The sequence below is a fragment of the Symsagittifera roscoffensis genome, chromosome 7 (genome assembly GCF_963678635.1).
Source record: "Symsagittifera roscoffensis chromosome 7, txSymRosc1.1, whole genome shotgun sequence".
Classification (NCBI taxonomy): Eukaryota; Metazoa; Xenacoelomorpha; order Acoela; family Convolutidae; genus Symsagittifera; species Symsagittifera roscoffensis.
The window spans coordinates 51,072,541-51,144,629 of NC_087068.1; the positions used below are offsets into that span (position 1 = coordinate 51,072,541).

The 72,089-nt window shown below is 34.5% G+C and overlaps 1 protein-coding gene across 1 annotated transcript; it reads right to left on the reverse strand.

The window, feature by feature from the left end:
* Positions 1 to 12,248: 12,248 nt before the first annotated feature.
* On the reverse strand, positions 12,249 to 35,293 carry LOC134851101 (uncharacterized). The gene is made up of 4 exons (XM_063867031.1): positions 33,865 to 35,293; positions 14,336 to 14,488; positions 13,631 to 13,851; positions 12,249 to 13,357 (listed from the first exon to the last, which is right to left on the reverse strand). Exons 1-4 carry the CDS (start codon positions 34,064 to 34,066, stop codon positions 12,647 to 12,649), a joined length of 1,287 nt encoding a protein of 428 aa, XP_063723101.1. The 5' UTR covers positions 34,067 to 35,293; the 3' UTR covers positions 12,249 to 12,646.
* Positions 35,294 to 72,089: the final 36,796 nt, after the last annotated feature.

Genomic DNA, 72,089 nt, shown 5'->3' on the forward strand with positions numbered 1-72,089 from the left:
AACCTGAATCGATTTAAGTCGCTTAGTTTTTAAATTATGTTTACAGTGCTCAAAAAAGGTTACAAATTGAATCTGCAAAGTTGAAGCTCTATCGATATCAAAATCTTTTAAGTCACTTTCTTCGCAAAACTACAAATTCAAATCCAGAGATTTGGTGCGAGTGAGGTTATCAAATTAAAAAAGTTTTCGATTTGTTTTCTTTCCTAGGTTTTACGCATAACAGAGACAAGATATTCAATTACTATGTAAGAAGCACAGAGTGATCAGACCATAGATTTGAAAAGTTACACACTTTTTTTTTGAATTTAGTGTAATTTTTCTGCGTGGTGTGATGAAAGAATTCTTTCAGAAAGAATAGATTTTAGGCATATTCGACAGTCATCAAAAATTGCTCAAAACTAGTGTTTTTTTGAAAAATGACTAAAAAAAAACAAAAAAAGGTAAAAAAAACTATAAGCAAAAAAAAACTTTTTTATTTTTTTTTTGCAAAAATTTTATGAAATTTTGAGAACTTTGATTAGCAAAATGGCGCTTAAGATTCTTCAAACTAATTTGAATCGAGTAAAAGTAAGCTTTTGTGGCTTAAAGAAGCATGCATAAACTATTGTTATTATGGAAAAATTTACTCACCCTATTTACTCGAAAATAGAACAAAAAGCAAGATTCTCCAACCGGATTTTCTCAACATTGATAAAACATTTTTGAAAAATCATTCAATTATTGACTGAATGGTTTTTCATATCATATTTTTCTGAAGCCAGCCTGATGATCAATTGTGGTACCTGATTTTGTGTGGAAAACAAAAAAGTAAAATATAAACTAAAACAACCGAATACAAAGCTTTCCCCCATTTTTTAAATGATCGGAAAAAAAACCACAAGCTTTCCTTCGCTTTTACCTGGGGGCACTTCAACCACAAGAAAAGATACTGGCGAGCGCAGTCGTATGTTATGCTATTTGGTCTCGTTGGCTTCGCGAATATGTTCCCTCGCTGAATAAGCGTGTCAAGTGGCACACTCAATCTGACTCCACTCTTAAGACAGGCAATCTCGTGTGGGTGATTGAGCCGGATAGTCCGCGTGGGTACTACCCCTTCGCCCGAAGTGACAAGTTATACTACGGAAAGGACGATTGCGCCCGATCCGCCCTTGTTAAGACGGCAACCCGTGAAGTCACTCGGCCGACTGTTAAGCTCGCTCCGGTTCTTTCTTCTACAGAGGGGGGGGGGGGAGGATGTTGTAACGCAAATATAAAACAGAGTATAAATGCATATAAAACAAGAACAGATGGCCAAGCGGACTAAGACAAAAGCTAGACATAGTAGCAGTAGCCTCACATGACGTAGGTTCGACTCCCCCTCCTGCCCATATATTAATATATTAAAAAAGGGTTTCTATCCTTTTTTAACTGTTTTTTTGGTTCTAATTCGGTTCAGCCTTGATTAAGGCTGACCGTCAAACAGAGCAATTTGTCTCAAGGACATTATTACCGGTTTTTGTGGCTAGCTTGCTTCGATTTGTACCATTTTCGGGGCAGATGATAAAAAGTTATATGATGTTATGATCAATAGAAAAATGTGAAATATCTCTCATTTATTTACGGATTTGAATTCAATTATTTCCGTTTGGAGATTAGAGCTGGCACACCTCTAAAATGACATTTTCAATCTGATAACAACTGTTTGGTTAGACTTTAAATCGATTGAACTACAAAAATTTGAAGAAACGAACCTGAATCGATTTAAGTCACTTAAATTTTAAATTCTGCTTACAGTGCTCAAAAAAGGTTACACATTGAATCTGCAAAGTTGAAGCTCTATCGATATCAAAATTTTTAAAGTCAGTTTCTTCGCAAAACTACAAATTCAAATCCAGAGATTTGGTGCGAGTGAGGTTATCAAATTAAAAAAATTTTCGATAAAGTTTTTCTTTCTTACGTTTTACGCATAACAGAGACAAGATAGTCAATTACTATGTAAGAAGCACAGAGTGATCAGACCATAGATTTGAAAAGTTACACTCTTATTTTTTGAATTTAGTGTAATTTTTTCTGCGTGGTGTGATAAAAGAATTCTTTTAGAAAGAATAGATTTTAGGCATATTCGACAGTCATCAAAAATTACTCGAAACTAATGTTTTGTTTGAAAAATGACTAAAAAAAAAAAAGGTAAAAAAAATTATAAGCAAAAAAAAAACTTTTTTAAATTTTTTTTGCAAAAGTTTTATAAAACTTTGAGAACTTTGATTAGCAAAATGGCGCTTAAGAATCTTCAAACTAATTTCAATCGAGTATAAGTAAGCTTTTGTGGCTTAAAGAAGCATGAATAAACTATTGTAATTATGAAAAATTTACTCGCCCTATTTACTCGAAAATAGAAGAAAAAGCAAGAATCTCCAACCGGATTTTCTCAACACTGATAAAAAATATTATTGAAAATTTTTTAAAGTCATTTAATTATTGACTGAATGGTTTTTTATATCATATTTTTTGAAACCAGCCTGATGATCAATTGTGGTACCTGATTTTGCGTGGAAAACAAAAAAATAAAATATAAACTAAAACAACCGAATACAAAGTTTTCCCCATTTTTCAAATGATCGGAACAAAACAAGCTCAATAGCTTATAATCGAGCCAAGTGGGGTTAAATTTTTTCTTTGGAGCTCTAACAAGACTGCTTGTATTAAAGCAAAGTCATGAACGTTCCGACTATCTTTTAGTGTCTTTGAACTAACTTTGGACCCCCATTGCTAAACCTAACACTAACCTTTTCCATATTTCCTTATTTCTATTGAAACCAAGTACAAAAAAGACTTTCTTGTAACAAGGCGAAGCATTGAATGTTTCAACTTTATTTTCAGGTCTATTATTTAGTGTTCATTTCTCGGAAAATCAATTTTTTAAAGTTTTTTTTAAAAACCCCGCGCATGCTGTTTAGAGTACAAAGCGATATGTTTTGCACATATCAAAGTATTAAATGATCAAATCGCATGCCTGATTTTAGTCTGGAAAAAAATTATAAGACGGATTAAATCGCCGTTGAACATAATTAGCGCAAAATAAATTGCGCGTTTATTATCCGAAATTGGCAACGTTTTCACCCCATAAAATCAAAAAAGGATCACAGGTAAAATTCGTTTTCAATTTGAGAAATTTTAAAAAAACATCCGATCAATTTTTACACCTCCATGCTTTTAACAAAACATGTGGTTCATGAAACTTGCTTGATTTCTAGTGGGAACAAGCCAATATGAATCACCGCTTAAACTACGTATGACAGAAAATTGGAGCCCCCGCGAAAACCTGAAAAAAGTTATTTTGTTTCAAATAATTTTGTTTGAGCGAAAAAAGAGATAGTAGACCACCCTAATAGTAGTGTTTTCAAATAGTGCATTTCTCTTATTAACAGCTATTAGTGATTTAATTCGTCTTAGAAACCGTTACAAATTGGATTGAGGCATGATTTCTGGCCACTTTAATATTTTGCTATACGCAAAATAAATCAAGTTGTACTTTACATAGCGCGTGGGATTGTTTTTTACTTTAAAAAACTCAATTTTTTTGAGAAAATTTTAAAAAATTTGTTTAGTTTTTATTACTGCATAGAAATTAAAAGGCGCTCGTCACTTTTAGGTCTTCGCCCAGATACGAGCAGTCTTATTTTTTTGTTGGCAAAATGAACTGACCAATCATTTTGTCGCAAATAAAACTCAAGTTTTTTTCTGAGCAGAATTAACTTGCCGTTAATGAAATAGAGATTATCAAAAACTGGTATGCAGTTCTCAAGCTATAAATTCTTGAATAAATCTGTTCAAAAAACTTGAAATTTTTATTTGGAACAAAATGCTTCGATTTAAATTACATTATATGAGACATTTAATTTGTTTTTGCAATATCAATTTGCATTTTAATATGCAGAGAAATCATATCAAATTTGAATTCATGCTATCAGCTTAAATTGAAAAAACCTGGAAGAATTACAAAATTTTTTTATGAAATAAGTAAAACAAAGTCGTACAAAAAGTTTTGGAAGTTTTTGACACTGTGCCGTTTCCCCGGATTGTCACAGTCGAACCCTCCGACGAGAACGAAACCAGGCATTAGCGACGTTAGCTACGAATTCGTTACGAAAAGGAGGGAAAATATTTCAGAGTTTTAAATTTTCTTTTTTTTTGGACTCGAGTATTTCTGAGAAACGTAAAAATTTTGACCAAAAAGGACAATAAGAACAGTACGAAAACACGCGCCGAATTAACAAGACGAAAAACAGTTGGAAAAAAACACGAGAAAAAGGAAGCTTTTTATCATGAAAACGAGAAAAGATAAGACACTCAGCTGAAGAAGGAGAAAAGAAGGTTCGGCGGGACAGCCGGAGCGGGTCCGTATCCTCCCGTACCACGAGATTGAGGAGATAACGACGTTATCTCTGAGGGAGAACGGAATTGGAGGCCCGGTGCCCAGAGACTATTATAAGCAGTGTGAGATTCTAAAACGGACTTTTTAGCTGCTGTGATGTCCTGAGTAGAGACCCAGATATGTGGTTATCTTCGCATGCAACGAAAGCTGATCAAAAGTTGTTTGACTGTTGGCCTAAAAATGGTAATTTTTTACATAGCCCTAAACAGACCAGAAAACTAACTGGCGAGGTCTAGACGGTGAAAAACGGGTAGAATTAAGGTAACTGACTCCTGTCAGTCGTCAATAGCTGCTTTTTCTAAGCTCCGTCACTGTGAATTCTGCCCCCTCCTCACGAGAAAATCCTAGATCCACCCTTGGGTAGAATTAATTCCAGAACGAGGCATAGTTTTCTGGTCTGTTTAGGGCTATGTAAAAAATTACCATTTTTAGGCCAACAGTCAAACAACTTTTGATCAGCTTTCGTTACATGCGAAGATAACCACATATCTGGGTCTCTACTCAGGACATCACAAAGCAGCAATCACGCTGATGAATGAAGCATTCATTTCAAAATTTTTGTTCGACTCGACATACAGTCATGGAAAGCGGATATGTTGGCTTTTAGTTGTGCCCTTAAATTCTGAAAAATTTTCATCAGTTTTTCTGTATTGCAACAAATTGTGATAATGCTGGCAACATTTACAATGGGAAAGGTTTAACATCGATAAAAAAAAACTTAATGCCATTGGATTCAGAAAATTTGTCCAACTTACCATATTTTAGTTCCATTTCTGTGTTTTAATCCTGTATAAAAAATGATTTTTCTGTTTTTCTTTTTTCTATCTATTTTCACTATTTTACATATTTACCTAACTCTTGAACTGAACAATTTTTTAGATTTTTTGTTTCCCGTATTTCAGTATTTCCGTGATTTGGTGCAAAAAAATCTGATTCAAGCTCCCCTGACATCATTTTTTCCACAGTTTCAGAAACTGAGACTTTTCAAACATTATATCATAATATTTATATTGTTCTTCACGCAAACATAATTTATTTGATTTTTTAGTTCAAATAAGAAGTCATTCAAACAAGAAAATCTGGTGACGTTGTTTAATCATTTTAATTGACTATCTCAAATTTCTGAAAAAATGACTATTTGAGAATCGAAAAGAAATTATCGGAAATTTCGAAAAAAAATTGGGCAAAAAAAAATTCGGAAAATTTCTGTAGCTGGCTTCTAGTTAAAATTTAAGGTTCGTCAATGAAAAAGAAATTCCAATATTTAAAAAAACTACTTGAACCCCACTTTTTCTTGTTATCATTGACTGTCAAGTTTTGTATTAGTACCTGCCTGTTGATACAAACCCCAAGAAGTTTTTTCGGTTAAGCGCAATTAATTAGCAAAATAGCGTAAATTGTAGGCTGCGATTCAATAAAGTCAAAAATAAAACATAGTTGGAGAATTGCTTTAACTGTTTACGAATGTATGACACACAATTGACTTTTTTACTCTTAAGCCGAAAACGTCCAGAGTATCGGACTACAAATTGTACATGTAGACGACCTTCTGTTTGGAGGTACAATAGAATTTGAGAATCAGGTGCAACGAGCAATTGAAGGGTTGAAGCTGGGCACCATTAAAATGCAGGACTCTTACTTCTTGGGACTCAGAGTGGCGACGTATAGTGATCACATAGAGGTTAAACCAGTGTTGCGCGATCTGATGTCAATCCAGGAAATTGCCAATGTGCCAGCTGCAGACAATGAAATAGCCATACGAGATGGAAGGGTTGCAATAGCGAGTTTTTTAATCGGGAAACTGCAAAGGATGACTAAGTTAATCGGGCCAGATTTATCCAAGAAGCCTAATGACGCTCTTAGCCTGCAGAATACGAGAGCGACGTTAATAAAGGGGAAGATAAGAGCATTGAATATCGTAATAGACTTTACAACAGCGGCCGATTCAGTCAATGAAATTTAAAACACTAACCGGTATTTTGCAGATGGAGTCTTACGGAGATGCAAGTCAAAAACATCGATCAACAATAGGCCCAGAGTGGATTATTTGAGAAAAAGTTTCGGAAAAGGTGGCAACAATTCACTGGCGGTCAAAGACGATAGGGAGACTTGATAACAATATCTTTGAAACATAAGCATACGCGGCCAGACTGGTTGGCGAGGAATGTTTTTACTAGATGTCGATAGTTGTCGAAGTATGTCTGCGGTATAGATTTGAGAGATTCACTGTGCTCACGGATAGATGATTGGTCAAAGTTACTGTACATATACCAAAGTTCAAAGAAGACGTCAATTTGCCGCGAAGAGATATTGCAATGGTACGTTAATTATTTCAATTTGAAGTGATCAAATTTCAATTCGTACCAATACAGATGATGACAGCCGACTGTCTAACTAAAACCATGAGTGGAAGAAAGTTACTTGGAGAGCTGAAGGATCGAATGCCAAGGCAGATAGACCTAACGTCTGACTACTCAATCAAGGCAGTGAGTTTGTATGGACCGGTGGCATATTTAGACAAAGAGTTAGACGAGAAATACGATTATGGCGACTTATCAAAGATCGGACAAGATCAATGGTCATCGGACCAATCAGATACAGACGACATGTGACACGACCGGGGGAGGAAAGAGAGAAAGCAGAAAGGAACATTGCAATCTGAAAAGAAAAACAAACTGCGATTAAGAAAACAAAGGACATTAAAACTTTCTTTGTTTTGGTTGATGTCAGCAAAACATTGCTAGTTACCCTAAATTAATGGTATATAAATTGATTAACAAAATGTTAGTTAAAGTTTTATAAGATGTTGTAAATGAGCGGATTTGAAATTGGTTGCCCCCATTTGTACACCGGGGGAATGTATGATATGAGTTGTATGATTTCGATCTTCAGTATGCAAACTCATGTTGTAAGACGTCTGTGACGTGATATAGCTAATCTGAAATAGGACAAAAGATTAGGGACCATGGCACAAAGTTATCAACTCGAATCCAGTTGTTTTACTAAAAGCAGTTCCTTTTAAACATTTTACTTTTAATTAAGGAAGATACCCACAGTTCTCAGCTGAGAATAGGTCAAAATTCCATTTGGGGCCGGAAAATATATCTTGTAGCAAGAGATTCTGAGCTAGAACTTTAAAAAAAACAAAATTAAAAAAGATTAGAAAAACAAATAAAAAAATCAAAAAATTTCAAATTTTTTGTGCAAAATATTTAGCTTTTTGTTGTTTTTTGATTCGCAAAATGGCAACAAAAATCTTTAAAAATTAAATTCAAGCAGGTAGAATCCAAATTAGGCATGAAAAAGTCGCTCTAATATTGATGAAAATTCAAAGGTTTTGAACCGGTTATTCTCAACACTTGGAAAACTTTTTCGAAATTTTTTTTAATGTCGTTCGGATCACCACCAAAAAGCTCTAAAACCATACACAATTCTACCCAGTCCAATGATTAATAGTGGTACCTGATTTTTTATGTGAAAAATAAAAATTAAACAAATACTAAAACACACCCGAAGACAAATTTCCTCCCCATTTTCTATGGTCGGAACAAAAACTTTCTGTTCGCTGAATTGGTGAAATTTTGTGCAGAAATTGATAGCAAATTTAGCAGAAAGAGACTACTTACAATCTCTAAGTTTCCTGGTGATCATATCTAAATGAGTTGTTCAATTTTCGGATTTTGACTATTATGAGCATATTTTAAGTTCTACTCGCTCCGCTCGCTTTGCACTTATCGGTTTTTCATTGATCTTGGGTTGAGTTTCTGGATTTTTTAATCCCATTTGAATCACGACTGAAAAGTCTCCAATATGGTATATCACTCCATCATTTGTGGTACCTGCGTCAAACATCCAAGCAAAATATCCACTCCATTTTCAATGATGGAAACAAGAGCTTGTATTTAGTTGTAAAAAAATATTTTTCTCCGTTTTTAGGTTGAGGTTAAATTTAATATTGCAAACTTTTTAATCAAGTGTTTCACCTGCAAACTTGAACAAAAAGTCATAGTTTTTGAGCGTTCTCTGTTAGTATTTTACATATGATAGACGGAAGAATCCTGATGGATGAAGCGAATCGTAGAAAACGAGTATCATCGAAGAAGAAATAAGTGTTCAAAAATGTAAAATCAAAATAGTTCTAGGCACTATAGGCGATTGGGAGGTTGTATAAATTCACATTTGGCTAATTTTTTCTCAATTTTCTTTTTAAGGTATTAAGCAAACAGAAACATAAAACAAATCTTAATGATTGAGATTGGTTGAAAATTTTCAACCACTCGGCTTTGCTTTTTTTAAATGAAAATATCACCCAAAACAGAAGAAATGATTTATGATGGAGGGGGCGAGTGATGGAAAAAATATCAAACAACCGAAACAAATTATTCAAAAATCTGAAAACAATGCGTATATATCAAAGAAAGGGAGAAACTTAGGGCAATAAAATCAATAGTGCAATGATATCAAAGTGATTAGGAAAAAAGTTGATTTGATAAGTGCTATGAGTTTGTAAGAAATGAAACACAAACTAATCATGAAAACGCCTTGTGGTTATCAGCGCAAAACAAAGTCACTAACAGACCTCAGGAAGATTTTTAATTTTTCTCATTCTGTTAGTTTTGTTTCGGTTTCTGCAAAAATTAGTTGACGATTGAGAAGTTGTTAGGACTACCGAAGGTTTTGATTGATTGAAAAATTGCAAAATTTGGGCAAGCCATGAGCCTAAACGTCTAATCAAGGAAATTCTTATGATGGAAGGATTGAAAGATGGAAACTGATACAATCCAGTCAAAACTGAGTACTAAAAAATCTGAAAAAGAGCAAATAGATCCAAAAAAATTTAGGGCAAGGAGAAAAATATTGGCCGATTTTAAAGTCAACCAATATGGTCAATATTTCTACATCAGTCGTGAAGCGTGTGAAAAATTTACCAGAATTGAGACAAAAACCGACTGGTAGTAATTGGCGAGGTGCACCAACGAGCGAAGCAGCCCATCATCAGGCCACTGGAAAGTTGGAATGATCCAAGTTTCGATTAGCTTTTCCGTAAAAATAATCAGCTAACAGAAAAGGGGAGCAGTGGTGAAGTGGTTACGTCTCCGCCTCTCAATCGAATGGTCGGATGTTCGAGGCCCACCATGATCCGTGCTCGTTACTTGAGGGTGAGGCAACATTACCCAGCCCAGCAAAATAACCAAAAAAATTGCAGGTAGTTCTTAAGCAGGGTACAACAGCGGTTCGCCGTGATGAGCTGTACAGTTCGTATGTTGGTCCTATCCTTCGTGGATAAATGATCTTAATTAAAGTGATATTTTTCTCGATACAACTTGTTTCGATTTTCGATATATTTTTCTTACAACTCATTAGCATCATTTGTTCTCTGTATCATTGGTTTAACGCCCTCATCTTGTTAGCATCCAGGATGAGATGTTTGCTTGAGGTTTCTAACTGACCTCACTGTGAAAGTCTATGCTTCGTTCTAATCAACTGAAAACGTTTGTCTTTCGATCACAAAAAAAACCAAACAGTTATACCTCTGCTTTTTGAACTAATAACTCTTTGTGTGCCGAATATTAAAAATGAGGAGTAATGTTGATCTTTAGGGGAATTTTAATTTTTTTAAACATTTTGTTTCCACGCAAAATCAGCTAGCAAAAAAATCAAGTGAGTGAGCCGAGTGCTATATTTTATTAGAAATTCTCAGTCGTGATTCGAATGACATAAATAAACTTCAAAAGATTTTTTCAAACCCTAAAAAATTTGGTTCAAAACTCTGAGTGTTAGTCTAATTTCGAGTAAAGCGAGCAAATAGGTCATACGGTGTTATAATACGTATAATAGTCTAAACTTTTTACTTTCAATTTAGGCTTCAAAAAAATGAAAATCAAGAAAATTTCTGCAAAAAATAAGAAATTTTTTTTGTAAAGAATATTTCATATTAACATCAAATTTAATCAAACTCAAGGCTTTCTTTGAGATCTTTTTTATCACTAAACGAACAAAAATGGACAGAAATTGAAAAAAAAAAATTTCCTTCTTTGTGATAGGATTTTTCTGTGCTATTTCATTTTTCATCCAATTCTGCTACATTCAGAAAATACGATGCTGTGACTTCCTCGACGAACAAAACTTGCTGATTTTTTTTATTGCCGTGTAATTTCTCCTGACTGCTCCAAAAAAATTGACTGCTCCAAAAAATTGACTGCTCCAAAAAAACTGGACGTTAACTGCTCCAAAAAAACTGAAATGAATCGTTTCGATTAAATTACGCATGAATTGAACCGAAGAAAATTTGATGATTTTTTTCAGCGCAAAAGACTTAAAAATGTTTGCTATCGTGTTTGTCTCGTGCAAAAGTTTGGTCAAAGTTTGATTGGAACACATTAAATTGAGCTACATCCTCAAAAAAAAAATTTCGAAAATACCTTAGATTGATTACAAAACTGAATTAACATTGATACGTTTGTAGTTTTTGGTCATTTTCTTTCAAAAATGTGCCTGACTATTTGTGCTTTGCGATGTTTTTTCGGGTCTTATGCGTTAAACGGCCCAAAAATCAAAATTGAAGCAAAATGAAAACTTAAACTGAAACTGATCCTGATTGGTAATATTAGCCAATCAAATTCGGGCAACTAGGTCGGCCATTTCGATTGATACTGAGATTAATCTGATTGCCTCTTATAATATGTAATAACTGAAGTAATTGTATGTTGGTTACGTGTTTTCAATTTGAAATAAAATTTCCGACTATTTTCCTAATTTTGGGCCGTTTAATGCATAAGACCCGTTTTGTTTTTTCTTCCAAAAAGTTTTGTGTTGCCATCTTTAACCAAACCAACTCAATAAAATGACTTTTAGATTTTGGAAACGAATAGACTTATCTGACTTATTGAGAGGCTCCGTAAACGCGGCTCCGTAAAACAGTTACTCGTTCGCTCACTCATTATCTCTTTCGGCTAGATATTGTGAAAACACCAAATAACAGCTAAAATGGCGCAGTGGATTAGGGACTTAACCGGTTTCATACACAAAAAAAGCTAATCATACAATTCCAATAGAAAAAACCTTTTGTACAATTTCATACACAGAGTGTATGGAAAAAATGTGTATCATACAATTTTCCAAAATTGTTTGATAAATAGTTCTTACGTTGCAGCAAAAAAATCCTTGCCGCAAACTATAAGATAAACTTCAAAATGCCAAAAAAATCAGGCTACGATTTTCGACCAGTAAAATTTTTGAGTAAATTTTTTCTTGTCATCCACAAAATTTTGAGGACTCTGTTCATACTTCTGAGTTATCTATAAAATAAATTCTCATAGTTATTGCTCAAATGCCGAATATCTTTGAGCTTTTTGCCTCCAACAAGATTTCTTGAGTTAGAAAATCCCTGGTTTTTGTGTTTTTGGAGAAAACACATCATTATTAAACAAAACTTGAAAATTGACAATTTATTGATTTATGGAAAATGCTAAAATGCTTGTCATATAGTTTTCGTTCATGAAACAATGCTTATCTGAGAGTTTTCTTACAATTTTTTTGTACCTATTTGCACTTTTGGTCAACCCGGGTACAGCTGATTCAAATTGTGGGTATCAATTTTGATGCGCTTGAAATAGATCCAATAATCTTTTGATGTTCTTAAAAATAATTCAACAAGATTTCAAAAAATTACCAAAATTTTCTTCGAACAAATCTCTTGCCCCCAATACTTGACTTTTGGGGTCAAATTTTTAATTTTTTTTGAACAGAACTTTTGTTAGCAATTTTAAATCGTGTTGAATCATTTTTAATAGCAACAAAAGGAGCATGTTGGATTTTTTTTCTGGGAATTCCGAACATAGATCGCGCAAAAGCTTCAACCGCTTCGAATTTACACGAATGCTTCAAAAGTTTTGAATTTAAAGTATCATTCCAAATTTACAATTTATATATTCGAAAACAATTCAAATTGTACAATAAAAAACTACCCATAAAAGGCAGGTTGCCTTATCGGCCCATAAAATACAATAGTTTCGGTTCAAATAAATACACAAATATAAATCATATTTCATTGCATATGCATAAGTCTCAGTTTGAAGTCAATTTCTAGCCATATAAAAGAATATATTTGATTTAAGTGTTGTTCTAGATTTCTCTAGAACTCGGATTATTGTCTAGATCACTCTAGATTTTTCTATACATTTGGAATATTCTAGATTCTTCTAGACTTTTCTAGAACAAGGTAGATTGAGATTATTCTAGAACTAAGTATTGCTGGCTTTCCGATGTCGGAACAGGTTTCTCGTTCAGCGCTCGTACAGCGTCGTCTATGAAAGATTGGCCATGGCTTCGAGAGTCGCTCATAAAAGCGAGCAAACTACAACCTAGCAAAAATATCTGCAAAATGCCAGCTACCAAAAACGGAAGCCAGTATGCCTGGTCGAATAGAGTCCCCCCTATAACACCAGCCAGCCCGTAAAACAAAGTGCACGTCCACTGTTCTAGAGCTACAAGTCGTGCTATGACCGAACCATCGTCGGTTGCTTCTCGGATAACCGAGTACACGGACGAATGCATACAAGTTTTGCCGACGTTCCAGAAAGTGAGCATGAAAAAGCCGAGAAGCGCGTTCGGCATGAAAGGGTACAGGGCGATGAAAACGCCGAGGAGTCCCATAGCTAGAAGAAACTGTTTGCGAGGGTTGACGAAACTTGAAATGAAAGGGTAGATTACGACCGCAATCAGAGGGCAGATCATACTTCGGGTGAAGGCGTCGCTTTTGGCACTGAGCCAGATGTCCTTCAGAACCAGCATGGCCATTGAGTTCGTCACCCCCTCGGTGAAGCCGGAAGCGGAGAAGGAGAAGAGAGTGGCCCAGATGAACATCGGCAGGTGTCTGACAGCTTCTCGAAACGGAACCTTTTCCTCCGTCGTCTCAGTTGTCAAAAGTCGCTCAGAGCTTACCTATAATTTAACAGATAATGATTATGATCTTTAGAAACTGGTAGTTTTTTGTAAGGTGGTGAAGTTATCGAATTAGTATTTCACACACCACACAACATTGCAAAGCTGCCATTGACCTTTTGTGCCGCAGGTCAACTCCTGCGGCACAAAAATTTTGGAGGAGCTCGAAAAATCAGTTTTGCGAATAAAGTAGAAAAAAGTAGAAATCTTCCACATCTTAACAACGACCAAGCGCTTTGATCACTTGCCTCTGTTATAACTAGTTTAAAATACCTTTTCGACGTTGAAAGTGATAGCCATAGCGAGGAGCAGCAACACGACGGTGAACACACAGAGGAAGGACCAGCCGAGGTAGGTGTACATGAATGCGAATATGAGGGTGGTCGCGTAGGACAGTTGTCTGCACATGGAATACGCATTCGCATTCACTGAAGTCTCCGCCTCCGTCTTCACCGGCACTATCACTGTGATCGGCTGGATACTAGTCGCGATTCCTGGAACAAAGTTAGGTATAGGTGTTCTTAAGATCCAAAGGTCACACAGCAGCAGTGAACAGGTCATCCATAACACAAATAGTTCATTTAAAAACGTCTTTATATAACTATAATAGTTCATTATGCAACAATAATTATATTAAATAATTATATCATAAAATTTGAATAACTCTCAGACATATTAGTCGCCAGTCCTGAAATCACATCAGCCATACCTAGTTTTTTGTTACACAATTTTCCTCATCTTTTTTCACCAACTCTACACCACAAACGTAAACTTACCCAGCTTCAATTCGCCGCCCCCACCCCTCTAAACTTTTAAAAATAAACGTGTTAAAAATCTTTCATACAGCAGTTTTCAAAGCATGTCTCGTCAATCTGAACAGCTTTTTTGCGTTTCCTGAATTTAAAGTAATATATGCAAACTTTTGTCTGTACTGATTTTACCCAATCAAATTTCAAATTCAAGGTCATAGTTACTTACCTATGCATGTGAATGCAATGATGAGGACTGTGGTCTCTACATGGCCTGTGTCGATGGCGAATATTCCGAGGAAGCAGCCGATTACTCCGACGGACATCAGCAGCACATGCACATGTCTCCTCCTCTGCGGGAACACAGACAGAATGGTGGCACCTGAAATGGGAACAAAATAGCCAGCCAGACAGAGGCGGGGTCTTTTCTGTTTTCGACCCAAAGTGTGAATATCTGACTTGTTTGACTTAGACGAAATACTGTTTGTAACATTCTTTCATTGCTAGAACAAACGCTTCTTCTCATAGATATTCTCTCCTCTCTTTTTCTTTAGAGGTCAAGGTCATCAATCACACCCAAATATCATTTTTTTTTATATATAGCAAATTGGATATAATCACAATGCATCTTGAGTCTGAATCTTCAATAACTTGTGCAAGGAAATCTGAAGCCTAATTTCAAACATATTATAGATCATGCAACGTTTTGGTAATTTTGGGCTGCATAACTGAAAAAAAAACCAACGAGGTTTTTCGTTATACGGTCCAACGTTCATCTTTTTGGTATCCATTGCGGCAAATTGGATCATAACCAATGATTCTTGAATCTCATTGGATGAAATAAAATAATTACGAAACAAAATCTGAAGCCCAAAACTCAAACGTATTAGCCAGGGGCAGATCTAAGATTTTCTCGAGGTGGATGTTTTTTTAAAGACAGGCTAAAAAAGGCATGTATAGACACTTTTCGGAAAAGTTTGACCAATGAATTGTCTTCTCTTTGGCGTGCGCTCCCCTTAAAAATCCTGTATTCCTGAGAAGGAAGTGTCCAGCCCAGCCCTGATGTTACCTCATTCAACGTTTTGGTAATTTTGGACCGCATTACACAAAAGACCACGGAGGCCAAACCCGGAGGTTAATAATTTAAGGTTGAGCTAGAGTTCAATTGATCACAACACAAGTCCATTTAGCTATGCCTATCTCGGTAAATCAAGCAAAATTAGAGTCAATCTGTTCTCAAAGACTTGACGTCTGTTAAAAAAGATGCGCATAGACAAAAAAAAATAAGTTTCTTTTTGTGCTATTGTCTGCATGAAATACTTGGGAAAGTGCACCGAAGCAGAAACGAAAAACCAAAATTTTCCAATAAACCTTGTGTAACAAGCTCTACAAAAACTTCGATAGTTGCATTGTTGTTCACATGTTTAAAAGCAAATATTTTTTAAACCGAAAACCGAGTAACCGAGTAGTTTTCTTTCAAAACATTTAAATTTGTGGTTTGTGAAAAATCTAAGACTGTAATTTAATTAAAATTGAATTCAAATTGTGATCCTGTATTTTTCCTTATTGCAATTTTTTAATTGTGATCAAGTGTAAGGGTCAAACAGTCTGATAGTTTTTTCAAATTTATATCAGGCTAACTAATTGAAGAAAACATCTCTATCTAGACCCTAAAAATTTGCGGAATAAAAAAAATTATTTGCTACATATATATTTTCGGTTGGTTTTGTTGAGATGCGAGGACAACCCACAGTTTAGTAAAAACATTAGAGCCCCCATAGTTTGATTTTGCTGAAGGGGACTATCATGCGAGACCTTTTTTCAAAATCAGATCAAACTCTGAAAAATAAAGTTGTGTTTTGCTACACACTTCGTATAAATGGCTCGAACTTATAAGAAACCTTGTTGAAAATTTTGAAGACTATATCTAATAATAACTTCGCACACAAAATATTTCATAATTGTTCATGGGTCGTATTATTTTTTTATGAGCTTCAATTATTTAAAAGCCTTTTTTAATGCTCATTATATAATTTTACACTCGTAATACAATTTTTGATAATCACTTTGACAGCGCAAAATTTAAATTTTTTTCAAAAACTTACATTTTCAATTTAGAGGGTAGTCGAAATCTGCAATGAGTATAAGAGGATATGTTGTCCGATAGTATCAAACGATGTTTATTTTTTGTTGTTGTGATCTATTCCGTTGAAAATTTTGATTGCGATTTTTTAAACCTTTCACCTTGAGAACTTGCGTTTCTCATCGCTTTTTTGAGCGAGTAACACAGAATGTTCCGACCATAGTCTTGAAAAAACAAAACAACTTTTTTCAAATTAATGTCGTTTTTTGGCATGCGATGAAATAAGCTGAACAAAAAATTAGAGATTATGCATATTCAACAGTCATTGTAAAATAAGCAAATTAAAAAACATTTTTTATATTAAAATGACTAGAAAAACGAAAAAAAAAATCTAAAATTTTAAAAGTTTTTATAATTTGTTTTTGGTTTTTTGAACTTTGGAAGTGAAACTTGAATACTACAATTAAACGGACACGAAAACACATCGTACGTCGCAGAAAAAATGGGGGGGGGGGGTGAAAAAGCTGGCGAGTTTTTGTCTCGTTTCTATTGCAGTTTTTGTACACAGAAGATGAATCGGATCGTGTTTGAACGGTTCAACTTTAAATTTTGAAAAATGATCACGAAAAAATATTTCAAAAGGTGTTTGTTGTTTTGAAGTATCCCAAAAAAATCACCAAAAATTATCGCCAATAAAAGGTTGTAAATTGCTTTATTGACGGGGGGGGGGGGGGGTAAAATTGTTTTGGGAGAAAATTTTGAGGGGTACAGCATTCAAAAAGTCGCTATATACATATGGAAATGGAATTGACAGACAGTATTATAGGACTAAAATAAGGCTGCTTGTTTTTCATGTCTTATTCAAACTTCATTGACTATTTTATGGAGTGGCTTTACAACATCAAGTGTATAACTTTACATCACCATTGTTTGATTATAAAAGGGCACTAGCTGTGTTATATATTCAAATTAATCACATTACAAATCTGTTTGCAGCGCCCGCCTTTTCCCGCTTCCCCATCTTTGAGGGAAAAATCAATCCCAATTTTGCGCCTTAACCATTTAATGTAATGCTTTGTGATGTGACTAGCTTTATGACCTTTTTAACATAATTCGGCTTCTGTTCCTCCAGCCAACTTACACACAGTTTTGATTTGGTGGTAAGCCGCATAGAATTTGTTATGAAGTTCAAGTTATAAGGTGGCTTAACTATGATGAATGGCAATATCCCTTTAAATCAACAAAATTTCCCCGGCTAAGTACAAAAGAAAGGCAAACAACGTCTTTGATCAAATGTTTACCCCGCTCCTTTTTCTTTGAACGTGATTGACAAAAGCGTTGTGAAAAATTAAAAAAATAACCGAAACACATGATCAGATTCGAAACAAGACTGCTTTGATCAGTACATAGCCTTGAATAGTTTGACCGGATCTACTTAACAATAACCCCCCCCCCCCCCCCCCTATCAAAAGCGGGTACTCGTTAAGTAGATTAAGATAGTCGCATTATTTTCGACCAATCAGAATGCAGCAAAAGTCGAATGTTCAAAAAATGCTCTGCTGCTAATTTACTGTTTTTATTTATTGGGGTGGCAATTCTTCAGTAGATACAAAAGGGGGGGGGGGGAATTGTTAAATATTTGAATTTGAATTTTTTTGTCGACCTGAAAATTTTGTCGACTTGACAATTTTGTCCACCTTCTTCTAGGTCGATCAAATAGATTTTCCGAGCTCTCCCAAAGTACTAAAAGGACCGTGATTTAACCAAGTTTTCTGCGCCGCAGGCAAAATTTTGAAAAAAAGAGGCCAAAAAGCGTTTTTAGGCACTTTTTGGAAATTTTTGACCAAACAAATGCGGTTTTTCGACGCGCGCTCCCCCTCAAAGTTGGTAAATACTGGCGCCAAAGGCTTCTTTAGAAAAATTTTGGCGTCCGCCAGCCAAAAATGGATATTTCCAAAAAAGTTCAGAGGGGGGATCCTTTGGATCGGCACGGGGGTCGAATCTCTAAGGGAAAGAGCGTCCGTCTCCCCCTAAATCCGCCCCTTCACTAATTAGCTTGTCTCTGTATAGTTTGGTATAATTTTTGAGCCGGATTAATGCGCCGGATTAATTTGTTAATTTTTTTAGGGGCGGGGTTGGGTACAGATGAAATGGGTGTTGAGATGCCGCTCGATCGTTGAAAAAATGTTGGTGTTCAACAGGGGTGGATCTAGAATCCAGGCGAGAGGGGGTTTCGTCATTCATTATTCTTTGACTGACTGACCGACCTTTAAGTTAGTTACTGACACCTTTAAATAAAAATAATGTTTTTTGAGAGTTCAAAAAAAATCAATTTGATCAGCCCAAAATTGCTTTCCCGAATTCTCTCTAAACACACTCCTAAAACTCTACTTTGTAAACTTTTCTCTGAATGAATTTGGGCATTTTGCAAAAAGTTTTGACCAAAAAAACGAGGTAGTCTTAATTATTCCGCCCAAAATCAATTTCAGCAACTTCAATGAAAACTCGAACAGTTGGTGTGCTGCTCGATTCTGATTGGTCCTTTTCGGCCAATCAAATTGAAGCAGCACGCTACACTAAGTCATTAATGTTTAAGCGGATACAAAAACAAGCCGAAATGACCAAAAAAAAACAAGTTTTGTCAAATAATCAAATCAATTTCAAATCACTTATAGAACTTTGCCAGGATAGTAAAAGTTCCGTTGATTGGCTCCAGCAGAATAAAAAAATTTTGTGTAACCCTCAGATTTGTTCGAGGGGACACAAAATGAAAATACAGCTTTCAGAGAAAGATTATAGATCGCGATGTCGAAAAAATGGTTGTAATGAGGCCCATGGTGTGAAAAAAAAATCATTTTTGTGGAAAAAACTAACAAGCCGTTTGATGATCTAATTTTTTTTGATCTATGCCTGGATTTATGAACTCTCAAATGTGAAACTTTGCGAAAAAAAACTCGAAACAAGTGGAAAATCATCCGTCGATTAGAGTTCTTACAAGCGAGAAATTTGTGAGATGGCTCTTTTAGAGCAACCAACGATTGTTGGGAGGAGGGGATAAAAAATTTCGAAATTGATGAAAATTTGTTTTTGCGTCAAAAAAGTAATATTGTCCGGTCTTACCTCGAACAATGGGTTTTTGGGGGTTATCGTCGAGATACTGAGGAAAATTTTTTTTATGCTGTTCCTGATCGCAGCGCTTCAACCCTTGTCACTATTGTTCGTCAATCAATACGCCATCGCACGCTTATTAGCTCAGACGAATGGAAAGCTTATAGAGGTATCATTAATAAACGGTATCACCCTGAAACGGTGAATCATAGCCAAAATTTTGTAGAACAATTTTTTTCTGCCACACGAACTCTATCGAATTGAAACGGCGAAATGCAAAAATGAGAAATGAGCGGCAGCGCGGGACCGCCAAATCACAAATGGAATCGTATCTATACGAATTTATGTGGAGAGACAGACAAAATGTGAATAGTCGCAATCAATTTGCCCAAATCATCAAAGAAATTCCCAATTTTTTCTCCGGCATCATAAACTTTTTTTATTTTCTTTGTGAGACTCTTGTAATAATACGTTGAAGCTGAATATTTTGTTTAATTTGAAATTTTTGTTTGTTGTCTTCATTTTTGCCGCGCACTAGCACTCAAATTTTTTCAATCGTGGCGGCATTGAAGCCTTCAGAAAAATGGCTTAAAAATTTTTTGATCTGTCGGTCAAAGATGGATGTCGAAAATCATTTTGTGAAATTTTTGAAAGCTCCTTGAGAAAAAACTAGCTCCGCGCATGTTGAATACCAATAATTATTCAAATCAACATCGCGTAATCTTGATCTCTAAATCATTTTGTTCTTGGACATGCCTATTTTCAGGAATAGCTTTGCTCTATTATTTTCGACAATATATGTGTTTCTAATAACTCGAAAAAAAAACTTGTGCACTTGTTTTTAAGATTTGCTGAAAATCTGGACGAAAAACTGGGAACAAGTGGGTCATTCCCTAATGCAGATTTAATTTTCAGCACCATTCATCACGCAGATTAGTCCAGATTAAATTAGACCAGATTGATTGAACGAAACAGGCGACTTTCATTCCGATAATCGGCCCTTTTCTTTTTTTAACTGTCTACGTCACACGTGCTGTCAAAATCAGGGCAGAAAGCAGACGCATCTAAGAGCAGAATAGACAATGAGCCACCGTATTATGTATATCAGTCGGTTTTGTAATGTAGAAATCGCGCAGTGAGATCAGCAAAGAGCAAAAACTAGATATAGTTTTTTCGATTTTGTATTTGCATGTTGTACGTTATTTATCGACAAGTAATCATAATTTTAAACAACTTTTGCCTCAACGCTTTGGAAAGTTTTTTTTCTAAAAATTAGTTTGTTCAGATTGAATGAAATTTCGTTTTACATTATTAAATCTTTTGTATAAGCTAGTTTTACGCGCTTAAGTAGTAATTTCTACTAAGATTTCGCGAAATGGACTCTTTTCAGAGACCAAGTTCTACCGATGTTAATGAGAAACTGCAATCAAAAATGTGTTATCACCTATTTTTAAAACAGGAACCAATTTTTCTATATCAATGTTCGGCCTTTAAGTTCATCTGCTAAATGGTCCTAGACCATATCGACCTTAGACAATGTTTAAGGATTACGGAAAAGACTGAGGAAGCTAGCAGGGAACGATGGAATTAAAGGGGGCAGATTTGCGTACCAATCCGCCCTCTTTGGATTTTAATCTCGCGCCAATTGCTGCACATTCACAGAAGAAAAATCAAATCGCAAAACAAATATGCACCGCATAAATTCTGACATTTTACGAAAAGCTCCTTTGGGAGGTCTGAAAGGGATTGAAAAGTCAGTCTTCAAATGAAGACAGAGGGAAATTAATTAGCAGCTTTGGACTTGTAATCATTTTTTGGAAAGTTTTTTTTTGTGCGAGAGATGGGCAATTTGTAATTAAGATGTGAATATGATAATTAAATTAGATGAATTGTTTGCATCTGTTCACTTTTATGTTACTTTTGTTTAGCACATGCAAAAAAATAGAAAAAAAAGGATAGAAAAAATTATTAGAGAAAACTAGTTCAGAAATTGTATAATCTAAAGTAAAATGTCAAAATCTTAACAAACTGAATGTTAATTGGCTTTTTCTATAAAGTTTTTCGAGTTTACATTTCATTTCAGTCGTATCTGGATAATTATTCTTGAAGTTTTTGTTATTACTGAAGAAGAAATGGGGCGTTCAAGATTTACACAGAAAAAAGTTCCAAAAACGAAGAAGTGTTGAAGAAACACCAACAAACGTTGATGCAAATAACAACTATATCGATGCTATTTTCTTTTTTACCTGCTCTTTTGTTTACGCTGCTTTTAGTTTTTTTAAGCCCTGGTAAGACTAAAGTTTTGAGAGTCATTTTGACACTCATGAGCTTCGGCTTCCTTGTACTGAGCCAAAGTAATTCACTGAGCGACAGTGCTGATATATATTAGATAGAGAGGCTCGAAAAGTTAAAGTGATCAGCACTTACCAAAAATTAAGAGAGGAAAAACTAGATTGTAAGTCATTTTTTAATCTGAACTGTATCTTAAAAATTGCAAGTGAAAATTGGAAAATCGCTTCTCGTTTCAAATTTCAAAGAAAGAAATGACTGAATACTTGAGCTCGGTAGTGCTTTTTTTTCTCTTGGCAAATATAATTTTGGCTTCTTATTTAAACGTTTTTGAAGCATCTTTTAAAAAAAATCATTTGAAAAATATGATGTTCTGAGCTTCAAATTAAACAGATATTGCACCTGCGACACTTTTTTGTTAAGTTATGGGGGTTTGAATACTGCCAATTTGGTATTTCTAAGCGGTAAAATAAATCATTCCAACCATTATCCTGTCTTTAAAACTTTCAGTGAATCTTTTTCGAGACTTATCTGATAACAATTTTTATAAAAAGAACTAAAACTGTATTGGCATTGAACAGGATATTTGTAACGTTCACCTGGCCTAAATTTGGTAAACTCAAAGGAACTTGGAAGCAAGATTTTTTTGCCTACTCCTTCATCAGTTACTTTTAAACCCGCTTACTTCTTTTTATCAATAACAAAACAAAGCTTTTTGGGGAAGAATAAAAATCAAATTTATAAAAATACTTAACGCACAAAAGCGGCAAGTGATCAGACAGTCGTCAAATTTTCAGATCGAAATCAATTTTTCCGTAAGATAACAGTGAAATTTTATTGCTAACCTACCAGCTAAGTTATGGATATTTAGTGCACTTGTGGTCTACAACAAAGTACACAGCTGTTTATTTTCTGTCTAATCGATTATAGGTCAAGTTAGAGGTCAACGGTAGCTGCCGTTTTATGCAAAATTCACTAAATTCACCAAAATTCACTAAAATTACCAGATTGAGTTGTCGTTTTGTGTGAATGAGTGTGGGTATATATAATTAACTATTTTTGAAAGACTTTTTCTATACCATCTGAAAAAAAAAACTTAAAACGTTATTTTAACTGAATTCGATTCTTATTAATATTTATTATCAATGCCATTTGAAAGCTTCTTATCAAGGCGCCACCTCATTTGCGTCAAACAAAATTGATTGTTTTTGTACACTTTCAATATTAAAAATGATAAATTCAGAAATTAAACGAGGATAGCCGGTAATTATGCAAGTAGCACAGAATGTTCCGACCAGTCTTAAAAAATTACAACAAATTTTTTTTCCAATTAGTGTCGTTTTTTTCGGCTTGTTGTGATTAAAAAAATTGAGCAAAAAGTAGAGCTTAGACACTTTCGTTAGTCATTTTAAAATATGCAACTTTGAAAACAATTTTTAAAAACAAATAACAAGATAAACAAAATTATATCAAAAAAAAAATTAAATTTTTTTTTAATTTATAAAAAAAAATTTCCCGAGTTTTTGAAGTTTTTGATTCCTAAGTTGAAGCTAAAAATTCCAAAACCTAACGTCATTTGAGTGAAGCTAAATTTTCAAGGCTTAAACTAAGCATAAATAAGCTAATGTAAGCCTGCTCACTTGTTCGAAATTAGACGAAAAATTGAATATGTCAAACCGCTTTTTCTCGACACCGGGAATTATTTGTATCAATTTTTTTTGATGTCGCTCTAATCACGACTGAAAGGGCTTTAATAAGATATATAACTCGACCTAGTCCGATTACTATTTGTGGTAGCTGATTTTGCGTCGAAAACAAAAAACGCCTGCTCGCTTGTTTTGTTCGCTCGAATTAAGACAAAAAAAATCAAAAATTTCAAACAAATGTTGGATTGTTTATTTAAGTCATTAAAATAAACGTATGAGACCAAAATGACTGCGAATTGAAAATTCAATTTGATTCAGATAATTATTTTATAGGCAAGTTGAATTATTGAAGTAAATTCAAAAAAGTTTTTTTTAATCTAAACAATACAGGTGAGTGTTTTCGGCTTTTCCAAGTGTTCGGTTATAGAATTTAGTCTAAAGGCAATACATTTTACAGAATGATACAACAATATTCTAGCAATTGCTGTATCAGTGCAAGTTTTTAACTTTTTACTGCCTTTAAAGTGACTGCCTTTTTTGTTGACAGCTTCAAGTATTTTTGACAAAAAATAGAAAAAATGAGTTTTTGTATTTTTTTGATAAATATCATCTCAAAACGCGCATCGTGAAGTTCAAAGAATTGCATAGACTATGCTATCAGTTTCGATGACACAAACGTCCAAAGATTTTTTTAATTTCCAAACACACCTAAAAAAATTGTGAAATTATCATTCGACGTTTTTCTGAATAATGCTTGAAAGGGCTTAAGTACAAAGGATAAATCATCGCTGAACGCAATTTTTCGGGAAAAAATTGCGTTAGAAAAAGAGTTTTGTGGCCATTTCTAGGAAAATAATTACTCAATTTTTTACCGATTCTTCCCACGTTTTCTTTACCTTGCGCGAGTTTTACTTGCTTTATAAACAATCCCGCGCTTGTCATGATTATGACCGCCTTGTCATGGTTTTGTGCCCTTAAGAAAAAAGCATTTCATTCAACTTGAAGCTGAAAAAGTAGCTTTTAATCCTACGTAACTAAGTTGTCAAAAATGAGCGTATTCAACTTTATTAAACAAAAAGGCTCGAAGGTCATCTCTAAAAAGATCTCAATCAACTTCTAAAAGTCAGTCCTTCATTTTTATTCTGTCAGTTGACCTTGGGGCAATCATAAAGCAAGCGCGGTTGGCGTAATGACGAGGTTCGCAGGGTGGGTTTGGGGTATGAGAGAGTTAAAGTTGTGCAAAATGAAAATATGAACGAGTATGTTACAGAAAAGTACTAGACAGTCGATGTTTATTTGGAAATCGGGGTTCATAGGGGGTGGGGGCAAGTCAATAGAAACATAGAAATCGGGGTACTTTTGGCATTGAGGATTGTGGGGGGGGGGGGGGGGGCATGTTATAATAGAAGACGGGCAAACTGGAGGCAGGTCTCTTTGGCAATCAAGACAACAATGCCAGATCCCTGGGGCATTTGCAGTGGCTTTTAATTCATTACCAGTTCCTTCCTCAATCCTCATCCCAACTGCAGGCTGGGTAAACAAGCCTCATCTCCGTACCAACTACCCTAATGTTGTTACCAGCCAAAAAAAAAACTTATAAAAATTAGCTCAATTTTTTCATAAAAATCTCCCATTCGATTTGCAAAAAAACATAAAAAATGGATTCCAATTTTCCCCTGAGAACAACTAATTCATGTGTTTGTCAATAAGAAAAAATCAGAATTTTTATTTGAATTGAATTTCAGTTGAACTTATTTTCAATTTAGATAATCTTTCAATTTGACTTCATTTTTGCAAAAATAACGTAATTTGCACAAACTGCTAAAAGGCCTAAAAACGGATTCGGCTAATCGGGAACTTTTGTAAATGATACTGTCTTTTTTGTTCTCACACATGCAGTTGACCCGTTTCCGTTGTGTTTTAATTCGACTTCCTTTTTAGCCTTTTAGCAAATTTGTCTGAATTCTCAATTGCAGCGAGGGAGGGAGGGAGGCGTGAGAGGGAAAGAGAGAGGGCTAGTTGACCCAAGGGAGGCTTGACCTATCCCCCCGGAAATAAGGCCGAGAATTGCATTATTATCGCTTCATTAGTGAATTGGTGTTTGGCGATATACTCACTCCTTATTTGTACCACTTAAGCGCCGCTGCCCGTGAAATATGAAGATGTGCTTGCATTTAATAATAACTTTTTTTGTATTTTTAAAAACCTTAAATGAGTTTTACTGACCAATTAATACATATTTGCAGAAGGCTTTATTTTCTCATTTTTCAAACAATTGTTTTTTCCAAAAACAATGCTTAGGACAAGAAAAATTACATCAACTAAAACAGGATGTTAAGTTTTGTAATTTAAACGAGCTCACAATTTTGAGCAGACTAAATCAACTTTCAGCTAATGAGCTTCTTCTTCTTGAGTGCCTAGCAAATCGACACTCATGCCAATAAGACTGTCCCCAGAAAGTTGAATTTTTTTTTGTACAATCAGCAGAAATCAGGGGAACAACATCAGGGTCGAACAATTAAACCCTTTACCCCCCTCCCCTCACCTATCAAAAAGGGTGGGCAATTGTTAAGTAGTTTAAATTAGTCGAATTTTTGACCAATAGGAATGCAGTAAAATTTAAATTTTAAGAAGAAAATGCTAATTGAAGCTTTTACTTATAGGGGTGGCAATTTTTTTGTAGATACTAGAGGAGGGGGGGGGGGGGGTTGGGCAATAGTTAAGTAGATCCCAAAGTCATCAGAATTTTCAAAATATTTCTATCCAGCATTACAAAGTTAAGCAAAAAATCGACTACAAAAATTGTTGCAACTTTTTGATCTTTTCATTGAAGATAAGTGTTATTGGCACAGCAAAACAAATGTCAAAAAATCACGAACTATATGACATTTGCTCCTTCTAAAAAATTAATTTTTCTTACAGAATTAGACAACATTTTCCCTTTTAGTTTGCCTAGACTCAAGGCAAAAACTTGTCACGTGCTAATAATTATCTCTCACGCGTTGAATATGATTTCAATTTACGGTGACAGCATTTTCATTGGGTTAAAAAAAATTACAATGAAGCTTCTTGTTCACCAGATTTGGTCTAAAAACACGAGCCTGCATAGTCCGGATTTTTTTTTGAAATTCGGAGCGAAAACCATTCATGAACACAAGCTTAATTAAAAACTTTTGGCTTTATCTCAAATGCTTCCAACGCAGAATCAACCGAAAAATGTTAGTAAAGGCGTGCCTCAAATGAGAAAGTTTTTGAACCAAGTGAACATGTCCCCCAAATTTTTTTCTAAGGATGCTGTGTTAACTTGGTTCTGAATTAAAAAGATTATGCCAATCAGAACCGAGATTTTCAAATGCAGCGCTAAGTTGCTACGGTGAAAAAAAACGCTGAGATGGAGGGCTTTAACTTGATTTATTTGGGGAAGGGGTCTCTTCTTGCTCCGACTTTCGAAGAAAGTGATGGAATATTTGAGCTCGGATCGTTTTTTTCTCCAAACTTATTTCGATTTTTTAGCTAGGATGTTTTTGACAAAAATTTGTTATAAAAGTCAATTGGTAATGGTTCTTCTGAGCAAAATATCAAGAGAATATTTCATCTGTAAACAATTTTTTTAAACTTATGGGGGTTAAACACTACCACTATGGCCAGTTTTGAATAAGGAACGCGCGATATGTTTCGTGCTATTAACGAGTAAGCGGAGACTTAAACATCGTAGGAATCGTACCAAATTAAGTTTAGGCATACTATATGGTCTATTTAATGCTTTGCTAATTGCGAACTGTTGCGTTCAGACAATTCAACCGAAAATATACAGAAAATTCAGGCAATATGACAAAATAGAGTTTCTTCTCACAGTGTTTATTAGTGACTGCTTCAGTTGCCTCAACGTATTGCGAGCTTACCAACAGAGGTTTAGACTCTGTACGAATTTAAAAAATTTTTAGACTCTAAAACTAAGAGCCACTTATCGCCACAAAAAACCGGGTTGGCGACTACAAACCGAGATTCAAATCCGCTTCTTCTTTCGAAACTAGCGCTTTTCAAAACTGGAAACTGGCCAAACTGTCTGCGACTGAATTTTCTGTGTTTTTTCGGCTGAATTTTCTGAATTTCAAATTGTCTGAGTTAGCTTTGGCCGAAGTGTCTGTGCGCCATGTATCTCTTTTTACTTAACATAGCGTGTGGGATGTTGATTCTCAAAAAATGTCTCAGTTATTTCAATTTTTTTAAAAAATATTTGTATTTTCTGAAAGTTTTATCACTACTTCGCAGCAAACACTACTCAATAGAGCTTACACGGCGAACAAATTATTTAGGTTTTCTCCATGGTACGTTCAATTTTGTTATAATTTGGTGTCTAAATTTTCCACGGAAAAAACTAAAACATGCGTTTTTAGTGAAGTTGTTTTTACAAAAGTTGATGATGCCGAAGCGATTGTTTTTGGATTTTATTGATGAATTAACATCTAATAGCTTGATTAGTTTTGATGTTAAATATATTGAATAAAATAAAAAGCAAAGATGACTCAGAAATCGTTGACCTCCATTGATTGTTAGATTTGGTCTAATCAGAAGAATTACAGATCTTTGGTCCCCTCTTAATGCCATTTAGACTTAATGATAACTCTGCTTCCGATTAGTTTGAATATAGATAGAGACTAAAATAGAAGGTTATTGGATTCAAGTTTAATTGTTGCTTTGATATTGAAATAATTTTGAGATGAATGAACAAAATAAAAAAAACATGATACCAGTCTATGAAGAAATGGTTTTGCAAAAAACGGAAAGGGGGTTTGAGTTTTCTAAAACAACTTTTTTGTAGGCGTTTTTATGTTTCTGATTTTTGAAAACCATGAAAAACGAACTATGAAAACCTCCGTCGTTTTGTTGGAGTTTGGACCAATGCTAATTTCTCCTTCGTAATTCGTTAATTGGCCAACAATGCGCCAAAAAATATTCAAGCCTTTAAATTTTCCAAAATTTTTTTCCCAATGTCGAGAAAAACCGGAAGTTTTGATTTTTCGTCTACTTTCCAGTAGGTAACGCGATTGAGTTCTGTTTGTTAAAAGAAAAATTAGTTTTTTTTCTAGACTTTTAGGCTCACAGAAATTCATTTGACTTTGAAAAAAAAACACTATTTTTAGAGGTTTCATCCAGCTTTTTTTTCGCAATGAAGAATTTCCTATAAAATTAAATAAAAAAATTTTTGCACAAAAAGAAGAAAAAATTAATAAAAAATTTTCTTTTCTTTTTTGTTTGTTATTCATTTAAAGTTAAATTGCTGTTGATCTTGCTTTCTACGCGTTTGTATAGTTCTCGGATCAACTCACGCACTAAAAACGACACTAATTTGAAGAATTTAAAAAATAAAGAAACCTTTTTTTAAGTTTTCTAATGAAAATGATTGGCCGGTTGTCCTTGTTTTTTGCATTCTTAGTTGTTTGCTTCAGATGAAATTTTAATTTTGGCACATGGGGTCTTTTTGAAATGAAAAGTCACCCTGTAGTAAAAAGGGAACTTTGAGTAGCAAGCATAGTTCGCACTTCAATTTCTGGTCTGAAATTACCTTCATTTGACCCAATTTAATTTGTTCACAATTGTCTTTTTATCAAAATTTTGTCAACTCCGCGCGTTTTTTTGAACGTTTTCCATCTGAACTGTTATTTTTGCAATATTCAGGGACTCTCGTTTTTGATTTTTTCTCATGATTGCTATAAACATTTTGTATTGATTTGTCTGTAAAATTAATAAAAAACGTTTGAGCTACAACAAACCGAAAATCATTTGCTTTTATATATAGCTGCTTACTTGTGAAGTGCTTTGTTCCTTTTGTTAATAAAAATTTGATTTGAAACTGATTGTCGTTTGTCGCAAGAGACAACGTAATTGCCTTCAGATCACACATGGCGGCGTAAAAATTACCGCGATCTTTTTACTAATGATTTTTCTTACGCAAAGGACTTAAACTGAAAATATATTGGATAATTTGTCGATATATGAATCGGGAGCGGATTTAGTGGATTAAGGGGGAGGAGCTGCTTGCGTATTTGATTAGTTAGCGTGAATATGTATCTGGAGCAGGGGCGGTTTTAAGTGGGGGAAAGCCCCCCTCAGGGATTCGACACCCTGTAGATCCAAACGCCCCCTTTGTACTGTTTTGAAATATCAATTTTTGGCTTACTGATCCTAAATTTTCCAAAACAGCCAAAAAACGCCTCTTTTTGGTCTGTTTTTACAAAAATTTATCTTCGGTGGAGAAAAATTGGTCAAAACGGGGTCTTTATAGAGATTTGAGAGCTCAAAAAATCAATTTGGTCGTGTAAACAGAAGTCGACAAAAGTTCCATTTTGTTCAAACCTAGATCCGCGCCTGATCTGGAGTTTCACATTTTATTTAGGGATTTACGAGAGTATTAAAGATTTAGTTTTTTTTCGGAATTTCACAATTATTTTTGACATTGTCATAATGTCGATCTATTTTTTCAGCATCCATCTTTGGCACGTTTTTGTCCAATTTTGACAAAAAAAACTTAGTCGCCAGCGGAAAGTTTTGGGAAAGTTTTTTTTCCAAATCCTACTGCAAAGTTAGTACTCTGGTTTTGGTGCCACTCAGAAATCAGCTAATAATTCAAAGGCATTTTAACTGGACATGTCACTTTGGCTAAACTGCATGAAATCTATTTCCTACTTCCGAAGAAACAATGGAATACTCGAGCCTGCTGCGGTTAATTTTAGAGAAAATTTCGACAATCCAAACAACTGTTTTTGATGCAAATTTTGATGTCATTATAGAAGCTTGATTACAATGAATACAAAAAAACTATATGTTATTGTTCCGACTTTCGATACGAAAGTAACGGAATACTTGTGCTCGGGGTGGGTGTTTTTTTTCTTCAGACAAATTTCGACTTTTTAACTAGCCATTTTTGACGGATTTTTTTATATCATTCAAAAAGTATTGCTGTCCTGAGCTTAAATTTGAAAAGATATTTCACTTGTGATCATTTTTCGTAAAATTATGGGGGTTTAAAGATTGGCATTTTGGCCAATTTGGGACAATGAACGCATAAGCGCAGATTTAATCCGTCTTAGAAATCGTTCCAAATTGGTTGAAGGAAACTTATTTGCCATAATTGTTTTGTTAGTAGAAGCAAAATTTATCACTTTGCACTTTATTTGGAGTTTGGGGGATGGATGATTTTAACAAAAAATCTCAAACTTTTCTTACAAAATTTTTTTCATTTTATTTTATTTTTTCTTACATTTAATTTTTTCATGTTATTACTGCTTCATAGACCTTAAAAGGCAGTCGGAACATTCAGGGCTTCACCCTGATACGAGCAGTCTTGTTTCATTTAGTAACTGGATTTGGAGTCCAATGAATGCAAAAAATGGACCATAAGCTTGAGAGCGTCACCAAGCGTTATACGCTCAAATTATATCTATTTCAAAAAATACAAAAAGTAACTGAAGTTAAATTTTCAGTGTAGAATACGAAGCAGGTCTCAGATAGGCGTTTAAGGACATCACAAGCTATAGTTAATAGTTAAAAGGAAAACAATTTTCCTAAAACTTTTATTTGATCCTATTCTGAACAATTGATGACAAAGCTTTTTTCGATCAATTCTACTGTACTGCATTTTGCAATTAAGTTTTCAATATAGGAAAAAAGATGTTTCCGAGTTTCAATATTTAATTTAAGCAACAATTTCCTATAATAACGTTTTCCTGTTATATAACTGAAACAGTACTGATTTTCCTGTTATATTACAGTGTTTGATCGCGATGCCAAAAAATGAATTTCAACTTTGCTCATATGATATTTTCTTAACATGGTTTGCATCATACGTGATTTTCTCAATTTATGGTAAAAAATTTTTTGAACTTCATTGATTACAGTCGTATGCTACTTTTGAAAACTTACGGAGTCCCACGGGGAACATAATTTTAATATAAGCTGTGCATATCACCCATAATTAACAGCTTAGAAAATCCAGAGCAGAAAAAAGTATATGGTATATGTTACTTAGTTTTTAATCAACTGCCCCAAATTTCATTTGTTTTGTTCAAGTGTTTTGCAGCAAACTTCTCTTTGCAATGTTTTTTCAAAATCAAGACGAAATCGATTGCAAGAAGAAAATTAAGCCAAGATGGCCGGTTGCTGTACACTTAGAGCAATGAGTTCCGACCATCACGCATAATGAAACCACACTTGACCCTTTGAACCTTTTTGAGCTGATAAAACGAGTAACAAAAACTGTTTTGGACTGAGATCCTTCGCGGAGTTGCAGCAACAAAGAAAAAAGCTTGACAAACCTAATTAATTGATTTCGATTTTGTTGCAAAATTTTAACTTTATTTGATTTCTGGAAGGAGTACAGAAAGTTCAAAACACAGTATTCCAATTACCAAACTTCTTAAAAATTAAAAAAAAAACTGAATGTTTTTTGAATTTTTTTTCTCCAAATTTTGTGAAATTTACACCAGTTTGTTCCGCAGCTGGAGTAGCTTTGAAATGTGTTCAACGTGGCCTAGTTTGCTGAAATTGAGATTAAAATCAAAACAGTCAGTTGCAGCGCTCTCAGAAAAATTTCTCTAGTGATGTGTCAGCGAAGAGGTAATTCAAGTCAAAAGAATTTCCAAATATGACTAGCTGGGTTTAAAGGTTGCTGACTGATTTGAATAATGCAGTACTAAGCAAAAGTCTATCACTTTGTACTTTTTGTAGATTTTTTTTCAAATTTCGCTTAATTTTTTTTCATAATTTTTTTTTCATAATATTTTAGCTAACAAATTTAAAAACTGACCAAAACTTCAAGCCTCCGCTCTGATACGAGCAGTCCCATTTTTCTGATTTTTTAATAAAGGGTTGCTTGGGGCGTTTTTTTATTCAGACGAAATGGCACTTTCTGATTAAGTTAATTTTAGTTCCTGCGAATCGCAGAGGAGCTATCAGTAGGCCCTAACAGTCCTGTCGAGGATAGTCCATTTGTATTATCTCCCCACATTCCAGACAGTGTTATTTTGCTGAGCGAAGCTGTTTTTTTTTGGCGACTCAAGGCCGTTTTTTTGCGTCTAGAACTTTTACGTGGTACCACTATTGCAGCCAAATTTGGTCAGGTTGTGGTAGACCTGAAGCTATCATTGCCATGGCATGGGATCGAATACACGATCTGACGATTTCAAAGTGACGATTTCAAATTTTCGACGGAATTGTTTTTTTTTTACTATCTGAAGAAACAATTCGAAGTCTTCTTGTTTTTGGATAAATAAATGATTTTGACTAAGTGTAACTATGCATTAACGTTATTTAAAAACAAAAAAGGAAATTCCAAGGAAATTTTTTCCAGGAATTGCAGCAACAGAAAAACAACTTTTGTAATTTGAAAATATATTTCATTGATTTTGATTTTGTTTCGAGTTTTTTTAAGTTTCAGATGATTTCTAGAAGAAACCCCGAAAGCTCAAACACTGTATTCCAAAAAAAAACTTCTTGAAAATTTTTTTTTGCTAGTTTTCAGTTGTTTGTTTCGCAGCTGGAGTATCTATGAATTTTATTAGGAGTTCACAGTAGCCTAGTTTGCTGAAAATAAGACAAAAAAATGCTATATGGTATTACCACGAGGCACAAAGATACTAGCCAGGAGTAGGAAACTACTTCGTGTATTTTTTTTTTCAAATTATAACAAAAATAACAAATTATTCATAATTTCGAAGAAATTGTTTGAGTGGAAGGTATTTCATAGCGTAAGATCAATAAGAGACAAGCTCGATATCAAAAGGGTAAATGGTAACTGGATCCAGCTCCAGTTAGAAGATGAAGTACCAAAGGGTTATTTAATGTTGAAGTACAGTGCTGATTTAAATTATCCGGACAAAACAAACAAATTTGAAATTTTAAACGAGTTTTCCTCAAATTGGGTTAAAATTAGACAAAAATTGAATAATCCAAAAATTTCTTAGAATTTCACCAGAATTAATTAGTTGTGCTGTGTAAGAGGCTTCTTTTGATATAAGTGCCTCATCAATTAACTTGGTTGTTTTGGAGTAATTCTTGATTGACTAAAAAAAAACAAAATTACATTCTTTTGGGGTAAAATTTTTGTTTAGAATTTCGGAAAAAAATCCACCACGCATTAATTCTGGTAAAATTCTAAGAAAATGTTTAATCTCTTCACATTTTATTTTATCTTAACCTAATGTGCACTGTACAAGTCGCAGTCATAGCTACAATTTGGAACGTTCGTTTTTAAATATATCAGAGGCACTGTACGGGTTTTAACAGCCCATCTTGCAGTAGTCCTTGTAACAAGAACAACAAGAAAAATAACTAATTCCAGTGATCTACTAAACAACCCCCCTTACAGAAATGGGTGGGGGACATGAAAGATTGATAAATAGGTTAATTCAATTAGTTTCGACAAATCAAAAATGAGCTCAAGTCAAATTTTCTTTTAAAAATTCCGGTGACTTTTTACAGTCTTTAGTTAGAGGGTAAGAGTCTTTAGTCGATACCAGCGAGGAAGGAGGGAGGGGATTGTTAAGTGAGTTCAATTCCGGGGGTTGTTGATACCATAGGCGGGGGGGGGGGGGGTGAAGTTGTTAAGAGGATTAAATTGCTGTGATGACTCACCAATGAGACATCCGACCTCGCTGAGTCCGATTGAGACCCCGATGAGACTGCTGTCGTCTGTCTCCCAGGGCAGAGTGACCATCCACCCCTGCAGGATGGTGAGAGCGATCAGAGTCAACACACAGATGAAGCCAGTGTGTCTGGTGAAGTTGTTCGTCTGGTTCTGAACCGATCTGACCAGAGTTTCCAGATAGAGTGCCATATTTCTGCCAGTAAGTGAGAGGTGAAAGTCAGAAATTCAGTGAAAATGATTTAAAAGTTTAGGAATAAATTAGTTATAATTTCACGTTTGAATAGAAATTAAGAATAAATAGAAGTTTCAACTTGCAACTTGGACCTAAATATAAGGAATAAGTCAGCGATTCAAAAAAATATTAATAATTTTTTTGGCATAAATCAGTTATAGTTGCAGATATTTTATAGGAAACAAAATTATTTGCTATTTTGGAAGTAAATAATGATTAAAATTCAAACCAGCTCATAAGAAAATGAACGTTAAAGATTTTGTTTTGCCATAGTAAAAAAACTGTTGCTCAGCAATCAACAGTCACAAAATGTTCGAGACGGATATTGTTAATAATGGTAGAACGATAATGCAGATCAAATTATACCAAAAACACCGAACATTAAATGAGTCACTTAATAAAAAAGTGTTTTTCTTCCTGTTTTTAAAGTAGACTTTTACCTGCGAAAAAACACTTGATAATTGAATTAGAGCAAAAAACAAAAACTGATTTTTTACTTTGTAGTCCCATTAAATGTCGACCAGAATCTATTTATACACCCAATCGAGACTGAAATTGTGGGTTGTTCAACTCTGCGTTAAAATTTAATTAAATTATAAGTTATTTACGGGAAGATTATAATTAGACCGTTTGGAGGTAGAGGAAAAACGAATTTAAGAAGGGATTAAGCCGCACCGGTAAAAATTAGATGCTCAAATTGGTATGTTACTTCTGCTTCGTCCAGTGAATTTATCCGGCTTTTTCTGGCTTTTCAAATATCTTTTTAAATGACGGCTAGCTCAGTCAAAATGGAGCTAAAATGTAAGTCGAAAAATCAGAGGCCTGCTGTTTCTTTTAAAACTAATCTCGTGAAATATAAAATGGAGATTTCTCTCTCTTTTTCTCTTATTGTCGCATTTTTGGCCTTTTTGATAGGGCTTCAGAGAAAATCAATCAGCACGCAGCAATCACCGGTTATATCCAATTGTAATGAGGAGGTAGAAACACAAGTTATAACTGCTTTCCTAACTAGCACTAACTAGCACTAACCAGAAAAGCCCCAGAATTTAAAAGGGTAAACGTGCATTCGTCATCATTATCACTGGTGAAAAGATTTTTAAAGCTTAGGGCTGATTGCCATTATAGAAAAAACATTCAAGCGGCTAAACCGGTTGTTAAAGAGAAATAAGGCAGGAAAAGCAAGATACAGTTAGAACACTGGGGGGGGGGGGGGGGTTGAAAGAGAAATTGATGCAGGGTTCTAAGGTTCTTTTCTGGTTGGGGTAGAAATTGATGGGTAAAGGATTGGGTGTTCTGCTATTCTGTTCGACTAAGGGAGGGAATTATAGAAGAGTCAAGATATAAGATGTCAGAATTAGGAGTGGAAAATCATCATACTGAAAAAAAAGTAAGATATAAAATGGCATTGTACTAAAGGACGCGTTTCTCCAAGGCAAAAAACAGAAAAGCAGCGTTTTTTATAATTTGATCTTTTCTTTCTGGTGTTTTCATTTTTTTGCTAATTTATCTTTTCTGGTTTACCCTTTTTGAGACGAGACGGGTTCAACGTAAAATTCACTCATTCAAGCTCCTATTTTTTCAAGCGTGATCTGAAATAAAAAGCACTGGTAATTTTATCTGCTGTGTGACTTATGATGATTTGGTATTTCAAAAGCCCTAACAATACTTTGAATGCAACTTAATTAGAAAAAAAACAACGTACCCAACCTATACAACTTCTTTCCATAAATGCTACATATATTACGCCGAATTCATTTTAAAGTTCTTCCCTTAATGAAGGGTTGTGATTTTATAAGTTATCCTTGTCCAACGATCAGCGAGTATCGTTTAGAAAGAAGTATCGAATTTTCTAAAATAATGATTTTATTCAAGATTTCGTTTTGCCAATAATTCTTAGGCTTTACTTTTTAGTATTAAATAGAAATACTCAAATAACTCAGAATATAGAATGATATAAGGGTCGTTTGATTTTAATTTGATTTTTTTTTGTGATTTGAAAGGAAGGAACTAAGACGCAGTTTGTGGTTTTTCTCTCGACGGAAAACTTATTGGGGAGCCGAACTAATTTTACAATAAAGAATTTTAAGTCATAAATTCAAAAGTTTTTTTAATACCTGTTTTAAATGGCATTTTCTTGAAAAAAAAATTAGCAAAAAACTTAGAATTTAATTTGATTTTTGTTCAATTTTCTGATATTTCCCCCTAATTTTTGAGGCTTCATAATAAAATCATGGTGGCTAGAACCTTCTTTACGACTTGTTCAGCAACCGGCAATACTTGTTTGAATTAATTGAGGCTACAATTTTTAATAATTATTGTGGAATGCAGTGAAGTCATTTTCAAAATAGCCCGTTTTTCTGGTTGTTGTAAAAAAGTTTACAATTAATTTAAAATAATTTCAAATTTTATACAAAATTTCGCTTAAGAGTGAAAGGTTGAACCAAAAAAAATTAAAGTATACACAATGTCAGATGTTTTTTACATGCCAAAAGAACATTCAGCTCACCATAGAAAAAAATTCATTATTTTTTTTTACTTGTGATAGACTTAAATTTTTTCATTTCTTTGAAATCACGTTCACATTGAAAAAATGAAATGCGACCATTTTCAACCAAAGTAAGTTTTCTACAAGATCTTGTTACATAAATTTTGTGATAACAAAAATTTTGCCGGAAGAAAATAACTTAATCCTTCTTCTATATATTTGCATTTTCTCCAAAAATGAAAAATTTATAAGCCATAAAAAATTTGCTCAGACCACTCTCAAAAATTACACGAAACCAGGCTACAACGTGAGCAGTAGCTCCTATCAGCTCTTTTAGATTGATTCAAAATTATCAATATTTGACAAAGCTGAAATTGATAAACTAAAATTTTGTTCTAATGTTCGTTTACAATTGGTTGTGATTTAAAAAGTTTCTATTTTGCGCAAAGCATCTGGCGGTTTTCAACAGAAAACCAGTTACAACAAAAAGTTTGGCAATGAACAACAATCAAACGGCTCGAAGTCCATTTAAGCAAAAAACGCATATAAATGCAAAAAGCGTATGCTCTTTCAACAACTAGCACAAATCATGTTTTTTGAAATCAAAAACGTTTTATTTGTTATATTTCAACCGAACAGAAAAAAAAATAAACAGTTACACAGGTGTTCTTCCTAGTTTCTTTAAAGTCAAACACTGAATTTTTTCTGTTTTCTGGCATATTTAGAAGCTTTTTTTTTCGCAAAATTTGTCATATTTTGCTTAAACAACAATCAAGGAAAAAGCAGACTTGTCTGATCTTGATAGTAAACCTGATTGTGCATTAAGTGAGAAAAAAAATAAAACAAAAAACTAGTGGAACAAATAAAAAGGACGTTATATGGCGGGCTAGGGAAAAATTGAACGCAATTAAGCATGAAAATTAGACATTAGCAGTAAACAGTTTGCTTACGGACTACCAAGCTTGAATTTTCTTTTTTTTTCTCTCAATAAGTTTCACTGCCTAGATTGGACCCATCTGCTTGTCATTCAGCAAAGTTAAAAAAACTTCTTGCTGTTTTTCTAAATTTCAAAAAAAAAATTTCAACTCAAATTTTAGCTCAATAATGCTTTAATAAGATGTTTACTTTGATTTTAGAAAAACATAAGTTTCAATTTAAGTACGTCGAATTGCACCAGTCTATGATTGGTTTTGTTAACCATTTTTTGAATTTTTTGATTTTGATTACAAATTGGTCACAAATTTTTTTTGGCAGCAACACGGTCTTGTAACACAATTTTTCTTCTTTAAAGCAATCTTCACTTTTTTAGATCAGGTTTTCAGACTTGAACTATTCATTGATATAGTTAACCATAACTAAAAATAAAACGAAAATGAAAGATTAGATTTGGTCTCGGTGGTAAATCGTCCTCCAAGTTTTCAAAATCATTTTTTCTGCCTTGATTAAGTTTTTGTATGAATAGCTAAAACAAACTATAAAACTACTTAGTTGAATCAAAAGTAAGAGCACAAACAATTAAATGTCTTGCCAGACGAGCCTTTGACCCGACGATAAATGAATTTCTTTGAGGTAGTCAAAATCGTCGGAAAATGTTTGAATTGTGATCGGAATTGTGATAAATGAATAGTTGCACATGATTGTTTAACAAAGTATTTTGTTACAAGTTGCTATAGGTCTAAACTTTTTTGAATGGTTTTCTAATATTTTATCGGAAATGATGTTTGGTTGAAAATTTACATGATGACGACATTCTTCAAACCTAAGTTTCCTATAATCTAGTTTGCATGACATCGAGTTATTTCAGCTTTTCTTCCATGCAAGCGACCTTTTTCTTTCACGACCTTTTTAGGAAATCGCCGAGTCATTGTCAATTGTCTTAAGCGTTTGCATTTTGCTTTAATTTTGCGGTAGTATGGAAACAACAGGAAAAAATTGTCGTTGAACCCTGGGAAAACAAAAATTGATCCAAAAAAGACTGTTTTCATAAACTCAAATCAGCAATTTTTTGGCAATCATCTTTTTAAATACAAAACTAACCTAGTGTGCAAAATTACAAATTTTTTGAAAAAACTTCTTTTGAAAAAAAAAGAAAAGAATTCTTTTTTTGTTTTTTTTTCTTCATTTTTGAAAGCATCTGTAGTCGACTTTGAAATATACATACTTTTTTAAACAGCAACCGGCTACTTTTATTGGTTATTGTATTTTTTGGTTATTGTAATTCTTATTGCATGACAGTGTTTAGCTTGAAAACCACGGCATTTAGCTTGAAAACTACGTGCAGTAACGATATCAGACTTAGTATGATGACAACTAACGAGGATGACAACTAAGTAGAATGACAGTTGACTTTGTTCGACGGCAAATAAAGGGGCATTCTACGACAACTTATTCCTAATATTTATAAGATATAAGCATTCTACGACAACTTTCCTTTATTTATAAGATGTAAATTGTGTATATGATCGTTTGACTGGGTTTTTTCTTCAAGTTATCACGAAAAATATAAACCTGTACTGGCAACAGTTTTTTAATTTTTTTATTGCAGATACAAGATAGCATCGTTCGGGTCTTTCCTGTTACATGCCGCCACTCCCTAGCAAAACGCAGCCCACCAAAATAATAAAACCATTGTGTGGGCCTTTTTTTGTTTCTTATACATACATACATACATACATACATACATACATACATGCATACTTATATACATACATTCATACATATATACATACATACATACATACATACATACATACATACATACATACATACATACATACATACATACATACATACATACATACATACATACATACATACATACATACATACATACATACATACATACATACATACATACATACATACATACATACATACATACATACATACATACATACATACATACATACATACATACATACATACATACATACATACATACATACATACATACATACATACATACATACATACATACATACATACATACATACATACATACATACATACATACATACATACATACATACATACATACATACATACATACATGCATACATACATACATACATACATACATACATACATACATACAAACATACATACTTACATACATACATACATACATACATGCATACATACATACATACATACATACATACATACATACATACATACATACATGCATTCATACATACATACATACATACATACATACATACATACATACATACATACATACATACATATAAACACACATACAAACATACATACATACATACATACGTACATAGATACATACAAACATATATACATACATACATACATACATACAAAATTTTATATGTTGAATGATGAATTGAAGTTTTGATAAGTTGACTAACATATCCAATGGCTAAAATTTTAGTTTGTCACGATAATCTCCGTTTTATCTTAACTTCCTTTATTTTTGTTTAGTTAAAGTCAATCTTAAATTTTTCAGCGAAGAAATTTGTATTTAAGTTCAGTTAATTTAACTTAAGTCAGTTAGGGTAAAGTTTACCTTAACAATTTCTTATGGTAAATTAAACTAATGATAAGATAAATTTCACTTTAATTTCAGTTTGCATTCAATCATTTAAGGTAATTTTACCTTATTTTGTAAGTGTGGCTTGGAGGAAAATAGTTAAAAAATCCCTTTGTTCTTTTGGTTCTACTTTGACTTATATCAAGTGACATGTATTCGAACGATAAACCTGTGCATTTTTTTAAACCAAATTTAGTTGACTAAAATACAAAGAAATCATATGAAGTTTCTTAGATTGGGATTAATACAATCCCGCCCATAATATATAAACTCCACCTACCAATTGTCGAGATAATATAATACGAGATAATATATAACTAACTGTCGAGATAATATAATACTAACCAAAATTTTTCCATTTAGACGGTTTATTGATTGACGTTTTTAAAGCATACTGTTTATGACGAAATAAAATTGTATAGTCCATGACTATTTCTTAAGTGTATGAGTAATTCAGATCTGTCACAGTTTAAAAACAGCAAACTGTAAAATTAATCGCGAAAGATATAAAAACGTAAGGATTATGAAAAGAGCCTACAAAATAAAAAGATCATGAAAAATTGTTGCTTTTTTTGTTTTTCTGAAAATTACAAATTGGAAATAAACTTGAAATGAAATCGTGAGACTGCTCACAAAAGCTTACAAAGTGTTAACAGTCCACAAAAATCAATATAGTCTACAAATATTGCGTTTGCAATTCCAGGTTGACAAAAGCACTATTCAACACAATCCCTAAGCTTGAGAAAAGTTCCTCGCAAAAAATTTGTACCGCACAGGGTCAGGTTTGGGGGGAGTGGGTTCGGGGGTCTTTGTGGACGCTCTTCCTTCCCTCAGGGATTCGACCCCCTCACCAACCAAAGGGTCCTCCCTTTGGTATTATTTTATGGCATCCAATTGAGGCCGAACAACCCAAAAAAAGTTTGAAAGGCGACTTTGGCGCCAGTATATTTTGATTTTGAAGGTGAGCGCGCGCCAAAAAAAGCAATTTTTGGTCAAATATTCCCAAAAAGTGCCCAAAAATGACATGTTTTTGAGCTGTTTTTTTTTCTTCAAAAATTTGCCCTGGCACAAAATGTGATCGAGTTAGGGCATTTGTAGTGTTCTGGGAGAATTCTGGGAGCGAAAAATTGAGTGCTACACGATATTAAAGACCTTCCATTTAAATTACATAGAAAATTTTGAAAAGTTGTTCCAACGTCGAAAAAAAACCAATTGGGAATTTTTGAGATTTAGTCTTATTTCGAGCGAATAAAGCACGCGGACAGGCTTGTTATAAGAGGATCAGTCATGAAACGCTTGTAAAAATTTGTTGAAAATTTTAGCGCCAATTTTTGAATTATAAAAAAAAAGAATTTCAAAACATTTTCTGCAAAAAAAACTAAAAGGAAAATTTTTGAATTTTATTGCTTTTTAAATTTGCTTCGAAAACTTTTTTGAAAAAAAACGCGTGATTTGAGGATTTACTGTAACAGTCGAACAAACTTGAATATTACGTTTTAACTAGATTTTTTTTATCAAACCAAGCATAAAAAGCACAAAAAACTACAGTGTTCGAAAAATAAAACACGAAAAAATTGTTGGAATTTTTAAAAAATCAAATGGCCGCTTTATTCTGGGCTACTTGCACAACAATCGGCTATCCATGTTTGTTGTGTAGAAATGTATGATTTTATTCTTCCAATATTGGCAGTTTTTCTTTTTTTCATATAAAACTGTTAACAATAAGGTTAATAATAAATTGTGTGCAGTTAAAATCCAATTCCACCATTTTTTGAATAAAAATCTTGCCAAATTGTGTCTCCGAGCGAAAGTAAGTTGAAAAACTGGACAGTTTTGTAGTTATACCCTAATCTTTTTTACGATTCTTGATTGATAAACACATTTTAGATCAAGAAAAAATTTTGCTAGAAGTTGGATAAATTTTAATGAGAAAGAAAGCATCTGGCGAAAAGTGATTCTGTGAGAAATGTTTGATTATTTGAATCAAAACCCAGATTTTAATATGAAAATTTACTTCACAAACTCGATGGAAAAATTGCTTAAACTATAAGGTGTTTTCTTGCAAATTAATTTAAAAGTATCATGAAAAAATAAATAGGAGAGTTTTCTTTTCATAAAAAAACTGAAATTTAAGATCATCAACTCAAGACCACTGAACTAAGTAAGCTGCGACATTGGTGACATAATTCCACTTACATCTAACCACTTCCTGCTTGGGAGGCCATTCATTTACGCTCCCGCAGCGTCATTTACAACCAAACAACTACAAACAAACTAAGCAACAAATCGTGGAGGCTAACAAAGGACCGACTGCTGGAAGCGACTACTGCTGGAAGCGACAATTGCTGGAAGTGACTACTGAAAAAATACGCTCCAAGCTTAATCAAGCGAGCCAAGTGGAACTAAAGAGAGGAAAAAAAAGAAAAAAGAGTTCTCGTGTGGATCCTCGAAGTCTTTACTCCACGAGGCATATGGCTCCTGAGTAAGGCTTTTAAAACGTTAACACGGTCCCTGGTCTCTGTAACTAATGCCCTTCCCCCAAAGATATTCATGATGTGAATATTATTTCTCATGAATTACTTGAAAAAGCGGTAATTTCCAATTCGTAAAAGATAACTTATTGGAAGGTGATCACAAGTTTGGATGATGTAATAATGACTTTTTGAACAAAGAAACCAAGGTAATTTATGATGTATGTGGCTTCACTCTTAAATGTTTGGCGACCAAGTTTTTTTCTTCAAACTCCGATAACTCCTCTCCATCACCGGTCACCAAAGCCAAGCAGTCAGTGCCAAAAGAAGGCAAACAATTTTTCAGGGAAGAACTGAATCCCACAATACACTCTCGGGACAATCATCTACAGATCACAGATCAATGCATTTAAAGCATTGAACAAGTGCCTCCATAGCGCAACTCCAAATCAAAGGACTGAATCAAACTGCTCCTTATCATAATTATAAAACCCAAAATTTTTTTGGTCTGGTTTCATTGCTAAAAAACTATCAAAAGTACTTGGTACTTAGCCTATGAAGTACGTGATATTTCATAGTTTCTTAATAGCTTATAAAAGCCCTAAACGAGTTAAGCACGCTCGTAGTGCCAACATGACCCTTCGTATCTTTCGTCTACAAAAATAAACAATTGATAATTAAACCTAATTTTCATAATCCATTTCATAACTTCTCTTGTAACATTAATAAGCCATTATTATAACCGTTTCACTACTTTAGCGATGACTCGAATAATCTCACAACAAGTCCTCATAAACGAATGGACGTTTCATTACACTTCTCTTGAGAGCCTAGAGGGACAACTTAGCACTGAAATTGTACAACCTACTGAATTGGAGGATGCTAAGACAACCGCTAACGAGTTTTTGAAATGCCTGCAAGAGTTGGAAGAACTGACAGAAGATATACCGTCGTGCCCTCTAGCAGACGTGCAGAATATTCTAATTGATGCCTCTTCAATACAAATCCGCAATTATTTGCTGATGAATCAAATGCGACGATACGAAAAACACTACAATGGGTACAGATAGATGAGACCTCCAGTCACTCTTCTCTGCAGCTATCTTCACATAGGATCACAGCCAGCAATATTATACCCGGGCGAACTTCCCTTCAAACTTATAACAACACGTACAACAATTCTACGGCAGCCATAAGTTTTGTAACACAACAACAACTACCATCTAACCAGTTTGCATTTCGTCAGCCAACCCGCTACGACTACAGTACTCAAGGAAAAAAAACAAAGACAGAGAAATCGAGATCTATGAAACAGTTTCTATGGCGATCATCTCGACATCGACGACAGTGTGAAGTTTTATACAATCAACCTGGTTCCTATGTGAACCCAGAGTTCACTGGAAATGATCAATTTCAACTAAATCCATCACTACAACAGCCGTAGACTGGTGCTAAAAGTGTCAACAGGCACTCTACCGATCGACGGTGTTCAAGAATCGTGACTCCAATCAATCACGACTTCCGTTGTACCGATCAGAACGCAAGCAACAACATTTTTCATTACAGTCTCAAAGTCTTCGAGCTTCCTGATATTAAGCTCTCAAAGTTTGTCAGTAATCCTTTACAATGGAATATTTGGTTTGAGCTGTTCCAAACTGCAACTGAAAACAATCCCAAGTTAACTGATGTCGAAAAATAACTTACCTGCATCCCCTGCGTGTCTAAAAAGCCAAAAAGGTTGTGAAGAGCTACGGCACGATTTCCTCACAGTATACTCTAGCAAAAGAAGAACTAATTTGCAGATAGGGCAACCCTAAATTCGTTGTTGCAGCTTTTTCTAGGAGGCTGGAAAAAATTGAGCGACTGCATAATATTGAACCCCAAACGTTTCGTCAGGTTCGATCATTTTCAACGTAAACTGGTGCACAATTTCGAACTAAAAAAACACACGTCCGATTTGAACTCGGGCAACCTTACTCGACTCGCTCGCTCTAAACTTCCTCCACCAGTAAGTTCATATGGCGGGAATATTGCTTATATAATGAGACGGACTATGCTACACTCAAGATTCTCAAGCAATGGCGTAACAACTACTCTAGAATTTGCGGTAATTTAGACGTCTTACCTGATGCACCACGCCAACTTTACAGGAAACATAGAACTGAAAACAACCAAAAACAAAAGTCTTTCGTAAGCATGCTTAACAGCCAGCATACCGGAAAAAAGAATAACTTTGAGAATCAACCAAATGAATCAAACTGGTTATGTCCGCTGGACAACGAGGATCACCACATTGGACACTGCCCATGTTTTGTAAGGCTAATTATGCAAAAAAAGTCAACTTATGAACGATAATCATAGGTCAACTGACTGTACTTCTGGAAGACGTTGTATCATACATAACTGCGGGGGAAAACACCACAATATTTTAAAGATGTATCAGGATAAAACTGCGCAGCGACATACGAGAAATATAAAAGTTTCAATCGGCAGAACCAAGTGAATACAATATCCGGTTTGAAAAAAAAATAACTACAGTTTTTGTCCTTTACTTTATTCAACAACAACCAAGTGGTTGCTTGCTATGCAATTCTTGACAACTGCAGCACCTGTTCTAATGTCATGAAATGGACAGCTAATACCCTACAGTGTAAGCTTTGTTGAACAGTTGAATTAAGCATTCGTGGTACTTTCAGTTAGTACACTGTTCCATCAAATCTGGTTCGACTAAACGTTTGACCTTTCGCTCTACTTCTTCAACGTTTAATCTACAATCAGAATACTTGGTGGGAACGCTTTCTGGCAAATAGCAACGAGGCAATTTTTTATAGGCCCCGCCGGTAATCTATTTGGAGTGCGCAACTTGCTGGGATGGACGCTAACCGGCCCGCTTCATCAAAAATCTTTAGATGTGCAGAGCAACTATCATCTAACCAATTTTGTAGTTACAAAGCAACACAAGTATGCTTTTTTATTTTAAAATGTTGAACAAGTTTCATCAGATGAAAAATCTAGCAGAGAATCGAATGGAACTAAAATGCCATTTTCAAGCAAACATTAAAAAAAAAATTATGAAACATAGTCTTCAACATGACGGAACTCTCTACCGAATCAACGTTTTTGGAATAACAACATAACGATGCCAAACAACTACGTTGTTGTTAAACCTCAACATGAGTTTTTTACAACGACGACAACAAATAGACAAAATCATAATGCAATTTTATGCTAAATCTTTATCAAATGATATTGATTAGGGCTACGTGACACCCTTAACTTTCCTACATCCGCCACCAATATGAAAATGGTACCCTCTGCACTCTCCGGTTATAAAACCCCAGAAACGTGGTAAAGTTCGACGTGTAAAAAATGCTGCATCAATATTCAATAGCCGTTCTCTCAATTCCTATTTAGAGACCGGACCGGATCTACTGAAAAACATGTTTGATTTGCTAATGAATTTTAGAGAAAAACCAATAGCAGCTTCTGGTGATATAGAAGGCATGTTTATGCAGATAGGTATAAGAGAAGACGATCAAAATGTACTACAATTCTTGTGTCCGACTAATCAAGGAGTTAAGCAAACTCAGTATACCGTCAAGTCATCGGAATTGAATGCTTGCCCTCAATAGCCATCTCCACACAACATCAAACAGCCGTCGGCTTCAGCAAGAAAAAACCTTACATACAGCAACTAATTTATAACTTCTACATGGATGAATTCGTTCATTTACTTGACAATCTACTGGAGCTCAGCAATCAACTAAAGATTTAAAGGTGGCACTCTGAAAAGGAGGATTCAATTTAATCAAGTTTATATCGAGTACTGCAGAAGTGTTTGCTTTCCTCAACTATTCATCGGGTTTTGGGAGTGAAGTGGGATACAATCCCACGTCATGCAGACCGTACTGAAAAGCAATTTACTGGTTAAAGGAATGTGTCTGCGTAAAATTCCAACTACTGTTGCCATTCTTTTTGATCCACTCCGATCAATAGCACAACTTAACAAAAATTTCAAAAAACTGCTTCAAAAGCTTTGTTGACCTCACAAGTTGGTATCAATAAATTCTTCAAGAAAACATCCCGATTATCGGAAAACAGATCCGATAGTGTGGACAAGATAATGCTGTGAAATTACCCAGGTTCAAAGGAAAAATCGATAGACACAGAGATATACAACTAAATGTTTTCACCGATGCTTGACAGTGTGCCATGACAACTTGCATATATATCCGTATTTCAAACCAGGACCACAACAAATAATCATTTATGATTGAAATAACCAGTGCCGCACCACTTAACCAAGAAACTATACTCAATCTTTGTAAATTTATATTCGAATAACCACGACTAATTTTCAACGCCATTAGCTTCTGGAATGATAGTATGACGGTACTTGCAAAAATTTTACGACGCTGGAAGGATAGTACGACGCTAACAGAATTGAAGAAATTTGGTCAATTTTTGAAGTCCAACATTGGCATCATAAATCCGGTAAACAGAACCAGGCCGATCACGCTGCAAAGGTATCCCGCATCAAGACGTGGAAAATATTTGGTTGCAACCACCGGAAATCCTACGCTTACCAGAATCTGATTGAACTCAACCACACTGCAGGACGACACAGTTACTCAACCGATTTTACCAATCACAGGACAGATAAGGAGAGGACTACTACACTAAAAGTTGAGAGCACAATTCTATGCACCAACGCTATAGTGAAGCGGGAAATATTTCTATTAGCGCAAAAAAGAAGCCAATCATTGATATTTTGAGATTTTCCGATTGATTTACTGCACCTGTTTTACAGCTTCTGCAAAAACGGTAACATGATTTAAGACTGGACGACCGGAAGATGGCTAAAACTCTAATCTACGAGCAATCACCTGGTACTATTAACCGTTTAACTACCAACAGAGCGTTGGACAACAAATATGCTTTACTATTCAAGTCACCATTCATGAATGGTAATCTTATTCGTGCCCGAGGACGACTGAGACATTCACTAATGGAACTAAGAACTGTATTATTCTACACGGTAAGGAAACTTAGTTTCTACTTATGATCAAAACCGCTAACCTTGAATGCATGCACATTGTCCGACACTTCTTGCAACAAAGCTTGATAATTTTGGGTCTCAGAGAAGCCTTGAGACACATTCGCCACCACTGTTTCTTGTGCCACCATTTTCGAGGGAAAGCTTAAAATCTTTTTTTTGGCCAATATACCCTCACAGCGCTTCTTCATTGACTAAGAAACTAATCTATATCCGTTCAAGAACGTTGGTTTTGACAATATCGGTCCATTCTACATTGCCGAAAAAGATACCACAAACGAAAACTACTTTTTTCTCCTTACTTGATTAGCAATGCATGCAATCCAACTGGAATCGATCGACAATCTGACAACTGAAAGTTCCTTGACAGCAATTTGTAGATTCATGGCTTTACGTGGCTCTTCTAAACTATTTTTTTTGGATAATTCAACCTATTTTGTCGCCACACGTAAGCAAATCCTAAAAAAAACAACTAAAAAGCAACAAAGAAGAATTATCATCCAAGCTTCATCAAAGCTCAACCGACTGGCGTCTTAACCCACCATCTGCTCCTCATTTTTGTAGGATGTGGGAACGTTCCGTCATCATCAAATGAGTGTTTATATTGATTTTAGGAATGGAAAGATTTTTCAGGGATCTGTTTTCATCTATTGTAGTAGAATGCGAAATCCTCATCAACTCAAGACTACTGACCCATGTAAGTTGCGATAGTGATGGCACATCACCAATTACACTTAACCACTTCCTACTTGGGAGGCCTTTCAATTACCCCCCTGCAGCGTCATTCTACAATCAAACAACTACCAGCAAACTAAGCAACAAATCCTTGAAGCTAACCAAGGATCGATTTGACAGCTGCTAGAAGCGACTACTGAAAGATTACGCTCCAACCTTAATCAAGCGAACCAAGTGAAACCAAAGAGAGGAAAACATAGAAAAAATGACCTCGTGTGGATCCTCGAAGACTTTACTCCACGAGGCATTCGTAATAAAAACAGAGTTAGGTACAATTTTCATTCTCGCGGTGAAACTAGCTTTAGTATAACCAAAAAGGGGTTTCAGACCCCACTATCAACTGTAGTACCAAGCCCTATCCCCTCTGGTCTCCGTAACTAAAGCACTCCCCGAGGTTGTTCATGATGTGAATAATTTTTTACCTGAAACACTTGAGAAAGCTGTAATTTCTAATTCGTAATTAATCAATTGTCGGAGTGTGATCACAAGTTTGGATGATGTGATAATTGTTTTTTAAGCAAGGAAAGACAAATCAAGGTTTTTTGACCTTCAGTCTGAAATATTTAAATAGATGATTTAGAGCTAATCTTGATATGTGTTTTCACTTTTATATTATTAAAAGAGAAGTATTTGGCTGTAATTATCTGCCTTTGAGTTCAAGAGTCTAGTCGAAGTCAAATTCACAATGGACAGTTTGACATTGAAGCGTTACAACTTTCTGTACGTGAAGTTCTTTTAGATTGATTTTTTGGTGAATTTTTTTTCCCGAATGGATCATACCAAAAAGTTTTTAAATCTAAAAAGTTTTTGACTGTTAGGACTATATAACCTGCTTACATTGAGCTCACTCTTAGTTGAGTTGAATTAGATGCAATTGGTATATTTTAGAATCACATTGAAAAACAGCTTTAACTTATAACTTGTCAATTTATCTTAATTGTTGACTAATTAAAACCCAGCCTAATCAAAGTAACAACCACAGTATATCCTCACTCTCGTAAAAACCAATCCAGAATGGCCACTGAATTTTTTTCTGTTCATAAAAACGGATCAAAAAATTAAAAAGAATTTTTGCTGAATGATTTTATTGTTCACTTAACTGAGTCTGTCAATTCTTCTTTCTTTCAGAGAACCTTTTTTCGAGTTTGCTTTGGTGCAGCCAGTGCTTTGCCTCGGCAAGTTTTTTTGCTCTTTTTTCTACATTTGACTTCTCAGAATGTGTCTTGAAAGCTGTATCATTGGCATTGAGATAGAAATTTATTTTATCATCCAAGTCTCGTGCAACAGTTTTAAACATAAATACATAAATAACATATACCTATTGGTCCCAGAAATGATCGCCGTAGTGGTCCCAGATCTAGCACTTTTTTTTCAGGAGCTGGTGATAAACAGTATCGAAAATGTTCTTACACAACAAATTTACATTGAGTTTTGATATAATGATCATTTCGAAGCAATTGCTTCACGTGAAATTCAGTTTCTTATGAATCTGAATTAAAACTGGCGAAGTATGTTTTAACGTGGAGAGAATTTCAAACTTTGGTTGAAGTTTGATGGTTCGAATAACCTGCCAAGGTTGGATGAAAATCATTATAGTAGAAAACTTGCATCGTCAAAATAAGTTTCACGATGCAAATTTTTTAAATAAACGAGCAGGTTTTTTGTAGAAGGATAAGAAATAAACATCAGGTGAAAATTTTTCGATGTTTTTTGCGCCATTTTGATAATAACGTTTTTCAAAATTCAAAACAATTTCAGGCTCAGTTTTGATCTTTGAGTTATTCATCTTTGAGCAAAAAGAGTATTGCTATTGTTTTAGCGGCGTACAGGATGCCTCCTACCACGTGATTACACATCCGATGTTAAAGAAAGTTTTGACCCGTTTTTGCATCTTCCAGTTGCGTCTGATCTCTGTTGGTCAAGGCTATTAGTTTCCGGTTGAAAAATGCGGAACAGCTTGGCTACCATAGTTTGTCCTTCAAAGTGAGTTTGCCCTTCAATTATTTTTACTCTCTGTTCCAAGGAATGCTAAGACATCCCACTATTTGGTCTGATCACTCTCCATGTCAATTTGTGTGTCCCTGTCAGATTCTGCAATTAAGTTAACCGTTGGACGATCTGCTTGAATAGGTAAATGACTCATTTTTCCGCTTTCGCCTGTGTACAAGCTTCTCTGTCCCATCTATTGAGTGCTCGCTTTTTGTTAAGAGCGTTTTAATAGGAAAACTCAATTTTAATCGTTCGTTTTTTTGTTGGAAACATATCGTTAGAGTAGAAATTGGCGTTAAACTGCTCGTTTTTTTTCTACTTTTTTATTTTCATGGGATGTATTTGGTGCATACGACTTTAATAGTTTTGTATTGGGTTGGCTAATCTCCAATATCCTAGATTGTTCGAAATATTCTGGAATATTATTTTCGTTCTTTCCCTAATTTTTCTTGTACATCTTTTGTACTCAATTCAAAATGCGCTAAGAGTTCGTTGTCCTAATTGTTCCGACTTTCGATACAAAAGTAACGGAATATTTGTGCTCGGGGTGGGTTTTTTTTCTTCAGACAAATTTCGACTTTTTAACTAGCCATTATTGACGGAATTTTTTTATATCATTCAAAAGGTATTGTTGCCCTGAGCTTAAGTTTGAAAAGATATTTCACCTGTGATCATTGTTCGTAAAGTTATGGGGGCATTTTGGTCAAATTGGGACAATTAACGCGCGATATATTTTGCGCTAATAACGTGTAAGCGGAGAAATCATTCCAAATTGGTTGAAAGAAGCTGATTTGTCATAATTGATTTGTTACAAGGAGCGAAATCTATCCTTTTATACTTTATATGGCGTGTGGGGGGATGATTTAAAAAAAATTCAAATTTTAGAAAAAAAATTCATTTTGTTTTATAAAATGTATTTTTTTAAATGTTTTTTCTGCAGCAGAAAACCTTAAAAGGCAGTCGGAACATTCAGGGCTTCCACCTTCAGGGCTTCCACATTCAGGGCTTCCACATTCAGGGTAATAGAATAAAAAAAAAAATTTTTTAATTTGAAATTTTTTATGAAAATCATCCCCCACACGGCATTTAAAGTACAAAAAGATAGATTTAGCTCCTTGTAACAAATCAATTATGGCAAACAAGCTTCTTTCAACCAATTTGGAACGATTTTGAGACGGATTAACTCTCTGCTTACGCGTTAATAGCGCGAAACATATCGCGCGTTAATTGTCCCAAATTGGCCAAAATGGCAATCTTCAAACCCCCATAACTTTACAAAAAATGATCACAGGTGAAATATCATTTCAAATTTGAGCTCAAGACAACAATACCGTTTGAATGATATTAAAAAATTCCGTCAAAAATGGCTAGTTAAAAAGTCGAAAATTGTCTGAAGAAAAAAAACCCACCCCGAGCACAAATACTCCGTTACTTTCGTATCGAAAGTCGGAACAAAAAAGAGTCAATCCATCCTTTCAATCTTGACTGACTTGTTTTGTTTGACCGGGCAATTTGGGCATAATAGTTAGCGCTTCCTGGTCGATTACCACCGTAAATTGTTTCGGGACAAATAATAACCGAATATCTAATGCCATATCAAATCCCATTTATTAAATTACGCTCAAAAGTTCCAAAACATTGGTGGACTATGTTTTTACCCAATTATTTAAATGCCTAGAATCATAGAAAATAACGTTTGATCCGGACTAGGGTTCTTCTCTAAAAACCATTCAAGCCCATCGGCTTGACGAACTGCATATAATCCACTTTTCCTTATTTTGATCATATTGATTTCGTAGTACAGTTTTACTATTTTTCTGTCTCAGTAATTCAAATTTTCCATTTGCTTTTCCAACAATTTAAATTTTTCGTTCAATTTTAATGGTGCTCGGAGATTTGTCGCTTCCTGTGCCATACAAGGCGGAAAAATGAAAGAAATTTTGAATCGTTTCCATTAAAGATCTTAGTTTTTTTCCGATTTTTCAGTTAAAAATGCTTTGCAATCGCATCAACCTTACTGTTTATTGGTTTTGGTTCTAGGCTACTAATTTGCAACTCAAGCGTTTTTTTTTCCATAAATTGTCAATTTGCAAGGCTTACCGAAAAGTGCTCTCAGTCCAATCGTTCGAGACATGATTCGATGTAGGTGTTTTCTTCCTCCTAATTGTCTTGAGTCACTATCAGGATCTCGTTCAAAAACAATAGGTACGCTGGAATCATGATAGGGTTTCATCCAGTCTTGGCGGAAATTAGACGGTATGTCAGATAACCCATAAAGTCTCGTTTGGTACTGGTACGCAAAGATTGCTCATCCCCCACAACGGTTGAAGTACCTTGACGACCGGTTCCAGCCACAGTTGTGAGTAAGAGTACTTAAGCTCTAATTTGGAGAACCAGAGGGTATCATCACCCGTTCGAGTCATTTCTTGGGTGATGCAGTCCTTGAGGATAACAATGTTCGGCATCTGGTTGATATTCTAGTGAATCTATCTGCTTAGGACTGCAGAAATTGGGGTAATATTAATAGATTGGCCTCGTTTAACTGTGATCACTATCGAGGAAACAAATTTAACCTCTGAAGTTTTGTCTAATTTTTCGAAGTGCTTAGTTTCTTTAAAGCATTTTTTTTCAACTTCTTGTGAATTTGATTCTTGTGAACGTGCCGGGAAAATAGTTCGAGAACCGGAAATTTTGCTGGCTGATTCTATAAATCTTTTTCCAACACATTTTTGTCCATCCCTTTTGGAGCTAATGTGGCATTTTTTCCATTAGCCGCGATGAACATAAGTTCCAATTCTTCGAAAATGGTTCGGAAATTGTGTCCCCTGCTTATCTTGTCGGTTGTTTCTCCCAATTCATCAAGTTCTGCATCATTCTCCGCCATATAAACAAAACTGTCCTCCGATTAAATTTCCCTATAGAATAGTAGATCGGCGATGACACCGCCTATTTTCTATGTTGTAGTTCAGCACCCCTGTATTCAAGTCCTGCTTTTCATTTCCAATTAGGTTTACCTGGCCTATGTTTCCTTTTGTAAATTGTCGCATGTTTCCGAAAACTGATACATTTTTATACCTGTACAAACGGGCGAAACGAATTTGCATCGTAGTTGCTACAATTTTTTCCCATTGCAAAAAAAAAGAAGTTTTCTAGTTGCAGGACCATTGTGGGTCACATCCACCGAACGGATTTGTAACCTCTGACAGACATTTTGTTTCTCTCTGGTACTGTTCTGTTTTTTTTGTCAATAAACGAAATTTCTCATGTCCTTTTCTTAATGATATTAAGGAATCAACGGCCTTTTATGTTTTAAACCAATTGCGATTTCGCTTCCTGTTTTTTGCGATTTTAAGCTAGTAACAGACAAGCTGCCGGGTCCATTGTTTCTTTCAGTAGTTCCTTCTGAATGGCACTCTTTAGCAGATTGAGAGTGATCATGATAACCCCAAATTGCATAATTGAGCTAAACCTCCGAGAGTAGCATAAAAATCATTCTGAGGACTCATTTTCGGAGAGGAGTGAAAAAAATCGAACACCATATTGCGATGGGTTCTGAAGGTATCTTCCAGCATATCGCACAACACCATGGTTGTCACCCTTTGTGCCTTGACAAACACATTGGCCTGTTTGATTTGCAAATTGCTCAGTCCTTTTGCTGCCAATGAGTGATTTTAATCTTACAACCGCTTTATCCCAAATGATGTTATTGAGTGCGATTTCAAGGGCTCTTATCCGTTGACTTTCGTTTTCCAAACTCTCATTTTATGCAAAGTTTCGAATTTCCCGCTTTCAAGTACCTTCTAGAATTGAAATTCCATGTTCCGGTTCTTCGTTAGTGTTATCTGTGAGAACTTAAGGTCTAATTTGGAGAACCAGAGGATATCATCACCCGGTCAATTCATTTCTTGGGTGATGCAGTCCTTGAGGATAACAATGTTCGGCATCTGGTTGATATTCTAGTGAATCTATCTGCTTAGGACTGCAGAAATTGGGGCAATATTAATAGATTGGCCTCGTTTAACTGTGATCACTATCGAGGAAACAAATTTAACCTCTGAAGTTTTGTCTAAATTTTCGAAGTGTTTAGTTTCCTTAAAGCATTTTTTTTCAATTTCTTGTGAATTTGATTCTTGTGAACGTGCCGGGAAAATAGTTCGAGAATCGGAAATTTTGCTGGCTGATTCTATAAATCTTTTTCCAACACATTTTTGGCCATCCATTTTGGAGCTAATGTGGCATTTTTTCCATTAGCCGCGATGAACATAAGTTCCAATTCTTCAAAAATGGTTCGGAAATTGTGTCCCCTGCTTATCTTGTCGCTTGTTTCTCCCAATTCATCAAGTTCTGCATCATTCTCCGCCATATAAACAAAACTGCCCTCCGATTAAATTTCCCTATAGAATAGTAGATCGGCGATGACACCGCCTATTTTCTATGTTGTAGTTCAGCACCCCTGTATTCAAGTCCTGCTTTTCATTTCCAATTAGGTTTACCTGGCCTATGTTTCCTTTTGTAAATTGTCGCATGTTTCCGAAAACTGATACATTTTTATACCTATTCAAACGGGCGAAACGAATTTGCATCGTAGTTGCTACAATTTTTTCCCATTGCAAAAAAAAGAAGTTTTCTAGTTGCAGGACCATTGTGGGTCACATCCACCGAACGGATTTGTAACCTCTGACAGACATTTTGTTTCTCTCTGGTACTGTTCAGTTTTTTTTTGTCAATAAACGAAATTTCTCATGTACTTTTCTTAATGATATTAAGGAATCAACGGCCTTTTATGTTTTAAACCAATTGCGATTTCGCTTCCTATTTTTTGTGATTTTAAGCTAGTAACAGACAAGCTGCCGGGTCCATTGTTTCTTTCAGTAGTTCCTTCTGAATGGCACTCTTTAGCAGATTGAGAGTGATCATGATAACCCCAAATTGCATAATTGAGCTAAACCTCCGAGAGTAGCATAAAAATCATTCTGAGGAATCATTTTCGGAGAGGAGTGAAAATTATCGAACACCATATTGCGATGGATTCTGAAGGTATCTTCCCGCATCTCGCAAAACACCATGGTTGTCACCCTTTGTTCCTTGACAACCACATTGGCATGTTTGATTTGCAAATTGCTCAGTCCTTTTGCTGCCAATGAGGGATTTTATTCTTCTGTCCGCTGTATCCCAAATGACGTTATTGAGTGCTTTTTCAAGGGCTCTTATCCGTTGACTTTTCTTTTCCATCCATCAATTATTGCAAAGTTTTGAATTTCCCCGCTTTCAAGTACCTTGTACTATTGAAAATCCGTGTTCCGTTTCTTCGTAAGTGTTATCTGTGAGTACTAGTTTTGCAGTTTTCGGTTTCCAAGATTTGTACTTGTCGTGCTAGCTACATCCAGTGTTACATGCTGTTTCTTTTTTCTCCCTCCTTTTTCTCCCATTGCACTGGAGGTTCCGGTGTCGGCCTCTCCCAGAACTTGTTGACTCCGATTTGGCTTTTCTCAATTTCCCGCGGCGCCTTGTGGTGAGGAGTTTAAAGAGCGTTTTCTTAATACCGGGAACATTGAATTCAAATACGACACATTGACGCAAAAGGACATGTTAAAATCTTAAAGTAAACATAGATCTAACGACAAAGAGCAAAAGCATAGAGAGAACTTGCTTCGATCGTAACATTTTAGTTAGTCCTTGACATTTCAATCGGAATAACCGCATTGCACAAATTAGATTTGTGCAATAGATGGATGTATCACAAGCATTCAGATGGTTAGAACTTAGTAGATAAATTGTGTTTTGCTACCTTATCCGGCTACTGATATACTCGACATTTTTGCTTGATAACTTGGGGATCAGTGGCAACAAAAAATTAGGAGCATTCAGCTCGGTCTCAAGGAAAACTGTAGGCAAAAGTTATAAGCTAATTGCAGGCATGGCAATGAAAAGTTGCTCGTTCAAACCTGTTCCATTTTTTTTCCACAAATTTTTAGAGAATTCAGCAATTTTTATGAATAGAAAGTTTAAAGATCTAAAGCTTGGAACTTTCTGACTCAGAACTTGCGTATGTTTTGGATTTAGTTATTTACTTTTATTAGAACTAAGCGAACAGCTGAACCTGTACTCAGCTCAAAAAATTCATATGTTTTTTAGCGGATAGATCGGGATTTGGTCTCAACGTATTGGTCTGAAGGATTAAAATTTCCCACTAAACCATCTTTACAGTTAGTAAACCAGGCTGACCAAAATTCGCTATCTTAAATATTTTCTTCTAAAACTAGCTCATGTTTTTAAATAAAATTTAGGATTTTCGCAAGAAAAAGTTTTTCTTGCTCACATAAAAAGCTTTAACATTGAAACTTTTCCAGCAACCTTTTTCAAACGTTTTTTTTTTCGAAGAAATTATGAAATTTCTAATTACTATCAAGCATTTGTGAAATGTTACGGTAAGTTTCGCTCTTTATCTCAATAATTGAACAAAAACTATGCGCACCTTGAACAAACTTTGGAGAATTTTATAAAAATCTTCTAGGACCGTACACAATACCTTCCTTGTTTTATGACATGATTAATCAAAAACTAAATTTATTGGAATTAAGAAAATTTCCACGCTTAACATATATTACTAAAGAGAAATTTTGAAAAAGAATAGAATTTTGTTTTTTGAAATTTTGATCCAAAACACATTCTTTTATTTCAAAATCTGAAATTTCCGTACGAATAAAACCAAAAAACAAACAAGACTGCTCGTATCAGGGCAAAACCCTGAATGTTCCGACTGCTTTTTCAGGTTTATAGAGCAGTAGTAACATAAAAAAATTAAATATAATTTAAAAAAATGAAAAATGAGCCCTCAAGCGTTTTTTTTTTTCATAAATTGTCAATCTGCAAGGCTTACCGAAAAGTGCTCTCAATCCAATCGTTCGAGACACGATTCGATGTAGGTTTTTTCTTCCTCCTAATTGTCTTGAGTCACTATCAGGATCTCGTTCAAAAACAATAGGTACGCTGTAATCATGATAGGGTTTCATCCAGTCTTGGCGGAAGTTAGAAGGTATGTCAGATAACCCATAAAGTCTCGTTTGGTACTGGTACGCAAAGATTGCTCATCCCCCACAACGGTTGAAGTACCTTGACGACCGGTTCCAGCCACAGTTGTGAGTAAGAGTACTTAAGCTCTAATTTGGAGAACCAGAGGGTCTCATCACCCGTTCGAGTCATTTCTTGGGTGATGCAGTCCTTGAGGATAACAATGTTTGGCATCTGGTTGTTGTTCTAGTGAATCGATCTGCTTATGGCTGTAGAAATTGAGGCAATTTTAGAAGATTGGCCTCGTTTAATTGTGATCACTATCGAGAAAACATATTTAAACTCCGGAATTTTGGCTAAATTTTTGAAGTGTTCATTTTCCTTGATTCGGATGCCTCTACCGTTTTTATGTGTGGCTTTAAAATTTTTATCGAATTTTGAACGTACCGTGAAAATAGTTCAGAAATTGGAAAATTCGCTGGCTGATTCTGGTCTGGATTCCATAAAAACTTTTTTCACTACATTTTTGGCCATCCGTTTCGGAGCTACTGTCGCATTTTTTCCATTAGATGCGATGAGCATAAGTTCCAGTTCGCCGAAAATGATTCGGAAATTGTGTCCTTTGCTTAGCTTGTCGGCTGTTTCTCCTAATTCATCAAATTTCGCATCATTCTCTACCATATAACACAAACTGTCTTCTGATGGAAAAGCCCTGTAGAAATGTAGATCGGCGATGGCATCCCTGTCTTCTATGTTATATTTCAACATCTATGTATTCAAGTCCTGCTTTCCATTTCCAATTAAGTTTACCTGGCCTATGTTTTCTCTCATAAATGTTCCCGAAAACCGATACATTTTTTTTACTTATACAAACGAGCAAAATGAATTTGCACCGTAGTTGTTAAAATTTTTTCCCATTGCATTAGAGAAGTTTTGTAGTTGCAGGACCATTGTGGGTCACATTCACTGCACGGGTTTGTCACCTCTGAAAGACAATTTGTTTCTGTCTGGTACTGTTCTAATTTTTTGTCGATAAACGAAATATCTCGGGTCCTTTTCTTAATGGTATTAAGAATTCAACGGCCCTTTATGTTTTGAACCAATTGCGAATTCGCTTCCCATTTTTTGCGAGTTTAAGCTGGTAACAGACTAGTTGCCGGGTCCATTGTTTCTTTCAGTAGTTACTTCTGAATGGCACTCTTTAGCAGATTGAGAGTGCTCATGATAACCCCAAATTGCATAATTGAGAGTAGCAAAAAATTTTCTCTGAGAGTTCATTTTTGGAGAGGAGTAGAAATTTCGAACACCATTTTGCGATGGGTTCTGAAGGTTCTTCCAGCATATAGCACAACACCATGGTTGTCACCCTTTGTTCCTGGACAACCCAATTGGCATGTTTGTTTTGCCAATTGATCAGTCCTTTTGCTGCCAATGAAAGATTTTTTCTTCTGTCCACTTTATCCCAAATGACGTTTTTTATTGCAATTTCAAGGGCTCTTATCCGTTGACTTTTCTTTTCCATCCAAAGTTGCAAAGTTTTGAATTTCCTCGCTTTTAAGTCCCTTGTACTATTGAAAATCCGTGTTCCGTTTCTTCATAAGTGTTATCTGTGAGTACTAGTTTTGCAGTTTTCGGTTTCCAAGATTTGTACTTGTCGTGCTAGCTACATCCAGTGTTACATGCTGTTTCTTTTTTCTCCCTCCTTTTTCTCCCATTGCACTGGAGGTTCCGGTGTCGGCCTCTCCCAGAACTTGTTGACTCCGATTTGGCTTTTCTCAATTGCCCGCGGCGCCTTGTGGTGAGGAGTGTAAAGAGCGTATTCTTAATACCGGGAACATTGAATTCAAATACGACACATTGACGCAAAAGGACATGTTAAAATCTTAAAATAAACATAGATCTAACGACAAAGAGCAAAAGCATAGAGAGAACTTGCTTCGATCGTAACATTTTAGTTAGGCCTTGACATTTCAATTGGAATAACCGCATTGCACAAATTAGATTTTTGCAATAGATGGATGTGTCACAAGCATTCAGATGGTTAGAACTTAGTAGATAAATTGTGTTTTGCTACCTTATCCGGCTACTGATATACTCGACATTTTTGCTTGATAACTTGGGGATCAGTGGCAACAAAAAATTCGGAGCATTCAGCTCGGTCTCAAGGAAAACTGTATGCAAAAGTTATAAACTAATTGCAGGCATGGCAATGAAAAGTTGCTCGTTCAAACCTGTTCAATTTTTTTCCACAACTTTTTAGAGAATTTAGCAATTTTTACGAATAGAAAGTTTAAAGATCACTTAATTGCTCGTTACTTTTTGATTACATTGTATAAATTACTCGAAAGAATGCACTAATATCACGTCTGTCACTGTATGTTCTAAAGCTTGGAACTTTCTGACTCAGAACTTGCGTATGTTTTTGATTTAGTTATTTCCTTTATTAGAATTAAGCGAACAGCTAAACCTGTACTCAGCTCATAAAATTCATGTGTTTTGCGGGTAGATCGGGATTTGGTCTCAACGTATTGGTCTGAAGGATTAAAATTTCCCACTAAACCATCTTTACAGTTAGTAAACCAGGCTGAACAAAATTCGCTATCTTAAATATTTTCTTCTAAAACTAGTTCATGTTTTAAAATAAAATTTAGGATTTTTTCAAGAAAAGTTTTTCTTTCTCACATAAAAAGCTGTAACATAGAAATTTTTCCAGCAACCTTTTTTAAACGTTTTTTTTTTTCGAAGGAATTATGAAACTTCTAATTACTATCAAGCATATGTGAAATGTTACAGTAAGTTTCGCTCTTTATCTCAATAATTGACCAAAACTATGTGCACCTTGAACAAATTTTGAGAATTGTATAAAAATCTTTTAGGACCGTACACAACACCTCCTTTGTTATATGACATGATTGATCAAAAACTAAAATTATTTGATATAAGAAAATTTCCACGCTTAACATGTTTTACTAAAAGAAATTTTGAAAAAAAATCGAAGTTTGTTTTTTGAAAGTTTGATCCAAAACCCATTCTTTTATTTCAAAATCTGAAATTTCCGTACGAATAAAACCGAAAAACAAATAAACCTTTTCCAAGTGATTTGTTTCAATATTAAGTGTCTTTTATTTTGTTAAGTTTTTGTAAAAATTGCTCTTTAAGCACTTATTAGAGGAAACAAAATAATACAAAACTTTCAAATACTCGAAAATTATTACAAATTCTTTTGCAATTGACTGAGCTCAACCGTTAACTATCAAAATGAATATTTTCAAAACATTTGAAAAAGACGAGTAAGAGCAATCTGGAAGAATCAAGAAAACTGGTAAGAACATTTTTTTATAATGAGTCTTAAGATAGGAACTTTATGTCTTCAAGCTGAATTTTTCTAATCAATGATTTGAGTGCCTCCATAAAAAATAAAAAAAATCATCATCCGGTAACAAAGACAAAAAATGATTCTCAAAGATGCTTTTAAAAATTGTCAAAATTGTTTTAGATTATGCAAAAAGGCAGCTACTCTCGCCCAAAAAAATTTCTAATGAGGATAGAAACTTGATATTGGTAATTTAACTTAATTTTTTTTTGTTTTCTGTATAGAAACTATATCTTTCTCATCTAACAAAAAATATATGATTCCTAGAAAAGATAACCAGAAATCAGTTCGCTGCTCAGCCGCAAAGAGATAAATCGAGTATACTGAATAACGTTGGCAAACAATTCAAATTAGCAATTGTTTCAAATCAAGTTATATTTCGAATTAGATTGCTGTGACTATGAATTATTATCAGCTGCTGTGGCCAAACCTTTAACACAAACGTCCATAAGACGGTATGTTGCAGGTTCGAGACCCGACAGGAGGTTTCTTTTCTGGCTAGAAATAGCCTAGATTCAGCTAATTTCTGATCTGAAATGAGATGAGAAACAAACATTACAAAACCCTGCTTCATTTAAACATTTGAAAAAGACTTTCTGGCCAGATATTCAGATAAGAAATTAATTATTTCTCGTCAAAATTCAAGAATTTTTTTGGTACGGGTAATTTTGATACTGAAATGTCTCGTTCTAGTTTGTAAAGCTTATTTTATTGCAGGAAGAGAAAAAATTTATCATATGTGAGAAAAATATTCTTGTTCACATATGACTTGAAAATTTTTTATAAGCTAGCAGTTGTTAGGATCTCTTTTTTTGATGGAATATGAAGGGACATTTTTTAAATGAATCAGCTTCAAAAAGTATTTTTACTCTGGCAAAAAATCAGGGGTATTTTCGGTTATACCCCTCCCCCTAAATGATAATGAAAATGAAAATGAAAGTTTTTCTTACAAAGTTTGACTGATTTTCTTTAAAAATGCAGAGCTGATATTCCGAGCGTTAACCCAAGCTAAAAATGGCAAAAAAGCGAGCTTAATGAAAATTATAAACGTATGTGGAATTTTTTTAATGAAAATTTTGCACAAAAAATTGTCAAAAATTGGGAGAAAAATTCGGTTTGAGTCTCAATTAAGGAAAAATGGCTCGTTTTTACCAGTCCCCTTATAATAAAGTGCATTTCTTAGTAACAGTGTTCCAATTATATAATAATTTTAATTTATTTCTTTTTTTCAAAATTTAGGGCGCGGGGATTAACCAAAAATACCCAAAATCAGTACTAAATGCCGAAAACGGATGCAGTTTTTTATGCGTTTCAAAATCAAAATCCTAAAATTGTCTTTTATTAGCAAAAAACGCAAAAAAAATAGATAGATATTATCAAAAAGTTTTTTCAAAAACTAATAACATAGGACTAAATGATAAAAAAATTTCCCTTTGTTTTGAGTAATTTTGTCTCAAAATTAAAAACAAATTCACGGTCTCCTTTGAAGAAAAGGATGAATGACGTTGGTGCAATTAGGGTATGATGCCGAAATCATTAACCTAACTGAAAATATTTCTCGATAGTTTCCTTTTATGTCAAGAGCAATGACCGCGCTTCTTTTTTTGCTATTCCCTCTACAAAATGCTCATCAACTGAATTTCATTCAAGCAAGGCAGAGGGAGGGAAACCGAGAGTTCATTAGTGGAAATTACTGTTCATAAAAACCAATCAAGTGTGCTCCAAGCGTATTAGTAGGCTTTGCCACATTTTAACCAAACCTGTCTCAACAATCTGCTAATGATGCTCATAATCACTTCCAGTCGAAATTCCGGAACGACGAAGCTCAAAAACTTCTCCAGCTTCAAAGAAAACAACTAACAAAACTAGTTGAATGAGAAAAAATTGCAGAATTAACTCAATTTACAAAAAAATTGGCACATTTTGCCTTATTAGGTTTATAAGGTTATGATTTACGATTTAGAGATTCTTCGGTTTTTTGAGACATCGGCATAAAAGTGTTCTGGTCAAACAGATTTCTGTTAGTTCTCGATTGTTGTTCACTCCGTAAAAATCAATGACGTTTTGGATCATTCTCAATTTATAGCCTTCCTTTTTATTGTATCTCCGCATTTTTCTTAGGATATTTTAATGGCGCTTCCTAAGCTGCGATGTCATTATTTTTCTATTTGTGGAAGTTTATGATGCATGCATGCTCCCACATATAAGAGGCCAATGTGTGCTTTCTCAAACTTGTCTGATTTTTGTAAAAAGTCTAATTTTTTTTTTACGAAACAGAAACGCTAAAAGCAACTAATTTTGGCAAAATCTTGTTTTAGGGCTGCTTGTGTGAAAATTTTGACCAAATTTTTTTTCCGAATTAGCATAATTTTGCACCTTTTGCAAAATTTGATGGTTGGTTGACCGAACCCCCTTGGCTGGTGAAGTTTCCTGGGGGTGTCTCCGTCAACCCGTAAGATTGCTAATGAGTGAGAATATAGTGTTTACTGGGTGTTTACAACGTTTATTTCAGTCTCAGGACTCAGAGAACCTAAATAACATCGATACTATTTTGATCTGAAAAAAGTCGACAGAGAAAACTTGTATGATTTTTTTTTACAGTTCTCGTCAATACCCCGTGAAATCTATTTCGCCTTAAAAATTAATTTTATACTGATGTCATGGATAGTTCCCAACTGAAAGTTGACTCGCCATTGTTACCAAAAACGTACGTCGTTCATAAAATCTGTGGCAAAAATTTTTTTGATCAAGTACTGGATTTTTTTTGTTGCAGGTTACTGGACTTTTTTTGTTGCTGTATGTTATATCACCAAGTCTACAAAACCTGCGCCATTGGCGTATTTTTTTTCTTTTTTTTTCAGTTTGCGTTTTGGTTGAAGTTAACGCTTAATTGAACGTAAAAGTAGAACTCAATTTTCTCGATGAGAAAAAGATAGTTTTGGATTGATATAAAAACTGTCAAAACATCAGTTGTTTTGGTCGCATTTGGGCGTTGAAGCGCCCTTTTAAAACTGAAATGGCTTGCAAACTTCATCACAAACCAGTAATCAACAATATTTAAAAACAACAATTTTGATAACGAATGAATTATAAAAAAGGCGAAACCCAGATTTTGACAGACAAAAACCAATCAATCACACTCCGAGAAGATTCAAGGACGTATGATTAGCCACATCATACATCAAACCAGCTGACATCGAAAATAAATACGGTTTTGGTGAAAATCAGCCCGGTTAATTGAAATTCGGGTGAAAAATTCTTTTTGCTTCGAGTCTCGCGGCTTGGTATGCTTTTACTCAGGAGCGGATTTTGCCCCCCCCCCCCCCCTCTCAGGGATTCGACCTCCTGCCGACCCAAAGGGTCCCCCTTTGTACTATTTTGAGATATCCGTTTTTGATGATGTTTCCTAAAATTTTTCTGAAGGCGCCTTTGTTGCCAACGTATATTAATTATGAGGGGGATGCGCGCGACGAAAAAATTGTCCAAAAAGTGCTTAAAACGCCTTTTTTGGCCTGTTTTGACAAAATTTTTTGAAAAGCGCGCGCCAATTTTTTTGGTCAAACATTGTCCAAAAAGTGCTTAAAAACGCCTTTTTGGGCCTGTTGTTTCAAAATTTTGACTGCGGCGCAGAAATTTTGCCAAAACAAGGACTTTTTAGTGCTTTGGGAGAGCTCCAAAAATCAATTTGGTCAATTTAAAAAAAGTAGACAACATTTTCCAAAATTTTTTGAAATCCGCTATTTCCTCCCTCCTCGAGAAAATCCTAGATCCGCCCCCTGCATTTACTTGCGTCATACCAAAAATACTAGCACTGGGACAGATTTAGTAGTGCCAATCGAGTGTCTATCGAGGGTCTAGCAAATGGACCCGATGTAGTCTTTAACTTTTGAGATTGTTCTTAGCCTTTCAGAAGTTCTTGTACTTTGACAGCGATGAAATGAAGCAACCTTTTTACTTTGAACTTCTTTGAACAACTCTTCTCTTCCCAAGCAATGAAAAGCACTCATTGTTCCAATTGCAATTTATAAGAAATGGCATTTGCGGTTTTTAAACTTTCCGAAACTGCATTTGTGGTTTCCAAAATGTCCGAAATTGTTTTTGAGATATTTGTGGTTTCATTCGAAACTTTCTTGAAAGGATATGACTAATTCTTGGGCCAGTCTAATATTTTCTCGAGGGGGCAGATTTTCAAAGATTTTCAAAAAATTTGTCGACTGAAAATAGTACAAAATATTTTGGGTCTTGTTGGGTCATGTTACTGGATTTTTTTGTTGTTGTATGCTATATCACCAAGTCTACAAAACCTGCGTCCTTGGCGTGTTTTTCTCTTCTTTTTTTTTCAGTTTGTGTTTTGATTGATGTTAACGCTTAATTGAACATAAAAGTAGAACTCAATTTGCTCGATGAGAAAAAGATAGTTTTGGATTGATATAAAAACTGTCGAAACATCAGTTGTTTTGGTCGCATTTGGGCGTTGAAGCACCCTTTTAAAAATGAAATGAAATGGCTGGCAAACTTCATCAAAACCAGTAATAAACAATATGTAATAAGAAAAAACTTATAACGACTGAATTATAAGTTTGGTAACTTTTTAGTGCTTTGGGAGAGCTCGAAAAATCAATTTGGTCGATTTCAAAAAAAAGGTTGACAGAATTTTCGATAATTGTTGAAAATCCGCCCCCCTCGAGAAAATCCTAGATTCGCCCCTGCATTCACTTACTTCACACCAAAAATGATAGCACTGGGTTAGATTAAGGAGTGTCAATCGAGTGTCTATCGATGGTCTAGCAAATGGACCCGGGGAAATCCTAAGCTTTTCAGATTGTTCTTAGCTTTTCAGAAGTTCTTGTACTTTGACAGAAGCGATGAAATGAAGCGGCCGTATTACTTTGAACCTCTTTGAACAACTATACTCTTCCCCAACACTGACAAGCACTCATTGTTCCAATTGTATTTTATAAGAAATTGCATTTGTGATTTCCAAAATTTCCGAAACTGCATTTGTGGTTTCCAAAATTTCCGAATTTGCATTTGAGCTATTTGTGGTTTCATTCGAAACTCTCTTGAAAGGTTATGACTAACATATGGGCGAGTCTAATATTTTCTCGAGGGGCAGATTTTCAAAAAAATTTCGAAAGTTTTGTCGACTGAAAATAGTACAAAACCATTTGGATCGGCAGGGGCTCAAAATCCCTGAGAGGAAGCCGTCCGCCTCCCAGCACCCTCCCTAAATCCGCTACTGGACTAATTATAGGCAACCTTGTTCCAAACATTCACTCAAAACTTAGACTGGCGGGCGCCCTTTTACCTCAAAACTTTTATCTGTTCGGAAATTTTATCTATTTTTATCTTTTAACTGCCAGCTTTTATCTACTAACAGCGAATCCGCGCTGACCGGTCTTCATGGGCACATCCCCACTATAAATATACAACCATCGATCCGTGGTGGCGGAATCCTTCATTTTACAGGAACAGTTAACGACGGAAGGCAGTCTTTATGTCGACGGATTGAGCTACGGAAGATTGTTCAGCAACGTGGTTTAGTCATTCTAGAAAAAAAAACTGTTTTGTTTTTTTGTACAGTAGTTTAAGCAATTCTTCCTTTTGTCAAGATACCAAATTCTATCTGGGAACAATAAAAGCATTCCAAGTGAAAACCCATTTTATGGCAAAAGAAGCGAGATCAGTTTTTTGAACTTCAAGCATTCCGGTTCTCAGAAAGGCAAAGAATAATAAAAAAAAAGCCAAATTAAAAATAAATTTTCCAACAACAAAGCGATGCGTGCGTGCCCTTAGAGCAAAGGGAGAAACTAAGCCAATGTGCTCAACGACTGACGTAAAGACTGAAGCATGTTTTTGGAGTATTTAAAATTTCAGTTCCCTGAATTAATCATTGTCTAACTGCAAGAGTGTCCTTCACTTGGTTCCACCTTAGACCTGAGAAGAAAGAACACTTCAATTACTGTATGAAAAATTTGTAAAGTGTAAACATTTTTAGTTCAGGTTTTCAGATTAGTTGCTGAAATAATTTTTGGTGAAGTCAATTAAACAAATGGTTAATCTGCGACGAATTTCGTGCTGGAAAAAACCATTTAGAATTTCTAGGGTACTCATTGATACTTATGAGTCAAATTTGTCCAAAAAGCAGCCTTTAAGTTCAATTAGTGTAGTTATACGTTTAAAATGTCTTTGGAGCCAGATCTGAATTATGATTTTAGTATTGGTTATAAATTAGATATTTTATCACTATAAAATATTTAATACTAACCAATCATACTCCATCGAACTAACAACCAACTAATTTGTAAGTGCTGAAGTTACTTGTAATTTCAGCACCAGAGAGTTTTGAATTTAACCTAGAACTTAGTTGCCTCTCCTAGAGACCTACTCGCAAAAAACCAGTATACTCTAGATCTATTGAGACTAATTTAGACTAGCAGATATAAGAGTAAGATTAAGATCGGTATTAGACTAAGAAGTTGCACGAATCTGTCCGGCCGAAACTAAGATCTGCATTTACTCTATGAGTTGAACCTCAAGCATAAATCATCTGGTGCGACCAAAAGTCTCGAACAAGACCATAAAAAATAAATTAGCTTAGAACTAACAAAACAGATTAGAATTAGACAAAAAAATTCAAAAATGTTACATGACAATAATTTAATTGAAGTGTCTCTACGACTCAATAGATCAGAGCCACTATTACGAACAATACAAGAACTACCCGGTATTGGAAGAAGACCTCGGACAAGAGACGACATACGACTACGGAGAAACTTACCATTAAGTTTCATGGTCGTACGGCAAAAGCCAACACAAACTTTTATATTTAGAATTTTATTAGCAAAGAAATCAGATTTTCAGTTGCAAACATAGAATCCTTGAAGAAAAATCTCCATTGATCATGACAGGCGCTAATCTTAATATTTTACAATAACGACTGATAAAAAACATCGCTACTCGTTCCCTCCAAACTGCAGTAAAATTTAAAAATATATCTGGAAAAAATAGTTATTGAAAATAAAAATAAAAATTGGTTAGTATAAATACAAATTGTTAGTATATTCAAATCACTTCGTCATCTGCAGCTTCATCACATAAACATAACAGCAAATCATAAAACCACTAACATCATCAAAAACTAAACTTTTCTATCAATTAAACTTAAATTAATTTCTAAAAGTCCTATCCTAATTTTTAGTATTATTTAGATTCAATTCATTTAAAATTAAAACAGATCATCAAGGCTTCCCTTGGATCTCTATTTAACATTTATCTTAATTAATTTTAGATCATTAAATTTTTATCCTGATCATCAAGGCTTATCCTTGGATCAAATAGAACAATTTTGTTCTCCCCAACCAATTAAGAAAGTGTCTAACGACCTCAAACGTCGATTCACAACCCAACCCTTTCTCATACTCAAGACTAATAGAAACTTTTCAAACAAACTAACCATTCTAATTAGGATAAACAGTAAAGAACTTCGGTTATTCATCCTTCACTTGACCCCCCCCCTCTCTTACCTGACCCAGGCTAAAATTTGAACTTAGTAAGTTTAAAATAGTATCTAACGAACTGTTTGCGTTCTAATTATACCTGAAACTTGTGGATCGGTTTATTATCCTCCAACCCTTGAATACAATCACTACCCCTAATTAAGATTAAGTAAGTTAACACCTTAACTTAGTCTAGCCACGAGAAAGTAACAATCATTCTCGGGAATAGATTTATGCTTTTCTTTCCAACCCTGAATATATGACCCAAGTTAGGCAAACCAAATAATCGAAAGAACTAACAGTTTAGGATATTAAAAGACAATAATCACAATCTTGCATCCATCACCCAAAACCTTAGGTCACTAGACAATTTAGGAAATAAACAAACAATTGTACTACACAACTGTGAAATAAATAACGAAAAATATGATCTCGTAACCACTCCACACCAACAAACAATAGGGTATATTCGAACAAAACGACAAACAACAAAAAGAAAAATTTTAAATAAAAAAAGTCAAATTAACGCGAAAAAGATTTTCAAAGCGAAGAAACGCGGTCTCCGAATCAGAAACCAGTAACTTAGATGAACTTTACAAACCAAAAGACTCAGTAAATACAAAACTACCTAACAAATGAACAATTATATTTTTCTGACTCAGAAACTACATCACATTCATTAATACAAGGAAAACGAAGAATAAAAAAGACATACAAAAACAAACCAGTACATATATACAATTGAAATCAACCAATCAGACACATCGAACACTACGCACTAACAGTCATAAAACGCAGAAATGAATCAAAGTGAAGAAAGTCAGGACTAACACTCTGTTTTTCCGTTTCTCATCATTTCACTCACCGATGGTAGAGGACAAGTACGTTTTTGCAAAATTTGATTGCAAATTGATTCGAATAGCCCATGTAAAACAGAATTTCTAGAAGTAAAAATCAAAAGTCAATTTGTCGATCATTATTTAAAAGGAATATGGAATATAATACAACCACAACAGTATGGAATCTATTCCATAGAAATCATTTCACCAAGTACGTTTCATGGTAAATATAAAATCCAAACAGACGACGTAGATAAAAAAATTTCAAAAGTATTCACAGAATACTAAAAAATATATACAACATCAAAACTCACGGAGAGCGAATTCAATATTTATAAATGTTGTATTTGCAATAATATATAGTTATTTATCTATACTAGAAAAAACAGAAATCCAAAGTATTTCACCAGTTCAAACATCTAGACACACGACTGTAAGAAATGAAATTGCAGCCTTTTCAGAAATTTTAAATGCAATTAGTGAAAATTTAACAAACAATGAAGTTTCCCAAAATGTTAAACACGATTTACAAAAAACACTAGCATGGTTTATTTTTGATTATTTTACACATATTATCAATTTAATTGCACAAGCAAGAAAAACATTTAGACCCCAATGTACAAACGATGACATTGTTTAAGCAGAACAAATCAGATTATGTCTGGGACCCCGATTGGTCTCACCCACTTTTTTTGAACATACCAATAGACATCTCAAGTCAAGCAATTAACACAATTTCCATTCACAAAAAATATGTAAAAGTAATTCCATTCACAATAGACGCAACTTGTTTAAACTATAATTCATTTCTACCCGATATAACAGGAAATAATAGTTTAAACTAACTCTGTACAACAGGAAAATCTAAATGGAACTAGAAATCTTACCCAACAAGATATTCAAACACCTTCACATTTTATAAAAGAAGAAATAATTGAAACAAAAGTAACAACATCACAACAAAATATTTGTTCGAAACATCCAAATCTTATAACGCCAAGTCCTAAGAATCCAACATTACCACAGGTAACATTACAATCTACGGTTGAACACTCCATTTTTCAAAAATATTCAAATATGGATTATCAAACATTTAGACCAATGACGAAACCATCACAAAAACGAAAAACATTCACTAGAATTATTTTGCACAACACAATTATAATTACTTCAACCGACCACAAACAACTCAATTCTCCCGTACAAACAAACAAAATCATTTGTTTTCACAAAGATCAAATTTTCCACAATCATCATCACATTCAGTAAATTTCCATGACTACCCACAAAATTCACAAGATAAGATTCAAAATCACCCATTTTTTCAACAACACAAAAACAGACAACAAACACTTCTTTTATAAACCAAACTATTTATCATCAGATGATGATGACTACTATCAACCAGATATTTTTGCACCATATACACAAGAATACCGTGTACAACAACCTCGACCAAATCTAGCACCCCAAAAATTTAAATTTTTATCCACAAAACTCAGCTAGTACCCAAACTTATCAACCAGTACAGATACAAAAACCCTGTTAGTACACATTTGTATCAACCAACACAAATTCAAAATGAAATACCATATTATTTACAACAACATGAAATAACAAAAAGTCAACTTACATATTTTTCACAAAAATCAAATGCCACAGAATCATTACAAATGACTATGAATCCATACCTAATTGGTGGATCGTCAATAACATCAAACAAACCGTTGATGATATTCACAGTCACAGACCCTGAAAATTCTGTAGAAGATTATCTAAATGCAGTCACAGCAAATTTAATTTTAAATATCATTTCAGGGTCTGTGCCTATGAATACCATCAACGGTTTGTATCTTATTAACCCTGTTAGTACACATTCGTATCAACAAACACAAATGCGAAATAAAATGAAACACCCCTACCATATTATTTACAACAACATGAAATAACAAAAAGTCAACTTACAAATTTTTCACATATACCAAAAGCCACAAAATCATTACAAATGACTATGAATCCATACCTAAAGGGTGGATCGTCAATAGCATCTACAAACCGTTGATGGTATTCACAGGCACAGACCCTGAATATTCTTTAGAAGATTTTCTAAATGCAGTCACAGCAAATTTAATTTTAAATATAGGACCTGAACCAATAAATACACCATTTCATCAAAATTGGATAAATAGACGCGCAGCGTTATTACAAACCACGCTTGATGGCGCAGCTCAGAAATGGTTTTCAGTTTTACCTTTAGATATAAAATCAAATTCGAAAAGATTTACACAAGAATTTTCAAAAATGTTTGATTCTGAAAGAAAAAAGCAACATCAAAGAGTTTTATGTAGTGAAATTCGTAGATTGTCAAACGAAACAATTAAACAATTAGCAGTCAGAACCAAAACATTAGTTCGAAAAACGTATTCACTCAAAACTCATGATTTTGAAAATACAAAAATGACAGAAATTTTAATAACACCCCAATTGAGAAAAAAAGCAATTAAAAAGAGAGCATTGCATCCTTCCTCAATTCTAGAAGCAGATTTAGATTTTTTTGTTGTTGAATGCTATATCACCAAGTCTACAAAACCTGCGTCCTCAGCGTGTTTTTTTTTTTTTTCAGTTTGTGTTTTGATTGATGTTAACGCTTAATTGAACATAAAAGTAGAACTCAATTTGCTCGATGAGAAAAAGATAGTTTTGGATTGATATAAAAACTGTCGAAACATCAGTTGTTTTGGTCGCATTTGGGCGTTGAAGCACCCTTTTAAAATTGAAATGAAATGGCTGGCAAACTTCATCAAAACCAGTAATAAACAATATGTAATAAGAAAAAATTTATATTATAAGTTTGGTAACGTTTTAGTGCTTTGGGAGAGCTCGAAAAATCAATTTGGTCGATTTCAAAAAAAAGGTTAACAGAATTTTCGATAATTGTTGGAAATCCGCCCCCCTCG

Excerpts from the sequence above, each read along its gene's own strand:
- LOC134851101 (XM_063867031.1), bottom strand. The coding sequence starts at position 34,066 with ATGGCACTCTATCTGGAAACTCTGGTCAGATCGGTTCAGAACCAGACG. Across the intron at positions 14,489-33,864 it reads CGAGGTCGGATGTCTCATTG|GTGCCACCATTCTGTCTGTG; the intron begins GTGAGTCATCAC and ends TTCCCATTTCAG. Across the intron at positions 13,358-13,630 it reads TCACTTTCAACGTCGAAAAG|GTAAGCTCTGAGCGACTTTT; the intron begins GTATTTTAAACT and ends GTTAAATTATAG.